The 72,089-nt window shown below is 40.6% G+C and overlaps 1 protein-coding gene across 1 annotated transcript; it reads right to left on the minus strand.

Moving 5' to 3' along the window:
- Positions 1 to 5,771: 5,771 nt before the first annotated feature.
- On the minus strand, positions 5,772 to 30,003 carry LYPD6 (LY6/PLAUR domain containing 6). The gene is made up of 4 exons (XM_068543989.1): positions 29,886 to 30,003; positions 22,372 to 22,470; positions 7,856 to 7,986; positions 5,772 to 5,939 (listed from the first exon to the last, which is right to left on the minus strand). The coding sequence occupies exons 1-4, from the start codon at positions 30,001 to 30,003 to the stop codon at positions 5,772 to 5,774; spliced, it is 516 nt and encodes a 171-aa protein (XP_068400090.1).
- Between the last annotated feature and the right edge of the window lie 42,086 nt (positions 30,004 to 72,089).

Raw genomic sequence — 72,089 nt, forward strand, 5'->3', positions numbered from 1 at the left:
TCCTATGCACCAATAACGAAAAATCAGAAAGAGAAATTAAGAAAACACTCCCATTTACCATCACAACAAAAAGAATAAAATACATAGGAATAAACCTGCCTAAGGAGGTGAAAGTCTTGTACTCAGAAAACAATAAAACACTGATGAAAGAAATCAAAGATGACATAAACAGATGGAGAGATATACCATGTTCTTGGATTGGAAGAATCAATACTGTGAAAATAACTATACCACCCAAAGCAATCTACAGATTCAATGCAATCCCTAGCAAACCATCAATGCATTCTTCACAGAATCAGCACAAAAAATTTTACAATTCGTATGGAGACTCAAAAGACCCCGAGTAGCCAAAGCAATCTTGAGAAAGAAAAACAGAGTTGGAGGAATCAGGCTCCCTGACTTCAAACTATACCACAAAGCTACAGTAATCAAGACAGTATGGTACTGGCACAAAAACAGAAATATAGATCAATGGTACAGGATAGAATGCCCAGAGATAAACCCAGGCACATATAGGCACCTAATTTACAACAAAGGAGGCAAGAACATACAATGGAGAAAAGACAGCCTCTTCAATAAGTGGTGCTGGGAAAACTGGACAGCTAAATGTAAAAGAATGAAATTACAACACTACTTAACACCATACAGAAAGAAACTCCAAATGGATTAAGACTTACATGTAAGACCAGACACTATAAAACTCTTAGAGGAAAATTAGGAAAAATACTCTTTGACATAAACCACAGCAAGATCTTTTCTGATCCACCTCCTAGAGTAACAGAAACCAAAACAAAAATAAACTAATGGGACTTAATTAAACTTAAAAGCTTTTGCACAGCAAAGGAAACCATAAACAAGACAAAAAGACAACCCTCAAAATGGGAGAAAATATTTGCAAATGAAACAACTGACAAAGGATTAATCTCCAAAATACACAAACAACTCATGGAGCTCAATATCAAAAAACAAACAATCCAGTTAAAAAATGGGCAGAAGACCTAAATAGACATTTCACCGAGAAATACATACAGATGGCCAAGAGGCACATGAAAAGATGCTCAACATCACTAATTATTAGAGAAATGCAAATCAGAACTACAATGAGGTATCACCTCACGCCAGTCAGAATGGCCATCATCAAAAAATCTACAAACAATAAGTGCTAGAAAGGGTGTGGTGAAAAGGGAACCCTCTTGCACTGTTGGTGGGAATGTAAATTGATACAACCACTATGGAAAACAGTATGGAGGTTCCTTAAAATACTAAAAATAGAACTACCATATGACCCAGCAATCCCACTACTGGGCATATACCCTGAGAAAACCATAATTCAAAAAGAGACATGTACCACAATGTTCATTCCAGCATTATTTACAATAGCCAGGACATGGCACCAACCTAAATGTCCATCGACAGATGAATGGATAAGAAGATGTGGCACATATATACAATGGAATATTACTGAGCCATAAAAAGAAATGAAATTGAGTTATTTGTAGTGAGGTGGATAGACCTAGAGCCTGTCATACAGAGTGAAGTAAGTCAGAAAGAGAAAAACAAATACCGTATGCTAATGCATATATATGGAATCTAAAACGAAAAAGAAAAAAAAATGGTACTGATGAACCTAGTTGCAGGGCAGGAATAAAGAGGTAGACATAGAGAATGCTCTTGAAAACACGGGGTGGGAGGAGAAAGCTGGGGCAAAGTGAGAGTAGCATGGACACATATACACTACCGAGTGTAAAATAGTCAGCTAGTGGGAAGCAGCAGCATAGCACAGGGAGATCAGCTCGGTGCTTTGCGATGACCTAGAGGGGTGGGATAGGGAGGATGGGGTGTAGGCTCAAGAGGGAGGGGATATGGGGACATGTGTATGCATATGGCTGATTTGCTTTGTTGTGCAACAGGAACTAACACAGTATTGTGAAGCAATTATACTCCAATAAAGATCTATTAAAAAAATTATTTGTGAAAGCGCTTTTGGTATTTCAGATAAAAGTTACCATAATGCAGCCAAGGTACCACATCTGGCTTTACATACCTGATATGCCCTAAATGTTGTTTGCAAATAAAACCTTACAAATGTATTAGGAAAGGAATAGTAAATGCCTTTATAATGCAAAGGATCCTTTTTGAACCCCCAAATCGGGTTACCATGTAAATCTATGTTTTCAAAAGTCAGATTTCTATAAAAGCACAGTAGACCTGCAGTGTTGGTTACTGCAGGTAAACACACAGAGCTATTCACAGAGGCTGGTAATAAGAGCTATGTTCATGTGAGTATGACATTTTAACAAGCACCAGCCATAGCACCCATCCATAGCCTAATAGAAAACCTCTAACTGTAGGGAAAACATGCATTTCCCTGGAAATTTCAACATAAAAAGTGTTAAAGAATAACCAGGAATCATAAATGAGCTGGAGTTTTTCAAGGTCATTTTCAATGTCTATCGTTTTACTAAGAAAAATGCAATAAATTCGTTGCAGAGATGAAAATGACATTTATGCTAGTCAAGTATTTGTTTCCTGTGGCAGAAGAAACCATCAAGGGAAAGTGTTTTCTATTGTAACAGCACTAACATAATTGACCCCAAGAATAGAATAAAATTTGAAAATAAAGAGCTAATGGGATAGTATTTAAATATATAGATACACACACACACACACCCCTTTTTATATTTCCTGATTTAACAAAGAAAATGTTCTAGGGAAAGTGCAGATCTGATCAAAAGGTCTGGTACTTTTTCCTTCCTTGATTTTCTGCAGCACTTACTGTCTGCATGAATCATTTGGCATGGGCGAATTGTCTTGTGTCTTTTCATACATGTATCTCTTGTCTATACAACTAAAAAGTGAGCTCTGGGAAGGAAGTTCCCTTTGACACTAAGCCCAGTCAATGCCTTGTACATAACCTGGATGCCTTAATCACTGATTGGCATGTGCATTTGCAGGGAGGAGCCCGGTGAGATACACTTAAAACCTTTATTCATTGATTTACAAAATGTACAATATTTACAAAATTTAGGCGTTAATCCCATATTGACAGGAACGCTGTGGGGAGTCTGAAAATAAATAAATGGCACACAGGTTGATATACACATCGCGGCTCTTTGCACTTCAAGCTGTCACCAACCGTAGGATTTAATGGAAGGCTTAATGTGGTAGAAAAGTCAGATGGATGACTAGGCCTGGGCCTTCCACATGAATGGCCCTTCCTTGGCTCCTTGAGGCTGGGAATGGTGAGCAAACGACTTTCTTTGAAGAGAATGAAACACCAGCCATTCTGACAGGTACATGGGGTGCATGTAGCCACATCTGTGTGGAATTTGCAGTGACCCCCCCCCCCCCGGGTGGCAGATGAGTCTGCACCATTGTGGATCTGGTCCCTACACACCAGCCAGGGAGGCTTTGGAGTGGTGCCTTCTCATTAAGAACCAAGATTTGGACTTTATCTCTTATTTTAATCACATGCAGTACTTGGAAGGTGTCAGTGGAGAGTGACCCGTGCACAAAAATGTATTTGTAGGTATATACATCAAATTGTCATTGTCTTATGGCATCCTCAGATGGAAGATCAACCTGCCTCCTCTTTGATAGCAAAAGGAATGAATGAGGAAGCCATACCCACACCCCCTAAAGAAAAAACATTGTCTGGGGACGCACACAAATGGCATCGTATAGAAGCAGGACTAGACAAACTCCACATGATAAGATGGACAAATTCCCATGATGTCAGGCCTGGAAGTTTTCCTAGGGGTGGCAATTCCACCTTCCCTTCCTCTTCCATCCCACCTCATCCCATATAACCTAAACTGGAAGGGAAGGCTTCATGTTACTTCTTAGAGCCTTAGTACCTTCATCTGTAATGTGTAAATACTAGTAACATTCCTTACAGGGTTCTTGCAGGGGTTACATGACCCGACTCATGTAAAGTGCTTAGTGTGGCGTCTGGCACATAAGAGGTGCTTAGTAAATGTCTTGCTTTCTCTCTCCCTCTACTTCCCCTGCCCCAACTGTAAGCAACATATTGATAAACCTACCAAACTCTGAATTAAGGCTATTTGATGCAATTTAGATTATTTTGTTTCAGAGTTTCTGCTGTCAGTTCACATTTGGTCCCTGAGGGGGCTCATTTTATGAGCCCGAGACATTTTCCTCTGCAGGGCAGATGGACCCTGACAAAACTGGCCTCCTGATCAGCAATGACTCCACCAAAGTTCATGCAAATACGCCCCCTAGCCCTGCAGAGAAACTCATACCAGTGATGGTCACCACCCGAATACTTCTGGGACAATACCACGGAGAAAACCACGAGCAAAAACCTTGAGGCCAACACATTACTCTTGCTCACAGCATAAATTAAGTTTTTTCAACACTGGTGCAAGTATTATAGATAACTTTCAACAAACATATATTACAAGCTCTACCACTGTTGAAAAATATGTATTCTAATGTGATCGTTTTGTTCAGAATAAAGAATCTTTTACAATATATTTTAGTCTCTAGTTATGCCATACAAAAATAAATAGTGTATAAATGATTTATAAGGAAGAAGAAAAAATTGGAGGTGCCAAAAATATAGGAAGGATGGTGAAAGTCTTACCATTTACTTCAAAAGCAATCATCTGAAAAAAATAAAAACACCTCACTGGGTCTCTTTACTAGTCTCACCATCACTCCAGTGGCCCATCTACTTCTCATCCTAGGATATTACATCTTCTTTTCCTATCAATCTTGAGACAACTTAATGCAGAACCTTCTCCCTGAAGTCACTGGGGATCTGGAAGAGGGAGAACAAAGAGGGCTCTGGGGCAGTGTAGATTGCAGATGAAAGGTTTGGCAGAGACACTTACTGCGCCCTCACAACGAACTTGGATCAACCCCGCACATCTGCCTTTCGTTTTGAAATCCTCTGTCTCAATTAGCTATGCCTGAATAGAACCTCAGGGCTGGAGGAAATAGCCCCATACTGCTGTCATCCTCTTTGGATACCTATTGGTCCAGGTAGAATCCAGGATTTCATGGAGCATAGTTAGGTGCCAAATCAAGGCCAATCTCACCAATTATATGAAGGGATAAACAGTCACCTTATGGGTGCTAGTTCCATGAAGTTGGGAAAAATCCTTCTCCAGCCACCTCTCCTCCCATACAAAAAAACTTTTATGATTGCCTTCTTTTTTTATGTCCCTTGAGTCCCGCCATTAGGAGAAGAATATTGGGACAATTAAATTGGACAAACTGCTTACTAGTTTTCTAGGGACGTGGTCAGACTCTCCAAGGAAATAGTCCATTCATTTGGGAATCAAAGTTTTAAAACTCTAAAGCTATAAATGAATTCATGACCAGACCACTCAAACCAGGGGTCATTGACCTTTCTGCTGAAGAACACAGATCTACACGTGTCCATATAACATATGCCTAACATCTCAGAGGGCTGCAGGACCTCCTGTGGCTCGTGCATGTATTCCAAACTAAAAGCCCCAAATCTCAGTAAATGCAGAGCTATTTTTTGGAGGGGAAACAAAGGTTTATGGTATAGAACCCAGGGACTGTTTTGGGGGCAGGCTGCTTTGATGAGGTTTTGGACTTGAAATGACTACATTGGAGCAATACTTGTTCCCTGTGGTAAGTGGAAGTGCTTGGCCGTGAAGACGTCCATGAGTGTTGTGGTTTCACATGTGTGACTACTGTCAGGCCAATGCCTCATGCATGACTATGGAGCCTCGAAGTCCCCATGGATCGCTACGACACATGGTGCCTTTGAGCTGCTATAACGTGAGTCCCAACCACACCCACAAGCAGGACACTATCACTGACATGCAGCCTCGGTGCCCATTTGTCTGATTTATGGGTGACGTTGTGGTAAACGTGGCATCACTTTCATTTCGGGGGAGCGGCAAGTTACAGATATTTCCTTCACAACAGGAAGTGCAGACCTGAAAGAAAGGAAGAGAAAAAGAAGGGTGATGAGAAGCTGGCAGGTCTGGGAGGGGGCCAGAGATTTTTGAAGGAATTGTCTCCCTCACAGCAAGACTCAAATGAGAGTTACCTGTTTTACAAAGGAGACACCAACTCTGCATTTAAGGTCGGGGGGGGGGTGAAATTTCACCTGGTTTATCACAATAAACCCCCGTCCCCCAGACTAAACTTCTAGGAATGTGCATTCTGTTTTTGACATCCTACCATGTGGTTATTACACAGTTTTACAGTCTTCCTAGGTCTCAGCTCTTCCATCTATGAAATGGAAATTGTAATATTTACCTTTCTCAGAGACACTCTCATGGTAAACGTTCATTTGCCAAGTTTTCACAGTGAAAGTGAAGTGGCTACAACGCAGTGAATTTAAACTTAAATATTTACTTTCATTAGAATTGTCTGCATAGTTAGCTCCATTCCAGTGGGTGAGTTAAAATTTGAAGGGGTTTCATTTACGCAATTACTCCTGCTTTATACTGCTTTCCTCACGCATCATAAGAAAAAATAAACCCAAAAGGATTATAGACAGAAATTATTTTAGGCCTTGGCTACACAAAGTACTGTAGCTTCAACTTCAACTGGGAAGTTATTAGAAATGCAGAATCTCAAAACTTGCACCAAATTGAGCAATTTAGAATCTGCATTTGAACAAGATCCCCAAGTGATTCATATGCACAGTAATGTTCTAGAAACTCTATGATGCTTAATATCCTATACAGTCATTATCCTGCAGAGGTCTGAGTTTGGTCACAGTTGACATGGGCTAAGAAGACATTATAATGTTGAGGAGAGAAACTAGAGGTCAGAAGTGAGTTTGGATTCTGTCTCTGTCACTAGCTGTATCACCTGAGCACATGACATCACTTCTCTGATCTATAGCTTCCACTTTGCTAAAGTAGCCACTATAACCTGAAAGCCAAGCTTAGCTTGGGGGAGGGGGCAGGTCAAGTAAAACCCTTGGGATTACCTTTCATATTTCACTTATTATGTATGACAATTATTTCTCAATAAAACTGAAAAAAATTTAATTAATTGTGTTTTTGACAAGTTACTTGAAAATTGGGTGTCTTCTTAAGAGAAAGAAGTCCCTACTAACAGTAAGAGTGGGAGTTGCCCCCAACCACCAGGAAGGCAGCCTGATGGGGAGAAGTGGGCAGCCTCCAAATAAAGGTCAAGGGCTGATATACAAGATCACAGGTAAAGCCAGCTCGGAACGACGGGCGAGAGAGTCAGGAGCGTCCCCCACTCCAACCATGAGTCAGGCTGCCTTTCTCTGAGTCTCTATATTCTCCTTCTCCATAGAAGGCAAGGCTGCCTTCTAAGTTTGTTTTACACTGAGTGCTTCTGACCAGGCACCAGAGGGAGTGTAAGGAAAGTAAACCCACAAGGAGATGGTCCTCTTGTCACCTGCTCAAATGACTCAGGAGCCAATGGATACCCTCCCCAAATCAGCATCCCAATAAAGATATGAACCCCACTTTACAGAAAGTTATCAAAGCTAAATTGCCTTGGCCATCTTCAGCTGAATGAACTGTTGGTACACCTGCAATGCTCTACCATGAGGGCATAACTGGCCCCTTGCTCCTGTTCCTTTTGGTAACTTTATTACTTTCTTCTGAGTGAAGAAAGGGCTTGCAGTAATTTCAATACCCTCTTGGTCTTGTGTTTACAAAATTTATACCAGTTATCCTGTGCCCTAGTATACATTTTTATTCTTTTAGTGCCAACAGGAAAGGAAGCATCTTGTCATAATGGTATAAAGACAGTCAAAAGCCAGCCTATGTGGGGGACTAAGGATTGGCTCATGAACCCTGGTGGGCATCTGGAGAGGAGGAAGGCTGACTATGCTGTCCTGTCACTTGCTTTGTTGCCAGACCTTGTGGCCTTCATGCTCGGAGTCTCTGCAGCCCGTGGACAAGCAGTCTTCCAGCGGCACGCAGCGCTTGGTGACAGAGATGCTGTTTCCTGTGACTTCCATGGTGTGCTGAGTGTAGCAGTATCTAGTCTCTGTCAACAGAGAAAATATGTTTTAATTGAGACGGGAAATGTTAGCCCAACCTGCTTGAAAGGGAAACAGGAGCGTCGACACTAGGATCTAACAGCATCCGGAACATATACTGTGTTAAGTTGATATCCGGTCCCAAAGATCTCCTTGGAGAGATCCACTTCACTGTGGCAGAAAGGAGGCCTTCTGAAGAATACTGGTCTCTCTGCCCATAAAATCTCCATAAACCAAGACCCAGTGGTATAACTCTTTGCCTTCCAACAAATTTTGCCACTGTGTTGATTTTTATTTTTAGGGGAGGAGAGGTTTGGAGCGATGATTGAGGATGCAAGAGTCATAGTAATTTTCAGGAAGACGAAGGGGTGAAAACATTCAAAGAACACAAGGTTAAAAGAAAAAAAGTGAGGCAGGTAACAAAGACCTTCAAGGAGAGAAAAGACTATAGGGGAGACTGGTGTGTGTGTGTGTGTGTGTGTGTGTGTGCGTGCTCACACACACGACTGGGAAACATCTATTTCCAAGTTAAGACAGAATAATTAAAAATAGATTCATTGTATCTGGAGAAAATGACTTTATCCAAAAGAGAACTTCTTGCCTATGAGCATAGCTGGATCCTACAATTCATGACAGGAGAAAACTAACCCAACAATAAAGGTATTCCAGATCGAGAAGCACCATCTCTCCCCAGCGTGATTTCAGTATCTTTCCAAAAAGGCAGACAAAGACCATGAAGTGAGTTCTCTAGAGTCCCTCTAAGCTTAGGCGTCTGAAAACTTGAGATTTCTTCCAAAATTCTATGGAGAATTTTTTAACTTGCAATTTAAAGAAAAATGGCTTTGTCAGTGTAATTCTTTAAGGCCTCCAGGTGGTACTCAGCTTTCTAAGTCTGGGATTTAGGAGAAAGTTCCTGCTCCACTTTTAGACTGAAAAAAAAAAAAAAAAGAAGAATTCTTAAGAAATGTCATTGAGCTGTTTTTCATCCATATCTTGGACTGAACTTTTCATGCTTTATACATTTTGGATATTTAGTGGCTAATATGGAATTATGACCTTCTATGACATTATTTATTAGGCAATAAAAATTCCCCTCACCAAAGTACTAACATCAAGAGAAGAAAGCTCAGGAATTTTCAGCCCTGAGAAGGAGCTAATACAGACCACATAGACACATCTTGGGAGTCATGAAAATCAGGGGTTTTAATATTCTTCCTAGACATCCCCACCCGACAGAACCTGAGTGGCCTGAGTCTCGCTAAGGGCGAAGACTTGCCCAACATTGGTGTGTGTACCTGAACTGAGTCTGTGTCAATGCCCTCCCCTAAATGCTGTCTCCACACTGCCCCCCGACCAGAATTTCGTCACTTGGGATCAGGTCAGGGCAGTCGCTAGCTTGCTCAAGATCCTGGGGGCTCTTTGGAGTGGGGTAAAAGTAAGGTCACCCTATGAACTCACAAGAAAACCTGAAGGTTTTGCACCTGGCAATGATTCTCCCAAAGCTCGAAAATATTTCAAAATTGGAGTGGTTGTTTTTCTGATGAAGAGGAGATGGCATGATTTTTTAATTTATTTTTTAAGACTTTAGCGGGGTTTAACAAATGGAGGCCAGTGCCCTGAGAGCTTTACCACATCTTTCAAAGAGGACTGGTTTACTTATTTAGTATCAGACTTGGATGTTAAAGGCCATGCTAGGGACGCCTTTCTTAGCCCCACTCCCACCTCAGACATTCAAGAAAGCAATAAATACAGGAACGTTCTTATCTCCTGTCTCCTCTTCCCTCAGACAACAAGGAGCAGCTGCCAGAGGTTTTATTGCTCCGAGTGTAAATCTGAGCAGATAAGATCATACATTTATGGAATAAGTAAATCATTTCATGGTTTCAGTTTGGGAAATTAGGTTTGTCCCTCAAGTATTGAATTATCTTGTTTTAAGGGTAAGCCTTAAAATAACAATTGGTGAACATGATATAACCACTTTTTGTTCATACTTTCATGTCTATAACAAACTCTCTTTTAATTTATTAACTGGAAGTTTATTCCATTATGTGAAAGTAGAAACAATTGATGAACCTGTTTTTTTTTGGTTTTTTTTTCAAGACGATATATGCAAAAGCCCAATACCTAGTAAGCCAATTCTCGCCATTCCGGGGGGGAAAATGGTGATCAGTGACAAGACTGGATAAGAATTTTTTCTTACACTTCACCAAGTCCAATCCATACAACAAAGATATATTGAGAATAACCCATTACTTGCAGCAGTAAAGACCTTAGATCTGAAGCATCAATCACTTGAAAATATCCATTCTTACCTCGCAAAACCCCGAGGTGAGTTGTGAAATGTTAACGTGGAAAAGGGTTCTGTGGTTCAATAAGTTTTGGAAACGCTCAAGGTTGAGCAGCTTTCTTTAGTGGATAACTTACGAAAGCCTTGAATTTGTATTGTGATCTCCAAGGCGGGGTGAGGGGACGGGGCAAGCAGGCAGAATTTCCCAAGCAGAACTAGGTGGACCACATGTGGCTTATCACTGGTGGTAGGACTGATAAAAACTGAGTTTCAGCCCCAGAGCCATGCTTGCCATGCATTTTGAATAATCCTTGGGTTAGTAATGAGGTTATATGAGAATCAAGCCTGCTGATAACTTCACACTAAAAGGATTTCAAAGACTTTTATCTAAAAGATAAAAGATGGATTTGAATTTCTACCAGTTTACTTTCAGCCTCTAAATCTCATATTCCACAACTGCATGGAATTCCCAGAGGCTGTGAAACAAAAGTCTTTTCCTGTGAGACTCACTGGCATTCAACTAAAATCAGAACTGGGTAAGAGAGCTTAATCAACTATTGGAGAATACAATTTTTATGAAATTCACACACACGCACACACACACACACACACACACACAGTTTCTTGCAGATAGCATATAGTTGGGTCATGTGTTTTAGTACATTCTGCCAATCCATTCCTTTCACTTTTACATTGAATGTAATTATTTATATGTAGCACTTAATTCTGCCATTTTAATTTTTATTTTCTGTTTGTTCTATTTTGGGTTTTTTGTTTGTTTTTTGTCTATTTTCTTTTTCTGTCATTCCTGTGGGTTACTTGAACATTTTCTAGAATTCCATTTTGAGGTATCTATAGTGTTTTGGGGTGTATCTCTTTGTATAGTTTTGTGTGTGTGTGTCTTTTTTCGTGGTTGCTCAGGTATTAAATTATATGCATAACTTATCACAGTCTGCTGGCATCATTTTATCAGTTCGAGTGAAGTATAGCAATCTCACCTCTGTTCATGTCTTATTACCCTCTCTTGTTTGTAATATAATTGTCTTCAGTTATCCCCTACATACATTTAGAACCACATTAGCATTACAATTTTTGCTTCAACCATCAAACATAATTTAGAAAACTCAAGAGAAAAAAGACAGTCATCTTGTATTGTCAAAGATATTTTTGCTTACCATGTTTTTTCTTCCTTTCTGCTGTTCCAAGTTTCCTTCTTTCATCATTTCCTTTCTGTATAGAGAACTTACTTTAGCCCTTCTTTTAGGGTAGGTCTGCTGGTGAGAAATTCTCTTAGTTTTCTTTCATCTGAGAATGTCTTGATTTCCCCCTTCATTCTCAAACGATATTTTCTCTGGATATAGGATTCTGCATTGACTTTTTTTCTTCCAACGACTGAAACACATTGTGCCATTTCCTTCTATCCTCCGTGAGGTTTCTGATGAGAACTTTTCTGCCATTCAAATAATTTTTCTCCTACAAGGTGTTTTTTATCTCCTGCTCCTTCAATATTTTTTCTTCGTTTTTAGTTTCAGAAGTTTGACTATTATGTGTCTTTGTGTAGATTTCTTTAGTTTTATCCTCTTTGGGGTTCACCCACCTTCTTGAATCTGCAGGATTTCATCTTTTACCAGATTTAGAAGGTTTAATCCATAATTTCTTTGAGTACTTTTTTCAGCTCTGCACTTTTTCTGTTCTTGTGAGACTCCAGTGACACAGTGTTAAATCTTTTGTTATACTCCTGCAGATCCCTGAGGCTCTGTTTTTGTTTTTATTTAAATTTTTTACTCTATTTTCTCTCTGGTGTTCAGATGTGGTAATTTCTATTGTTCTACCTTCCAGTTCACTGATTCTTTCCTCTCTCTTCCACTCTACTGTTGAACCCATCCACTCAGTGTTAACTTCAGTTACAGTATTTACAGTTCTGCACTTTCCATCTGGTTCTTCTTTATATTTTCTATTTCCTTGCTTAGACTTTACTTCTCATTTGTTTCAAGTGTGTTTGTAATTATTCATTGAAACATTTTTATTATGGTTGCTTTAAATCTTTGTTAGGTAATTCTAACATCTTTGTAGTTATCTCATTGTTGGTATCTATTAATTGCCATTTTTCATTCTGTTTGAGATCTTCCTGGTACAACAGTGATTTTTTTATTGAAACCTGGACATTTTGGTATTATGTTATGACATTCTGGATCTTTTTTTTTTTTTTAACATCTTTATTGGAGTATAATTGCTTTACATTGTCGTGTTAGTTTCTGCTGTATAACAAAGTGAATCAGCTATGTGTATACATATATCCCTATATCCCCTCCCTCTTGCGACTCCCTCCTACTCTCCCTATCCCACCCCTCTAGGTGGTCACAGAGCACCAAGCTGATCTCCCTGTGCTATGAGGCTGCTTCCCACTAGCTATCTATTTTACATTTGGTAGTGTATATATGCCCATGCCGCTCTCTCACTTCGTCCCAGCTTCCCCTTCCCCTTCCCTGTGTCCTCAAGTCCATTCTCTATGTCTGTGTTTTCATTCCTGTCCTGCCCCTAGGTTCTTCAGAACCATTTTTTTTTTTAGATTCCATGTATATGTGTTAGCATACGGTATTTGTTTTTCTCTTTCCGACTTACTTCACTCTGTATGACAGTCTCTAGGTCCATCCACCTCACTACAAATAACTCAATTTCATTCCTTTTTATGGCTGAGTAATATTCCATTGTATATATGTGCCACATCTTCTTTATCCATTCATCTGTCAATGGACACTTAGGTTGCTTCCATGTCCTGGCTATTGTAAATAGTGTTGCAATGAACATTGTGGTACATGACTCTTTTTGAATTATGTTTTTCTCAGGATATATGCCCAGTAGTGGGATTGCTGGGTCGTATGGTAGCTCTATTTTTAGTATTTTAAGGAACCTCCAAACTGTTCCCCATAGTGGCTGTATCAATTTACATTCCCACCAACAGTGCAAGAGGGTTCCATTTTCTCCACACCCTCTATGGCATTTATCGTTTGTAGACCTTTTGATGATGGCCATTCTGACCCGTGTGAGGTGATACCTCATTGCAGTTTTGATTTGCATTTCTCTAATGATTAGTGATGTTAAGCATCCTTTCATGTGTTTGTTGGCAATCTGTATATCTTCTTTGGAGAAATGTCTATTTAGGTCTTCTGCCCATTTTTGCATTGGGTTGTTTGTTTTTTTGATATTGAGCTGCATAAGCTGCTTGTATATATTGGAGATTAATCCTTTGTCAGTTGCTTCATTTGCAAATATTTTCTCCCATTCGGAGGGTTCTCTTTTCGTCTTGTTTATGGTTTCCTTTGCTGTGCAAAAGCTGTTAAGTTTCATTAGGTCCCATTTGTTTATTTTTCTTTTTATTTCCATTTCTCTAGGAGGTGGGTCAAAAAGGATCTTGCTGTCATTTATGTCATAGTGTGTTCTGCCTATGTTTTCCTCTAAGAGTTTTATAGTGTCTGAGCTTACATTTAGGTCTTTAATCCATATTGAGTTTATTTTTGTGTACAGTGTTAGGGAGTGTTCTAATTTCATTCTTTTACATGTAGCTCTCCAGTTTTCCCAGCACCACTTATTGAAGAGGCTGTCTTTTCTCCATTGTATATTCTTGCCTCCTTTATCAAAGATAGGGGACCATATGTGCATGGGTTTATCTCTGGGCTTTCTATCCTGTTCCATTGACCTATATTTCTGTTTTTGTGCCAGTACCATACTGTCTTGATTACTGTAGCTTTGTTGTATAGTCTGAAGTCAGGGAGTCTGATTCCTCCAGCTCTGTTTTTCTTTCTCAAGATTGCTTTGGCTATTCGAGGTCTTTTGTGTTTCCATACAAATTGTGAAATTTTTTGTTCTAGTTCTGTGAAAAATGCCATTGGTAGTTTGATAGGGATTGCACTGAATCTGTAGATTGTTTTGGGTAGTATAGTCATCTGGATCTTATTTAAACCTTCTGTTTTAGCTAATGTCCTCTGACACAGTCCCAGTAGGGGAAGGGGGGCTGCTGCCTCATTACTGCTAGGTAGCAGTCAAGTCCAGGTTCCCTACTCTGTCTCCTTTCACAGCTGAGAGGGCTCTCCTAATTATTTCTGGGTGGAAGTGGGATTTCCAGCTCCTCACTTGGTCTCCTATGATACCTTGCTGGCTGAGAGTGGTAGGAGTGCCTTGTTAATGATCCCCACATAGCCTCAACTGATGCCACTCTACAGATGTGTGTGTGTGGCCTCATTACCACTGGGCACTAGTGGAGTCCTGACTCTCCACTAGGCCTCCTCTGACACAACCCCAACAGGGAGGGGGAGAACAATGTCATTATTGCTGGATGAGGGTAGAAGTCCAGGCCCCAGACATGGTCTCTACTGACACCATGGGGGAGGCCTCATTACCACCTAGGGGGGATAAAGGTCTCTCCTATTCACTTTTTTCTGACAGCATCTCAGGAGAGGTTGGTGTGTCTCATCACAGCCTGTTGAGTGTGGAAGTGTAAGACTTTGTTAGCTCGTGGTGAGGGACCTATAATTTTTTTTTCTGTGGTATTTGGCTGGAGTAGAGTGATTATTGTCTAGAAGATTTCTGTCTTTCTAGGCTACCCACTTCTTGGTCCTTTGGCTATGGAGGACAAACTTTCGCTGGAATTTATTTTTTTGGTACTTGTGGCATTTCCAGGTTGCCAGCTTCTTCATCTCCAAGTCTGGAATATATGGGACAAAAAGAAAACCCAGAGAACTCACCTCCGTGGGTCTTGAGGTCCTTAGCTAGTCTGCCTTTTTCTCTCCATCTTTCAGAGTCTTTTATTTTTTTTTCATATATATAATATTCAGGAATTTAGTTGTACTTAGAAGGAAGAATAGAAAAATACATCTGCTCTGTCTTTCCAAAAATCCTCAGCACTTCTGACACTTTGAGCTAGCTAGTTCTGTTTTGGGGGACTGACCTGTACAATGTAGGATATTTAGCAGGATCTGTGGCCTCTTCTCACTAGATGCCAGTAGCAGCCCCAACTGTGGCAACCAGAAATGTTTCCATATATTAGTAAATGTCCCCTGAGGGGCAAAATCACTCCCAGTTAAGATCTACTGTTCAAGATTATAATCTTCTTGAGAATAAAGTCCATTCTTGTTTATGTCTGCATTTCCCTGCCCCACCCTCCCCAAATACAGCACAGGACCTTGCACAATATAGCAGGTGCTTAATGTATTAAGAATAGAGATGGATGGGTGGGAAGAATACATGTACCTGACTTCTACAACTCAAGGTTGAACCAAATCAAAACATTTTAACTTAGTTCTAATGATATCTATAACACCTCTTCCATTTCTGTAGTTTGAGTGATCTCTTCAATTTGAAAGTGAAATAATACTATATTTAAATCAGTTGTGCAACTTACACACAGTATAACTGCTTTGGAAAATTATTTGCCAGGATCTACTGAATCTATGCATATTCTAGGAATCAGCAATTCCACCCTTACATATATAGCCAACAAAAATGATAAGTACTAGAATGTTCATAGAAGAATTCTTTATACAAAAAAAAAAACCCTTGGAAACTACAAAAATGCCCAATGGTAGAATAAATGAATAAGTTATGGCATATACTCACACAGCAATGAGAATGAACGGCCTAGAAGTAGATCTAACAAAATGGACGAATCTCCCATAACACTGAGTGACTAGTAGTTCCTAGTTTTTTCTTTTCTTTCCCAAGTAAGGAATTTCTCAAGGCAGAAATTTAAAATAAATACTTATCAACCAGATTGACTCATAACTGCTCCCCTTTACCCTGCAGTCAGCATCTCTTGAAGAAACCACCAAACAGATACTTCTCTCTTTTTTAAAAAAACCATCCACAGCTCTTAAGGACAGGTGACAGGATCACTTGAGGAATCTCTCTTTTAAAGCAAATCACTGAAACTCAGAAAGCAATGTTTTTATTTCCAGACAAAGGCCAAGGAGGTGGCTGGAAAAGGATGCAAAGCTAGTGAGGATAAACAGGACTTTACGGTGGACAGTAGTTAAAATCAAAGCAACAGGCAAAAGCATCAAATGGATGCTTCCTATCTGAGGCAACTGTGTTAACAGAAAATACTTAGACAAAAACACTGAATTGGAGTAGGTCAGATGCTCTCAGGGTACAAAAAAATACCTTGCTTAGGCTGACAGAAGAACTTTTGTTTAAAAAGTTGCTGGAAAAATTCTAACTGAAGAGTGATTCTGAGAATTCCAATGCCACTTGAGAAGAACCAAGAAATGGTAGGATAAAATTAAAATAGCTGGATAAAATGAAAATAGCAACAAAAATCTTATGAAAGCATAGGTGAGCTGTCAAGGTAGATGGGATTTGAAGAACAAGATACCAGCAAAACCAGCAACACAGTAAGCTGAGCCCAACACCCTGTACCTGTTCTGCCCTCGAGGCACTTGCTGATTCAGAAGTTGCACAGGTGAAGAGGCTGAGAAGACAGGCAGAAAGCCCTGCTAAGGGGCCGAGAAGCTAAGCAGAACCTTTGTCGGTCTAGAGGGAGTTGGGAGTTGCAAACAGGAATGCAGAGTGAGCAGGGGAGCCAGGGGACAAGGGAATGTGGAGGAGGAGGGGAGCTGACCGGCTCGGTATAGAATTCTACGTTGGCAGTTATATACTTTCAGTGCTTTAAAAGCGTCGCTCCATCTACTTCTAGCTTTTATTGCTTCTGTCCATACTAAGTGTCGGCAAGCTTGTGCAGCAACCAGCACTCTCAGGCACTGCTGGGGAGACTGCAAGTTGGTAGAGCAACTCTGGAAACTGTTAGGCAAAATCCAGTAAAGGCAAAGCATGAGTACCGCCTGTCCCACACCCCACCTCCTGGGATAGACCTGGCAGAAATGCATATATCCGTGCACCAAAAGACATGTACAAGACTGCTGTGCGTGGAAGCAATCCAAATGCCTATCAACAGTGGAATGGATGGATTTTAGTATATTCATATAATGATCTGCTGTACTTCTGGGAGAAAGAATGAGTTTGCTACTCAAAAAAACACTGATGAATTTCACATATAGAATGTGGGAAAGAAAGGAGGACATTCTGTGTGGTTCCATTTATATAAATCTGCATGGCAGTCACAGTTGCATTACCTTTGGGAGGTGGGGTGTAAAGCCTGGGGGACTCCGGTGGCCTTCTGGGGTTCTATGACTTAACACGAGTGGCAGATAACACTGCATGTTCATGCTGGGGAAATTCAACAAGCTGTGCACTTACGATCTATGGACGTTCCAGAATGTATGTTAAACTTTAATTTAAAAATTTTTGCTTTATAAAAAAGGAGGAAGTCTAAGATTTCCATTTAGCAATATGACAAGATAGGTCACCTGAACACTACCTCATTACACAGCAGGCAGAAGTGTTGGATAACGTATAACCAATACCTTTTGTAAACGTACAAATGAACTCTCCAGAAAGTAAGGGAAATCCCAGGGGCCAACACTGAGGAACGTACTGACTTCTTTACCCTGGTGGGAGAGGGGAAGGTTAATAGAGAAACGATAAGAAGATGCAAGGCCTTGGGTCCTCATGGGGTGTAGAGGTAGTGTAGAGACCCCTGTATAATGGCAGAAACCCTGAAGGGCTATATCCTATGTGTAACATTGCCTAAAAGAGAAAAAAATCCACCCTTAAGTAAAGTCAACGAAAACCTTGTCTGTCTCAGCCTGGGCTTGGGCTGAAAAAAGTCGACATAAAAAAGTCTTTCCTGAAAATCTGTAACCGCGGGGCTTGTCTTCAGTTGAACTGGGGATCACATTTATATTCTCTGCTTATACCACATAACAAATATAGAAAGGGCCACCAAGGGACATGCTCAGATTTTTCTTTACTTTCACAGAAAAACAGTGAGCAGCATAGAAGCTGGAACTAAAAGGATACGCGTCCCTCTATCTCAAGATTTCTCTTGGTCTGACTTTATATCAGCAATAATTTCCAGTGAAGATTTTGCCTTTGAGGGAGGCATCTGCACTTCATAATTAAGCAGGAACATAAAATCCGTAGCGGCTTAGGTATCCTGAACAGAGCAAGCCTTTTAAAAAACTACAGGGCTTCCCTGGTGGCGCAGTGGTTGAGAATCTGCCTGCCAATGCAGGGGACATGGGTTCGAGCCCTGGTCTGGGAAGATCCCACATGCCGCGGAGCAACTAGGCCCGTGAGCCACAATTGCTGAGCCTGCGCATCTGGAGCCTGTGCTCCGCAACAAGAGAGGCCGCGATAGTGAGAGGCCCGCGCACCGCGATGAAGAGTGGCCCCCGCTTGCCGCAACTAGAGAAAGCCCTCGCACAGAAACGAAGACCCAACACAGCCATAAATAAATAAATAAATAAAATTTAAAAAAAACAAAAACAAAAAAAACTGCACGTTTTTGACTTGACATTTAATTCTACAGACTCTTAATAAACACTTAGACAGTCCCACACTTAGTCCCTGTCTCAAGGAGCTTTTAATCTCTCAACACAGAGAAAAGTCACAGGCAAAACCACATGGACCTGAACACGGGACATTCAACTCTTATTTGCCTTCACCAATTCCTTCAACTGGTCCCTCATAGAATATGATTTCAAGATCCTTTACCATTCTGGTTCACAGCGACAAGAAAATTGCATTGATTTATAATGAGCAGTTGATGAAATTAAGGTTATTGCAAAGGAAGTGCTCAGGGGCCAAAGACTAAATGGAAGTTGAGGAGGTGAACAATGGCAGTCCATTATAGGGGGCATCTTAAATTCTCACTTCCGGGAGGGAGTACGGTCCCATGAATCTGTAGGCGCCAAAGTCAATAACAATGTAATGCAGGAGGAAGTACTTACATAACACACATTTCAAAAGTCAGAGTGACAGGGAACTTGAAATTCAATCAATCTCCTAAGCAATTTGGGATGCAAGCTTATTCCACGGAGATAAATTCAATATTTACACAAAATGTTTGTTTTCACTTTCAACCGGTTGTTTTCACATCATGTGATAACTATAACCTCGTTAAATAGATCACAAAATAAACCAACATTAAACGGAGGAACGTCGCAGAAAGTCAGGACGTCTTTCCGCAGCAGTTACTGAGCTGCCCTTACCAAGCCTGTTGGTAGTCCTACTGCTGCTTCAAACAAACTAATAATACACAGAAAAAAAAAATGTAGGCTTACTCAGTAGTTTTCAGTAGACACATTTTATATTTTAACCTAATAATAATAGCATTGTTTTCATTGTTAAAAAAATCTGGCGAGAACCCAGAGGAAATGCTGATGGTTCATGGCAAACGTGGCTGGACAAGAAGGAATTCTCTCTTCTCAGTTTACAGCGCTAGTCCTCACTCCTTACCTGATGTTCAAGGCCCCACAAAAATAGCCTGGCTCCCCTATCCTGCTCCTATTATTCCCCAGCACATTCTGCTACACCCAGTTCAGGTCTCCCCCGTCCACTGAGCCCACACGGGTACACTCCATGCCTCTGCTCTGAGCGACTTCCTGGAAGATATGCTCCCTTCCCTCTTCCACCCGCCTTGCCCGCCTGTCGGGCTGCTGCCATCTCCCCAGCCCGTGATGCTGTCACTGGCCACCTCACCCCCCAAAACTGCAATTCTTCCCTTAAACTCCCACAGCATTTAATGCCATGTTTCCTCTGGCACATGCCTTTGTCCTGCTATTTTTGACATTTGATATGTTCAGATCTTATCTTCCAGCTAAACTGCCAGCTCCTTGAAAGAAGAAACTTGATTCCTATCTTTCACTGCATAATCCCCCAAAGGGTTTTTGGCATGGTGGTTCTATGTCAAGAATCTCAAGGCATCGCTTTCCATTTATTCCTATAAATTTCAGGACAAAAAGATAAAAAGGGGGAGAAAAAAAGGGGAGAAGGAGAAATTGTGTAAAGACCTGAGATACTTCCAGGTGTCTGTACTTTAGAAGGATAGATTTTGACCTGGAAAGAACACATCAAGATGGAACTTCCTCATTTCCAGAGAAGAATTCAAGCAGAGTGCTATGGGTCCCTGTTTTCCCCTTGTGACAGAGGTAGACTTGTACACCTTCAGACTTGAACTGGGCCTCTGTGAAATACAGCCCAAGGCCCAAGAGAGCACTAGTTCACAAAATCTCCTTTTCCTTTGTATCGTCTCTGCCAGGGCAATACTGAGAGAAGCGCTGTCACGTTTCCTGTACAGTAGCTCTAACCAGTGGCAGCAGCTTCAAAAGCTCATCTGCCAGCTTTGTCCCAGCAGGAACCAGCCCAAAGGTTATTGGCTACACAAGCAGATTATCCTGTTTTTGTCCAGAGTCACTGTTTACAGTGGTTCTCAAATTTTGCTGCATATTCGAACCACCCGGGGAGCTTTCAAAAATTCAAATGCCCGGCTGCACCCATACCATTTAAATATGAATCTCTGGGAATGGGCCCAGGCCCCAGTGTTTTCACCTGTGATTTCAATGTCCCGCCAAGTTTGAGAAGCAGTGGTTTAATCAGGTCCGTCAGCAACCCACCCAAACATTCACCCTGTCGTAATGTTAGAAAACACCGCTGATTCCGGAATGAGTGCGTGACTGCAGAAGGCAACGCGGACGGAACTTCTCTTTGATTACCTGGATGGCTGGACACCTAGCTTGTGAATAAGCCGATTATCAGTGTCTCCACATTTTTCTCTTCCCTGTGGTCTTTTGGGACCCCACCAACATCTCTACTCCTCAAAGTAAATAAGAAGAACCTAGAAATGACAACAGCACGTTTTGCTTTCTATGAGTGGGGAGAGGAGCTCCCAGCGGTTCTTGTCCCTGACTGTTCAGTAGAATCACCTGGGCTGTTTAAACACACTGGTGCAGGGCCCTAACCTCAGAGATGTAGGCTCAGTTGGTCTAGAGCTGTGGTTCTTAATGCCTGGTCTCCAGACCAGCAGTATCTGCATCACTGTGGAATGCTTTAGAAATGCAAATTCTCAGGCCCCATCTCAGACCTATAGGAAGGAGGGGGAAGGCAGAACTAGGGGCAGAAATCTGTATTTAAATAAGCCCTCCAGGGAATGATGGTCATGCCGAAGTTTGAGGACCACTGGTCTAGGTAGGACGCAGGTCCAGGTGGTTTTGAAAAGACCCACAGGTATTTCTCCTGGGCAGTCTGGGTGGAGACTCATGGGTTAAATAAATAGCACCAGATTAGGTAGCTGACACCTGTCCTTCATTGCAGTTTCCATGCTCTCCTGATGTCCAGTCCTCCAGGGGAAACAGAGTGCCTTCCGCTGGGCTGAGTAGAAGAGCTCTTGCGTTACATTGAAAAATAACAGATTGGTGTTGGTGTGTTCAGTCATTTTAACAACTGAATTAGATCATCAGCGAAGCCCATCTAACTACATGCTCAAACATTTGTCAATAAAATATTCCATCCTATCACCTACCCATCAAAATGAATTGACTTTCCTTCAAACACAAAACAGCCAATTAACAGTGACTCCATATCCAAATGTAACCGTCTTTTTTATTCAATTGGATAAAAGAGATCTGAACATGAATATGAAGCATCTATTTCATTTTGAAACGGGCCTTTGGGTCAAAATTTCATGATTTGATTGGGCATTCATCTCATCCCTCAAAGAGAACTTAATAGTTTAAAAAGCTCAGGGTTTTTATTTGTGTGATGATGACATTCAGAATTCTAGCTTTCATGCAGTCTCGGGATAGAAGCCTCTGGCAAGATATGTAATAAATGGGATCTTTATATGAACAACAACTCATATTTTTACTTAAAGGAATTTACTAGGCAATGACTAATGCTTCGAAGAGTGGATTACAGGCTGGTTGTTCTCTTCTTATCCGGCATTTGTTGGGCCTGGGGGTGAGAAGTACCACTCACCTCTTTCGGAGCTCCAACGATGCTTCATAAGAAAGAGGGCAAGTCTATGGATCAGTTTATGTCTCTGACAATGTTTGATGATAAGGTACTGATGTAGCATAAAAGATCTACTAATAGCCTTAGACAAGAGAAGTGGTTGAGTTTGCAAGCATGCCTCTCTCTATACACGCATCATAGTCAACAGGCCATTCACTTGTGGACAGCTCTGGGCAGCCCAATGTGTCTACTGAGCGTTTACCTCGAGGGCAGTAGATGTCTGGAGCCCATCGGTTGCACTCATAATTGTCTGCTGCCTTTTCGCAGGTGAAACACTTAAATCCACCAGGATATGGTGTGGCTACAAAAAAAAAAAAATCAAGAGAGAAGATTTAATTTTTTAGACTGAGCACAGAATCCTGCATGGTGAAGTGAGACGTTTTTATTTTTTAAAAAGGATTCTCAAAATAGCCTGGCAATTTCTTAAAAAACTAAACATGCAACTATCCTAGGACTCTGCAGCTGCACTCTTGGGCATTTATCCCTGAGAAATGAAAACCTACAATCACACAAAAATCTGTACACAAATGTTTACAGCAACTGTATCTGTAACATCCCCAAACTGGAAACAACCCAGATGTCCTTCAATGGGTGAAGGTTAAACAAACCATGGTACATCCATACCATGGAACACTAGTCAGCAATAAAAATGAATTATTAATACATTTAACAACCTGGATGAATTTCCAGGAAGTTGTCCTGAGTGAAAGAAGTCAATCCCAAAAGGTGATATACTGTATGATTCCATTTGTGTGACATTTTTTAAATGAGAAAATTTTAGAAATGGAGGAAGTATTAGGGGTTGCCAGGGGTTGCGGTTACCAGGTAGTGGGGGGAGAGTCAGAGGGACATGGGTGTGAGGCCAACAGGAGGAATCCTTGTGCTATTGAAACCGTTTAGTGTCTAGATTTGGTGATGGATACACAAACCTACATGTGATAAAATTATGTAGAACTAAATACACACACACACACACACACACACACAGAGTCACACACAAATGAACACAAGTAAAACGGGGAAGTCTGAATAAGACCAGTAGACTAATGTATCAGCGTCAATAACCTGGTTGTGATATTATTCCACAGTTTTAAAAAATGCTACCATTGGGGGAAACTGGGTAAAGTACATGTGGAATCTCTGAATATTATTTCTTACAACTGCTGATGAATCTACAATAATCTCAATAAAAATGTCAATTAAAAAAAGGCACTCTGGATTTCCTATGATTTACTTTTATGTGTCAACTTCTGTAGACATATCATCGTGTAAATAAATATAAGTATTAGGTTCAATCATTAAAAATTTCTTGATGCTTGATCATTTCTTACCTACAAAATTTCTTTGGTTCAATCTGATAATTTTATCTGGTTGGACCTGACGTGGTTAAGAATCTCAGCGGATAGCAAATATCAGCTAAGAGTCTTCATTGCTAAGATACATGCTGCCTGTGCAGAGGTGAACCTCCTAAGGGGCCCCGGGGGCCCACGGCCAATGTCACGGGGCAGAGTGCTAAGGGCACATGGGGATGTTCCAGGAAGCTGCTCCTATCTATCCCCTCCATTCCCCACTCCTGAGCTGCCTCTTCCGGCCTTCTGAAGGGATTGTCCTCCAGGTACTTGTATTCTTTGCCTTGCCTTTGTGTTCAGGCGGGATGCATCCATGGGAGTCAGGTTCTGGAGAGCGCCCAGCACGCCAGGGTCTCCTTGGTAATTAAGGACCAGGATCCAAAAGGAATGTCTGGCCAGGCCATCTCTGTCCTTTTCCCTGATGTACTTTCACTTGGTGCTTAGTTTTAATCATTTGCTTGCTTTGTTGCTTAGAGTTTCGCCTTTCACAGACAGAACTTTGTGTGTGTGTGTGTGTGTGTGTGTGTGTGTGTGTGTGTGTTAATCTGTAAAACTACCTGGCCTCTTTGAAAGCTGCAAACACACAAACACCTCATCTGCAGGAGCCAACTCTTCTCCCTCGCAGATGGCTGAGCCTGCATGTCCCACTGGTGGAAATAATCATCTCACGGTAAATTACTTTGCCCACATGGAACCAATTAAGTATGTTATCAAAAATAAATGAAGGAGGAGGCAGCAGCTTAAGGCCAGAATTATGGGTCAGATATAACTTTGATTTTCACCTTGCTTAGAATAGCTGCCCATCCTAGCATTTGCTTGTAATATTTCACAGAGCTGACTCTGACAATATCCAATAACCTAACATGATCAAAGGTCATAAACTGTCTAAAAAAGACAGGTAACTGAAACTTTTAATGGGCCCATTTGAGAGTTCTATGTTCCTCCTAGTGGCTGGTGACTCAAGTTCATAAACAGAATGAGGCTGAGAGCAAGGATCCTCTTAAAAATGAGGGATGGAAAGCAGCCTAGGCATAGCCATCCAACGACTGCATTCCCAATGAGGAAAATTCGCTCTGGTTAAACATGCTCTATCATGTAATTATAATAAACAGAAATCAACTATTTTGTAAAACTAAACATAGAAAATTTTTATGTCTTCACATCCCACTGCCTAGATAGGTGGGTTATACTTGAGTTAAAGATTCTAGTTTAGGCAAGTACATGCCTGAAGAATTTTAAAAAATAGGTTCTCGGACTTCTCTGGTGGTTCAGCAGCTAAGACGCCGCGCTTCCAATGCAGGGGGCACAGGTGTGATCCCTGGTTGGGGAACTAAGATCCCGCATGCCGCACCCGACCAAAATAAATAAATAAATAAATAAATAAATAAATAAATAAATAAATAAATAAATAAATAAGTAGGTCCTCATATTCCAAAGGCATTCAATACTCTTACAGACATTTTAAGTAGATTATTTTTATAAATACCATTATTAAAAACCATACAATATATTTTAGGAAATTATCCTGATTGGATACATAAAAAATAGTTTCACTATCCACTTTAAGTTATTTAATATATAAATAAGTGTAAAAGACAGAACTTTAAAATAGTTTGTAAGATTTGAAGTAGAATTATTAAAGCAGGAATTTTGAAAAAAGATGTAAATAATTTGTTAAAGAACAGCATTTCTCAAAAAATGATTGTATTCACTAAGGTTTATGACGGCAAGCTAACCATAATACTTCAGCTTGTGCGATTAATTCACTAGAGTATCCAATTTTATCTGCCTGTCACTGCAGCCAGTAAAACTTTCAGCTGGAATGTTGGATTAGCTATTCCTGGAAACTTTCCCATCAAAGAGATAAATTAAGAACTTTGAATGAAGATTGGCGATCCAGCTGTTCCAAGAATAAACTTATTGAAAGCCTAGCACTAATAAGTTGTAGTGTTCCCAGATTTGGATTAATAGACTCTTCAAAATTATCTTTTGCAAGACTAGTGACATATTAAATGAAATACTGCCATTTCTTATACAAGTAGGCCTGGACTCTGAAATCAACTCAGAGTGTGTCAAAATTAAAACAGGAATATGAGCTAAAGCACTATGGCAGCAAAATGAAGCTCTGTTTAAAATCATTTATCTCTGAATGTGTTTATCAGCATGTATCATTGCCAATTAACCAAATGATCTCCTTTTCAGTGAGTTTTATTTTTAAATCCACAACTTCATATCTGTTGCATTCTCAACAATGACAGTCTAATATTTGCTTACAGGAACTTGTATTTACACCTTGGCAGGTAGTACTGATCAGTGCATAATCAAACCCTTTTCAGTGACAAATCTCTGAAAACAGACTCAGCTTTCAGTCGAAATTACAGCACAATACCAAGTAATGGTCAAACGCCCCCCTCTGGAAATATTTAGCTAATAAACAAGGTCTTCAGGTGAACAACTATCTCCAGTAACTTGCTAACTGATACTGAATCTGACAAAGAAGTTTTTTTAAAAAGGACGGAAAGAGGTTTCTAAGCGATGTGCAGTTTTCTTCTTCGTTACTTCAAAGCATTACAGAGCAAGTAGGGTTTCAGATCGTTGTGGCCCCAGCTGCGAATGAATCTAATTTGGCTCTTGATCACAGAGTTAATAAGCTTAGTACTCTGTATTTCAGGGCATAAGTCCTTGGTCCCTCAAGAGAAGGTTATTGTAAAGAAAAAGAGAAAAGCCAAAGTGCCCAGTTACTTCCTGTAATATAATCTGTCCATTAACTCTCCTGGTCAGCCATGGTTCAACCGACCATAATTCATTTGTAAGGCATCGGAAAAGATTTCGTCTTTGTTTCCATCCCTTGGAACTTTTGCCTGGACAAAGGCCTTCAGTTACCAAAACCGTAGTGAGAAGAGAATCTTGTTTTGAACCGTATGCTGATGTGTAATGCATCCAAACTTTCTTTTTTTTCATTCTTGCCAAATTAATTTCCATTGTTTTTGGAAACTGGATGCAAATACAAAATTTCTAGAAATCTAATAAATTGATCTTCTCAGTCCACTAGGCAACAACATATTGTCAGTATAATTTTAATACCATGAACATATTTCTGATAGAAATGCATTTCCTGGTACCTTTCTAGAAAGTCCCCTCACTCCCTAAGACTTACGTAGTGTAGAATTATGGGAAAACTTCGTTGGCTCACTATCTGGGCATAAACAAGCCCCCTGTAGAGAGATAGCTCTTTGGTCCACATAGTTAAGGAAAGACTCAGAATATGCAACCAGAGGAAAACTGAACTTCCCAGGAAAGGTTTCTATTACAAGGAATGAAAAGGAGGCCAAGAACATGTTGAAGTCACTTAGGATGTTAAATTCTGCTATCTTGTATGAGGTCTAACAACCAAATAAGTAGCTTCATGTCTCTTAATACAAACTCCGGCTTCGAAGGTTTTTATTAGGCTTTGGTACTTTAATCATGGGCTAGGAAGAAATTCATCATTTTTCACATGAAAAAGAAAAAATATCCATACACATGATAGAAAAGAATGTTATTGAGGACAGTGCCTCAAGTTTGAAAGCCATAAAGTTTATTTCTTTTAAAGGCTTAGAAACTTCAAAGATTAGGGAACCAGAGAGCAAAGGAGATTAGTCATGGGAGGCTGAACTTTCCCAGCCCGGGTTCCAATCTCATCCCACTTGTTATCTCTGAGGGCTGTTCGGGGCCCAGGAGAAATGAGTTTATGTTCGTCTGGTGTGGAAAACTTGTGTATCTTCTCACATCTCCGGCATCACCGCATTTCTCCTTGGGTAGGTTCTGAGCAGTATCTAATATTAATGGAATCTGGCTCACTCCCCAGGAAAGCTGTTTGTGTCTCCATCTACAAAGTGAGGCGATTATATTAATAATTCAAAATCAAAATAATCCCATGTTTCCTTCATGTATTTTTTGTGGTCTATGTTCTACAGAAACCTGCTTATTTGTGGAGAGATCGCTTCATCTAAACATAGTCTACTGGGTGCTGCTCAAGGGCAGACGACCATGACCGTTTAAAAAATCAAAGTGTAAAAACAAGCAAGCAACACCAAAAACTTCTGAAATAGTGCAGGGAAATGTGAAGTTAACTCTGCTTTAAAGTGGTCAGAATAAACAAAGTTCTGGCCAAGTAGGAACCATGGACAGGAACTTGAATCCTGCAAGAACTTATATTCCTTGGGACCAGTTATGGAGACTCTGAAAGAGAACTCAGCCCAGACCTGCTGGTGAATCATCTACATACCACATAGTTTAGGAACAACTGCTTCTACCCTTCTCTATATTCCAAAATGCCATCAGAATACTCCATCAATTCTTTATTTACAGTGAGCTCTCTTTAACCAGGCCATGGCTCTATTTAATCAACATAGGTCACATGAATGGAACTTTTCCATCAATTTCTAAAGAGCACAGGTGATTGCCCCTCCGGCCTGGCAGAGCTCATCCTTCAAAGATCCCATTCTGAAATGGACTTTCCAAATAGAGGTCCACTCAACGCCAGCACTGACCCACCATACCCCTGGGGCAGAAGCAGAGTGTGTTTGTTTTGTTCTTGGTCACTTAAATCCACCCCTCTTAATTTTCCTTTCCACCCTGCGTGTACAATCACAGCCTCAGAGAAGGCCAGGTGTGGGTCTGTTTTGAGGCCCAGTGACTTCTGAGTCTGTCGCTGAAGCGGACAAAGAATTCCGCAGAAGCTGAAAGTCCTGGCAAACAAACCCAAGAGACTGAAACCTAGGTTTTTGTTCACCAACTGTAATAAAAAAGCATGGTTGTTCGGAGAAAAGAACAAAATGCAATCTTAGAAAACAGAGAAACTATCAAAGCACCTTCTTTTCATGAATGTTACTAAAATAAACTGCCCTGCAAAAACAAGCAGCCAGATAAGCTTTCCATACAACTAACCAGTAGGCACCAGCCTATACTGGTGAGAGCGTACAACAGCAATAAGTCTAAAGCAACTATTGGCTGCCGGTTAAAAGTATATCTGGATTTAAAAAATTAGTGATGTACCTTCAGTATCCTCAGTTTACTGTCTGAGCCAATTAGCACAACATCGTAAGTAACAGGCATCTGATTGCCTGTTATGTATGTGCCTAGCATTTTACAGATACTATTTCTAGTCCACAAAACAATGTTATAGGGTATGTATCATTTTAACCATGTTAGAAATGTAGAAATCAACACTTTAAAGATTCCCCTAACATGTATTGAGCATTTCCTATGGCTCACAGTGCTAAGTGCTTTGTATGCGTTCTTTTATTTAATCTTCACAAAGTTAGGGAACTTATTTCAAGTCAGAAGGCTATGAAGCAGCTGAGGGAGGTCCTAACCCGAGGTCAGGTAGATTCCAAGCCCCTGTGCACTCCTTGGACCACCTCTCATTCAACCAGAACACGGAGACGTTAAATATTCTAACCATGTGGCATTGAAGGAGCCCAGGTGACTGCCTCCACCTTGTAGATTGCAAGATCCTCAAAAGCAAGGACTATGGTTGATTTGCCTTTACATTTTTCACTCCGATCACAATGCTTGACACACAGTAGAGGCTCAAAAATGTTTGTCGAACAGAACATTTCAAAAGAGTAATGCACCTCGGGGCGAATGCTAAAGGTCAGCCCACGCACTACATACCCAGCTCAGGGGCATTCCAGCAGAGAATCAAGCAAAAGTAAAAGAGATGAGATAAATACAGAGATGGTGACCAGTAGAGAAGGAAAGCTGCTGTGTTTCCCGAAGTGTGATCCTTAGAATATCGGCAACAGCGGAAGCACCTGAAATTCTTGCTGAAAGCAAAAATCCATGGGGACCACCCAGATAGATGCAGTCAGACACTCCAGGGAAGGGACCTGGGACACACATCATTATATACTCCCAAGATAATTCTTAAACACAGGAAACTGAAAGGGATAGGGAATAGGAAGTGGCGGGAGGCAATTATGCTGAAACTGAGAATTAGATGCACAGACAGGAAGGCCAGCTATTATCTTGCTTATAAAGGCCTGATCTTTTACAAACACCTTCCTCCCCGGGACTTGTTGGTTGACTTTGATAACTGACCGAGGGCTGGCAGAGTCAGAGGGAGGGTGTTCAGAATCAGAGCGACCGAGGGTACAGGGAACAGAGAAAACAAGCCTAATAATTCACCTTCGAATACAAACACCCTGTAAAAAAGGGGGGGGGGTGAAACACAACGCATGTTTTTGTCGCATGCGCGCCCCCCTGCAATTAAATCACCGGGTTTCCCCTGAGTGGAAGGCTGCCTCCTGCCGGCCATTTTTCAACTTTCAAATCTTATTGGGAGTCAAGTGACATTTCTGCAGCGAAGAGAATGGAGTCTTACTTGAAGGGTGGAGGTAGATTATGTCTTTGACGGTGAAGTCTCGGGACTGAGCAGCTTTCAGACAATCAGCCAGCAGACTCAGGAGCAGGAGCCAGGCCAGGGCAGGGCCAGCTTCCATGGCAGACCGAGGCGTCACTCATCCAGGGGGCCCGGGAGCGGGGACTCGGGACGTCGGAAGAGGACTTGCACCTGAAATACGAAGCCAGAGTCATGTCAGTGTCCAACTCGGGAAAGCCACGGAGACTCGGCCCAGCTCCTGTGACGGCGGGATGAGCTGGGGAGAAACAGGGAGCCGAGGGCAAAAGGAAGTGGGTAGACATGGAGAGAAACTTTACAGACTGTAATTTTATAGTACTTAGAAAATTTCAACCCAAATCCATTCTTAATTAGGTTGCTAAAGCTCCACTGCTAGCAGTCCCCTCTAACATCCAGCAGAGACGGTATCAAGAAAGATTGAATTTTAATGAAACGCAGCTATTTTTGCCAGGAGGAAAGGGGCTGGCTGCCAGAATGCAACAATAAGTAAGTCAGGTGCAGAAGCTCAGAAGCATTTCCTTGATACCAGCGAACGCCAGGTATGAGAGTGCAGCCTTACTGGGTCATGCTGTACAGGCTAGACTTTCAGATTTGGAAAAAAAAAAAAGGATATGTAAGTAAATTGGCCTCTCGTGAACCAAGATATGTCTTTATAGCTCAAAATCTCCTTAACATAACTAACATTATTGGCTGTGTACTGTTGAAGTTCTTTATATATATATATATATATATATATATATATATGTATATATCAGGTAATTCTCCTCATAACCCTATGAGGTAGGCACTGTTATCATTCCATTGTGAGTAAACTGAAGTCCAGCAAATACGTAGAGGAGTTGATTTAAACCCAGGCAGTCTGGCCACTGAGGCCACACTTAATGGTGATACTATGTTCTTCCAAAGACTGAGTCAAGGTATATAAACAAAACCTGAAGAAATGAGATCAAGGTGTCACTGTAACACTAAGCAATCATCATTCTATCCTTTATTCGGATTCTGCCCTTTTCAATTAAAACTGAGAGCAATAAAATTTTACTAGGGTTGAATTGTCCAGCTTACTTAGAATATAGATATATATCTTAATTTATATGCGTCGTTCGCTTGCCATCTTATTGCTTTTCTATAGAGTCTGTTCCTCGTGTTCTATTTTCCGAATACCATCATTCTAGCACCCATGCAAGGGGTCAAGTTAGATATTCACTTTATTTTAAACGGGCTAAAAAAACATAATTTGGACATTTTGTTTACAAAATTTTAATACAACTATTCAATGGCATTTTAAAAACAGCATAATAAGATAATCCTAAAATTTTGCTGTCAAAACAAATAGACCAAGAGTAAATATATTACAAATCAAAATCAATAGAGAAAATCAATATCAGACTAATCAGATATTAGAACACAGTACAGAGTAATATTATTCAAAACAGGATGATAGAAAGTATAAAAATGAATTCAGAAAATGAAACACTCCAAGGAGCTCAGACGTAGAGCTCTTTCATGATACAAGCAATTTTTCAAAATTACAGAACAGGAAAATACTAAATAATAGTAAGATAACTTTATTAAAAATTGTGAAAAGATTAACTGACACCAAACAATGCACGATACACTCAAATTAACTCCAGATGGATTGGTGTGTTCTTTATTTTTTTCAAATAGACAAATTGTTAGAAAATAGAGAACTCTTATCACCCTGTAACAGCTTGATGATGCCAGCTTGCCAATTTCACGCTCACTACGCCCTCTTCTGTTTGCACTTTGGTTCCCCCAAGCAGGTTTGCAATCAGAAAGGGAAGGAGCTGCTCGTTCACTTCATAAATGTGACTGCCTGGCACTGTGCCAGGCACTTGGTTAAATAATGTGATGAGAAAACAAATATCAAGGATCTCTTTCCCTCTATGAGTGACAGGCACAAACACTATCTAATCTTAAGCGAATGCAAGAGTTCTTCTGTGTACATCCATCAGGTCAGGTGAAGCTGCACCCGAGGGACAGATTTGCACAGAGCCCCCTGGACCCCTGAATGAATTGCACCAACACCCGTCTCCTCACAATCTGGGCTCAGTTCGAGAGGAATGGTGAGGAAAGCTTTCTGGTTTTATTTTGAATAGTTTAACATTAAACATCAACTAGTTGCCAGCCTAAGTCCTTTTTAACGTGAAACTTGATGTCAGCACGTACCAAACATTGCAAGTGTCTCATTTTCATTAAAGCATTTCTCAACCACAGTGTTCCTTCCAGTTATTAATTTAAAAGTCTCCCTCTGCGCAGTCTTTGCATAAGCATTATGCATTACTTAATGTCATCTGAAATGAACCTTACTGCAACCTCTGTGGCATGGCTACCCATCCAAGAGCCTTCATTTTACAGCTTGTGTTGACTATGTGTGAGTAACATACTGAGGGGAAGAGCTAGATGCCTGGATTTGAAAACTTACTCCAATACTTTCTTGCTGTGCAACCTTAAGCCAGTTACTTAACCATTCTGTTCCCCAGTTTCCTCATCTGCAAAATGAGGATAATACTACCTACCTTAAAAATGTACTATGAGTTGGACACAGAGAACAGACTTGTGTTTGCCAAGGGAGAGGGGGTTGGGGGAGGGATGGAGTGGGAAGTTGAGGTTAGCAGACGTAAGCTATTATACATAGAATGGATAAACAACAAGGTCCTACTGTATAGCACAGAGAACTATATTCAATAGCCTATGATAAACCATAATGGAAAAGAATCTTTTAAAAATGAATGTTATGTATATATATAAGTGAATCACTTTGTTGTATAGCAGAAATTAAAACATTGTATATCAACTATACTTCAATGAAAAAAATACAGCTTTAAAAAAATGTGCTATGAGAATTAAATAAACATGTAAAACACTAAGAACAGTGTCTGTCACACAGTAAATACCATGTATTAACAGTATTTCCCAATATTTTTACTACTATTATTTTGTTCAAAATCAGTCAGTGTAGTTTTCTAAGTGAAAGTAAATATGGTACAATTAACTTTGGTTCAACACAAGCTCACTTTCCTTAAATCAGAAAAATATGACAATTCCCAAAACTACTAAGTATGACAAATCACAATCCATATGTCTCCTCTACCCCACCTTTGGTCCCATGGCCAGCCAGGCAGGGACAAAGCCAGGGGGTAGAGGCCTAAATGCCACCAGCATTTTAATATGCTGAGGCTCACACAGACCCAGGGATTTCTTGCCATCCCTGTCAATGAAGCAAACACGTGGGTGCTGGTCTTCTACACCCTCCCTGTATTTACAAGGCCTATGTTCCACCCCCATGATCCCAACCATAGCTGCCTTAGTTAGATTTTACTTGTGTAAAAGTTGTGGAAGGAGCACAGGTCACGAGCACACCTTGTACCCCTGCCAAGGCCCACATCTCCAAGTGTGCTCACAGGTCCTACACATGGTGAAGTATCATGGATGAAGTTAAAACAACCATTTCATTCATTAAAAGAGATTCACCTCTACTTGGCAAGCTTGATTCTTTAGGCTCGATTTGTTTAGAGCAAGTTTTCAAACTTGGAGGGTTCAACTACTTTTTAACCATGAATTTTATGTGTTTAATGCAGAGTTTTCAAATTCTTAAAGTAGTTGACACTTTGTCATACCAACACATTTTACTCATGAAATTGTTCCTTCTTTAGCAAAAAAATGTATGTATTTCTAGGCTTGTTTATGATTAGAAAAAGGACTGAAAGGACAAAGACCAAAATGATGTGGGATTTCAGGTAATTTTGATGTTTTTCTTTTTGCTCAATTTGCATGCTCAAAAATTTTTGATGAGCATGCATTACTTTTATAAAGAGGAAAACAGTTTTTGGAAAAAATCGTTCTTTTCAAAAAGTGATTTGACAGAGTAATTTCACTTTTTATGCACAAATAAAAGTCAGCTTTTCACCCAAAGCCAATGAATATAACCTTAAAAATGCCCATGTCTCTTCTAAAATAACAGAATCCATATTTGATAGAATGTTCCCTCTTTCCCTCTTTTGCCACGCCCTTCGCCAAGTGCCATAGGCCAGGTGCTCTTCACAGCAGAATCTGTGCAAGGACTAAAGGTGCTAAGACTTTATATGGGAAGAGCAAGCCCAAGACAACAAGGGTAAAGGAAAAAGAGAACGAAGGAAAGGGAGAGGGAGAGAGAAAAGGAGGGAAAGACAGACAGACAGATAGAGGTAAAATGAAGCTAGGAAATATAAAGCAATGTGATCCTAGGTTACTATGCAGCTCACCACTTCACAACAAGCCACAGAGAGATAGAGGATTCCAAGGAACAGCTGCACTCAGTGTGGTCCACGGAGCAAGAAAGGAGGGAGAATTTATCTGTCTTCCTGTCTCTTGTCTCCCATTGATCAAGGTCCACTCCACGAAGAACTCACTCACCTGTATTTCAGTAGCCAGAGTGGAAGGTCAACCCCGTGTGGATGGACCGCTGACCAAGAAAGAGAAAGAAGGTACCAGTCACAGGAACCTGAGGTAACACTCGAGGTTTATCTCTAGTGCATGTGCTATTAATCCTGGTAAACACACTGCTTTTTTTTTTTTTTAAGGATCTGTTATTTTTATTTATTTTAAAATTTTTTATTGAGATAAAATTCACATAACATAAAATTCATCATTTAAAAATAATACAATTCAGTGAGGGCTTTTTGTATGTCCATAATATTGTGCAACCATCACCTAGTCTAGAACATTTCCATCATCCCAAAAAGAAAGTTTGCACCCATTAGCAGTCAGCCCCAATTCCCTCCTCTCCCCACTCCTGGCAACCACTAAGCTACTTTCTGTTGCTATGGATTTGCCTATTGGGAACATTTTGTATAAAAGGAATCATACAACATATAGTCTTTCATGTCTGGCTTCTTTCACTTAGTATAATGTTTTCAAGGTTCATCCATGTTGTAATGTGAATTTGTATATCATTCTTCTTTATGGCTGAATAATGTTTCACTGTATGGATATACCACTCATCAGCTGATAGACATTTGGGTGGTTTCCACTTTTTGGCTATTGTGAATAATGCTGCTTTTAACATTCATGTATATTTTTTGTATGGATATATGTTTTCATTTTTCTTGGGTATATACCTAACAGTGGAATTGCTGGGTCTTATGGTAACTATGTTTAACTTTTTGTGGAACTGCCAAACAGTTTTCCACTGTACCATTTTACATTCCCATCAGCAAAATTTCTCCACATCCTTATCAACACTTACTTTCACTAAAAAACAATTTTTATTATAGCACCATCCTAGTGAATGTGAAGTGCACTGTGGTTTTGACTTCCATTTCCCAAGTGACTAATGACGTTGAACATCTTTTCATGTACTTACTGGTCATTTGTATATCTTCTTTGGAGTAATGTCTATTCAAATACTTTGCTCATTTTTTAAATTGAGTTATTATCTTTTTATTGTTGAGCTGTAAGAGTTCTTTCTATATGCTGGACTCTGGACCCTTTTCAGATGTATGATTTGCAACTGTTTTCTCCCTTTCCCTGTGTTGACTTTTCACTTTCTTGATGATGTATTTTGATACACAAAAGTTTTTAATTTTGATGAAGCCCACACATAGCTTGTATAAATAATTCCCTTATACCAGTCAAGCCCAACACAGCACAACACAAAAAAAGATCTGCATAAAATGCACAGTAAAAGAACTTGTCTACTTTATAGTAGCCAGAGCTATTTTTCCACCGCTCTTTTCCATGAGAAAACAGGATGGGCAGGACTATTTATTAATATCACCCAACTGCTTACATTTCTGCAGTAAATCATGAAGCACCACTCACTGTATTAGTATTTTCTAGGAACTGAAAAGTGAAAGATGAGTGACATGCATTCACAATTAGTCTAACTGCTACTGAAATACAGGCTCTGCTGAGGGGGATGTATTTTTTCTACACAGATTCTCAGTAGTTGATGGAGCTTTAATCCCTAAACCCCACAAATACCATGTTGGACATGCTCAGTGATTTGAAGGGTCTTTTCTAGGACTTTGATGTTTTTCCCTGGAGTCCACTGTGTCTTTGGAATGTTCTAGACATTTAGAAAAGATGTTGTGTTTCCATTTTGTGCACTGCTATTTGAATATGCGCTGAGGATTTGCCCCTGACTACAGCTCTCTTATGAAGAAGTACACTCTCATTTTCACAGCTCTGTGACCTTTCATTTGTTATTTATGAGCTTTTGCAAATATAATACCACTCTGACAGATTTAATTTGTGCTCTAAATTACCTTTGCATGAGTTACTCAACTGCTGGTTTTATTCCAATAGATTACTTGCTACACTCTGAAAAAGAAAAAAAAAATTAGTTCAAGATCTATTAGACTTCCTCCACTTGGGAGAAAGTTGAAAAGAGCTGCATTCTGATTTTTACTCCATGGTACTAGATAGTATAAAGGAGGATTTCTAACTCTAGTCAGAGAGGCAAAGTGATAGAACCATAACACAGGTCAAGTTTTACAAATCTACATCGTAATGGCTATTTCATATAGAATCCATAAAAAAGAGATTACTCCCAACTCCTTAAACTGGTCACTGGAAGACAGTGAAGCACTTCTGGAAGTTACATTGACTAAGGTACCAAGTACTAAATGACAATGCCTCAATAGCAAGTCAATATATAAGCAATTGTAGAGTAGAGAACTAATCCAAATCTAAATGTTTTTCAGTGCTACTCACATTAAAATTTGAAATGCCTTAATACAAGAACAAAATGGAATTCTAAAGCCTGAAAGATCATGACAAATCTTATTTAATTTTCAATATATATAGACTATGCTTCATGCCTTAATGACTTGAAAAAGTTAATCCAGCTCCCCAAAGTATAAACTAAAAGCATGATGTCACAAAACTAAGTCTACTGAAATATATCATTTTGACCACAGTACCCTTCTCATAGTTTGGGGATTGCTCATAATATGTGGTGGTTTTAAAACATGTCTGCAAATTAATTGACGTGTCACCATTAAGAGGTGGGGTCTACATCTTCTTCCCTTGATTCTGGGCCAAACTTATTGTTCAGTTGACCAGTTTGTGGTGGAAATGACACTGTGTGACTTTCAAAGCTGGGTCATAGAAAGCGATTCAATTTACACCCAGGGCTCTGGAACACTCAGGCGGAAGCCAGGTTAGCAGTCTGAGTGCTTTGAATGCCATGCTGTGAGGAAGCTCAAGTAGTCCAACAGAGCTATTGAGAGTTCAAGAGGAGAGACAGCTGCCCTGCTGGCTGCCAGCTGCTCCAGCCCCCTCCTCTCCCCTCTATCCCAGCTCCAGCCGCTGTCTGGTTGCCACTGCATGGAGACTCCAAGTGAGAACTGCCTAGCCAAGCCCTTCCCATATTCCTGACCCACAGAAACCAAGAGATAAATGAAATAATGGTTACTGCTTTATGCCACTAGGTTTTGTGGTTTGCCTTGTCTGGAACATAAGGAACTGGAGCAGGAGATTTAATTAGGAACTACACAGTTCTCTGCTCATGAAGATAATTCACTTTTCACATTGGTTGCAAGGTACAGAAATCCAAATCAAACAAGCTATAACCAAAACTGAGGGGAAGGGGGTAGGGGGAAGAATTTTACTGTTTCACTTGACTGTCCAGCTTAGACAGCTGGACTTCAACCCTGTTATCAGGCATTTCCATCCCTCAACTCTGTTTTATCCCATCTCTTGCCTTTGTTCTCATTCAGGTCTTCTCAAACTGTGGCCAACAGTAGCTTCAGAAGCATTCGCAGCGAGGCCCTTTCCAAACTGTTCCAGGGAAAGCCTTAAAAAGGAGGGAGGTCCATCCTTGGACCATAACTGGCCAGGGGAGTGTGGCATTCCAATTGGCCAGGGCTGGGCCACTAGCACGTCACTGAGACAGGCACACAGTGTCAGCTTCATGGAAATCACATGGTTTGAGAATATAGGAGGTATTCGTTTCCCAAAGGAAAATCTAGGTGTTATCAGCTGAAGAAGAAAAACTGGATGATGGGCTAGCAGAATCACACAGATATCCACTACAACAAACAACACAGACTTCTAAGTAACCTCATTAGCCTGGAAGTGCAAAATAAAGCTAACAGCGGTTCACATGAACACTTCTGCAAATGCCAGAAGGTGGGGAGGTTACCTATTGACATGATTTGCTTCTGTAACAATGGACTATCACTCCATTACAATGTTCAAATCAAAATATAAGGTTTAAACAATGAAAATATAGGTCAAGTGGGCATATGGAATCACTTTTGGCCTATACTTTCCCTTTCGTATGGGAATGGCTCTTCTATTGACATACGTCATGTGTTGCTATTGGGAAGCACCTTGTTCTCACATGGTCCATCCTACAGGCCACTGTCATTTGGGCCAGGGTTGGACATCTGGTCCAAGCCAAGCCCATCAGAGTTCTTCCTGGTATTTTTCAAGCCAGAATTGGGAAAAGAGAATCAGCCCTCTCTGAAACAGAAGCCCCCAAGAAGTAAAACTCAGGAACATGTGTATGTCCTGTTCCTCCGCATGTGGAGGGAGAAGATGAGAATGAAGCTTGCTGGCCCACAGAGACAGAGAGGAGAGATGGAGAGAAAAGCCCAAGCTACATGCAACCCTTGCCTTTTTAGCCAATTTTTAACTCTTCCCTTAGAAGCTTCAGTCTCCATCCAATAAATACCCCTTTTGCCCAAGCTAGTTTGAAGTGGCTTTCTGTCCCTTGAAATCAGGAGCTCTGACTAATTCAAGAGTCTTCCAAAAGGGTCCAGACACCAGGTTATATTTTCCTTTGTAACAATTATGAGCTTTACAATAATACATCTTTAAGGCCTATCAACTAAAAGGTTAGAGTTGGTTTTTTAAAATGTCAATAATAGAAAACCAGGCAGAGATGATCTCTTTTAGACTTTGTAGACACTGATGTTTCATTTCCATAACCTACAGGGTGATAGATTTTTACATATTCCCAATTTAAATTGAGGATCTATTTGCATAAAAATCAGTGCTTTAAAAAAGTATGTATTTTTTTTTCAGGAACCCCTTGGCAAGGGCTTGAGTTATAGGGGAAAGCTACCTTTCTATTTTGCCCCAATGTGATTTAAAGGTCAGATGCATCAAAAATGTTTCAATTCCTGAAGGATAAATGATGCTGGCTAAGTATGCCTAGCAGTATGTTCACATTTCTAAAAGATGTTGCATTAACTCTCTTCTGCTTGTTGACTGTATGCTTGTTTGCTTCCTCTATCAATCTGAAGTTTCTAGAGAACTGACGAGAAGGCATTTTGAAGTGCAAACAGCCATAAGAGGATAAAGTCAAAGAACTCTCCAGGCAGGAATGGGACAATGGGTACATTTCAGCTACAGCCTGACATTTTTTATTTACTTGGAAGGGAGTAGCGGTTTGGAGAAATTTTTGCTTTTGTGTCTTTTATTAAATGTTTCTCTATGTTTAAAAACGTCGTGTTTTCAATTTATTGTTTTCTAGGAATTTCATCTTAGAAACCTTCCAAAAACGTGGAAGTTCAAAATGTACTCAGAAACAATATGATAGTTATAAGTGGATTAAATTGCAAACACATTTGCTCTTGGGTTCAAAATAACCCAGTTCCAAATCCAACATTTGGATTACTGGGCATATGCCTTCCACCTCTTGACCAAAAAAGAGTTATCTTGGTACTGTACGGAAGCAGTCTTCTCCGTATTTGGAGTGGTGCGTTCATCTTTCCCCTGCCAATTTAGAGTGTTTCCAAAACTTCAGTAATAATCAGTTATAAAGCTGACACTGCCTGCTGTGAATCCATGGGGAAGTTCTGCAGTGTTTGAACCAAGTTTTACTGGCAGGGACCATTGCTTGGTGTTTGGGGTCACTTTGTTTTGGTTTTAGAGACCTGGTGTGAAGATTCTTTTTGAGACCTTGAGGCCTATTAATTCTTCATATCACCCCTCCCAGTTGCCTTTGGCCACTGCCATGCTCACCCACATTAAGTGATGTCTGCCTCTCCTGCCTCCTCTTACCATGTTCTCTGAAAGCCAGATGGAAACAAATGACCCCACATCTCTAACCTCTTCATGAACTATTCCTTCCATTGCTTCATGCATGGACTAAAGCCTGGCTCACAGAGAAAACACTACTTCCTCTTGGACTTCTGTGGTGGATGGTGCCCGTCCTTCCAAGCCCCATGGATCCTGGGGACAGGAGGTCATCAAAATGCCTCTCCCTCCCACTGCAGCCTACAAAACATTGCTCTTCCTCTTCAAATGATTTTCCTCCTCCTCTCAAAGGCTAAACCAGCTGCCCTTGCAGCTGTTGTGAATCAGTTGGAGAATATTAAGAATACGGCCCACCATCAACCATTAACAATGACTCAGGCTTATCTTGATTCTCACCCAAGATTCAGAAGAACCAACCCATCTTAAATCTTGTTCCCAGGGTTCCAAGAATCCTAATCAAGTTTTTGTCAAAATGGCCTTGAAGATTGTTTCCATTTAGCCATGAATAACTCAAGTTTAAGAAGACTGTGTAACTGCTAGTTTGATAGGTGTGGTGAGCCCCTTCAGGATTTCTTACAGTGTAGGAAAGCCAGCCTGTGCTCTCTCTTCTTGTGGGAAAATTGAAAAAAGGAAAAAAAAAAATCAAACAGCCAACGTCGAAACAATGGCTTAAGTAAAAACCCTATGGCTATATTTTTTTCAAATCACTGGGTTCTTTGTAGCTAACTATAGACAGTCCCCAGTTTACAATGGTTCAACTTAACGATGTTTCCACTTTACAATGGTGCAAAAGCGGTAAGCATTCAGTAGAAACTGTATTTCAATTTTGAATTTTGATCTTCTCCCAGGCTGCTGATTGACATGGCTGGTGATACGCGGTACCATACTCCCTCCTGATTCTGGGCAGCAGCCGTAGCTCCCATCAGCCATGCCGTCAAACAACCGATACACTTACAGCCATTCTGTATCCAAACAACCATACTGTTTTCCACTTTAAGTACAGTATTCCAAAAAACTGCATGAGATATTCAACACTTTATTATAAAATAAGCTTTGTGTTAGATGGTTTTGCCCAGCTGTAGGCTAATGCAAGTGTTCTGTTTAAGGTAGGCTGGGCTCGGCTATTATGTTCCGTAGGTTAGGTGTATTAAATGCATTTTTGACTTAGGATATTTCAACTTATGATAGGTTTTTCAGGACCTAACCCCATAGTAAGTCGAGGAAGACATGTACTAAATCTTAACCAATGTTTCTCATTTAATAAGTAATATGTTTTTTAAAAACAAATCTATCCATGCATTCATCCTCCAAGTTTCTGATCAACCAGTACCTTGAGCTACACACAGTATGTCTCTCTCCAGATTGCTCAAAGATCATCAGTTTCATTTTTGTGAAAGGGTATCGGGGTCTGCTAAAACTCACAGTCTAAACTATAACTTGACTTTTCAAGAACACAACACATTAGCACAGTCATTTTGAGGAAGGAAGGATCTCCTCACCCTGGGTTTAAAGGCACAGGAATGTATCAAATGACCCCCTAACTCTACGTCCTTGAGGTAGGCATTCTTCCTTTGTCACACACCATCTTCATTTATAAGTCTCCATAAATAATAGCTATTAAAGAAGTCTACTATTGTAGCAAAACAGACTCTAATAAGATTTTACATAGTATTCATTCAGGCAGAAAAAGATGTAGGAGTTATTAATAAAAGAAAATTGTCCTTGATAATAGAAACTTTTTTTGTTTTTGTATCTAAATGAATTCCTTTCTTACTGAAAAAAATTACTGAGCAGCTTCTTGTGGATAAGGAAATGTAGGTATCTAGACAGACCCTGCTCCCTGACTGCTGACACTGAATTCAGCCATGTGAGAGTGAGATTCCGCTCCCCTATTCCTTTTTTAATGTTTTCCTATTTCTGTTCCTCAATTGTCCCCCTTGTTTTCTATTTCACTTGTTAACTCATTCATTCATTCATTGTCCTCCAACTAGGTGGGTATAGATAACATTTTCTGTTAGATTGGGTTGGCCAAAAAGTTCGTTCGGATTTTTTCCATAAGACGTTACGGAAAAACCCAAAAGAACTTTTTGGTCAATCCAATACTTGTTAATAGCTCCAGCTTAACACACAAATTCTTCAACTCTATTAGTAAAATCATTAATGCAAATTCTTAAAAATCTCTTTAAAAAGAGAGATGATGCATCTTTGAGTCATTTAGTCAAGCGTGATCATGGTATGATGTTGACCTTCTGTCCTTACAACCAAGGCCACTTGTCTGTAAGATGCCAAGTAGAGGAGCCAGCTAACACAATGACTGCACCAACCCTACACAGGCCCTTTGGGGAGGAGATCACAAGACATTATCAGTGAAACCCAGTAAGAGGTCCATATTCCTTCCTACCAACAAAGCAGCTTAACTGGAAAAAGGAAGAAAGGAAGAAATGGAGATAGGAATGACCCATTTCATTTTATAAAGATACAGTTAGCCTCTAGGTTCATACGAACAATCATTCAAGTATAGTAGTAATAGGACACTGGAAATAAGAGGGATTGGAGAAAACAAAAGATGTTAAAATTCCCAGGTGTCTTAGCCAGAGGTGAATTTATCACGTAGTGAAGGGTAAGCCTCAGGGTCCCTGATTGCATGGGCCTCTGCCAAGACCCTTTCCTAATGTTAGGATTCTAATTCATATATTCTTTTTCTTAAGGAGAGGTCCCCCCTAAAAACTCTGGATCAGCCACCCCTGGCCAGAGTAATACAAAAAAACAACTTTTACTACTCGTAATATTCTTGCTTTTTTTCCTGCGGGGAGTCAGGTTAATAAATAAAAATACATGCTGTCTGTCATTCTACTCTCAGGGAAAGGACAAAAAGAAAAAGAAAAAGAAAAAGAGGGAAATCCAGCACATTCACAAAGGCAGGCCTTCTCAAAATTGGGGAAGTGGTATTAGAGCTGGAGAAAGCAATCAACCAACCAAGTAACTCCGTCCCTCTTGGCCGGTCCTGCAGCCCTGTGTGTGGGCAAATCTCCTAGAACCACTCCATGGGAAAAAGAATGCTAGGGCGCCTCTAAGGCGATGGGGAAATTAAAGTCAAGAGAATTAACATGCGCTTTTTAACTACTTTAAGAAGGGTCAGAGAAACAACATCTTATCACCCAAAAGCAGGGGCAAAGGCCCTGGGACTGGAAAGGAGGCCACTCTAAGGGGAGCCACACGGCCACAGCCAGCAGTGGCACGCAGGGCTGACCGGGCACTGGGCAATAGAGCAGAGAGGGTGCTGAGGGTGTTAAGTGCCAGCTCCAGAGCTAGGAAGACCCCAGACCCCTTTACCTCCCACCTAGGATTGTTCTGAGGACAAACAGATAATGCCTGGATGACTGTGGAGCAGTTGCTAAGGGCACAGGTTCTGGAGCCAGCCCAGGTTAGAATTTTGACTCTGCTCCTGATAGCTGACTGACTGTGGGCAGGTTTCTTAAACTCCTCTCTGTGCCTCAGTTTCCTCATCTGCAAAATGGGGGAAATCATACTGCCTATGTCATAGGGCTCTTAGGAGGACTAAAGGAGATAATACACATAAAGCACTTTGAACCATACCTAGCTCATGCCTGCTGGCTAATATAATTCTCAAAATCAGTGCCTAGTGGCCTAGCGAGGCATCCGGTTACTCATTTGGGTCTAGACGCTGGTTCAGAACTATCTTCTCTCCGGTCCAGAAAGGAGATGTGAAAGGTCTTCAAAAAGGAGCCTATGCAATGTCGTGTTCTATCAGGAGAAATCGAAAGCCCAAGTTGCTTGTCAGATTTTCTAGATGATCCCAAACTAAGACCAGCATCCTGCCGCGACAATAAAAACAGAGGGCAGGTGAATTAAATGAGGCAGACAGGGGAAGGTCTAGGGCAGGATTTCTCAAATTTGAAAAATGCTTTTTCCTTTAAAGAGAAAACAGGCTCACAGACAGAACCTTTCCTACCCCCACTGTCAACTAATTAACCCTTACTATAATAATTATACTGCTACTCAGATATACACAGATAGAAAACTAGGGTTAAGCTCCTTTAAAGCCCATGTCATAGCTTTAAAGCTAAACGAAAATTGCCATATATAAATAAAATCACATTCAGATTAAATACAATAATTAAATAAAAGGGAAAATAACATAACAACATTTATTGAACATTTACCACAGGGTTGAACATTATGAAATTGCCACTATTTGATCATTCTGCCCTACAAAGATGGCAATTTCATATAGTTCGACACAACACGTGCGAGGCACTAAGTGCTTTCTGTATTCCCCATAACACTATGAACTAGGCATTATTATTATTTTAATTCTATTTATTTATTTATTTATTTATTTATTTATTTATTTTTGGTTGTGTTGGGTCTTCGTTTCTGTGCGAGGGCTTTCTCTAGTTGTGGCAAGCGGGGGCCACTCTTCATCGCGGTGCGCGGGGCTCTCAGTATCGCGGCCTCTCTTGTTGCGGAGCACAGGCTCCAGACGCGCAGGCTCAGCAATTGTGGCTCATGGGCCTAGTCGCTCCGCGGCATGTGGGATCTTCCCAGACCAGGGCTCGAACCCGTGTCCCCTGCATTGGCAGGCAGATTCTCAACCACTGCGCCACCAGGGAAGCCCTAGGCATTATTATTGCCCCATTTTCCAGATGAGAAAACCGGAACACCAAGAAATAAGGACACACATTTTAAAATCTTCTTCAGAACTGGCAGGAGTCCGAGGACTCAGCTGCAGGTGCCTAGAGACAAGCAGACACCTCTCTGGGAAGCCTTGACCTAGGAGGCACTTACACACCAGGGGTGGGGTGATGGAGGAAGAGCCAGGCCCAGAAAAGAGTGTGTTCGGGCAAACTTCAGTGAGAGCTAGAAGGACACCAAGTCAGGGACAGCATCTCCTGCTGGAAGGAAGGGGCCACCAAAGACCATCTTGACTTGGTGTCCTTTGGGCTTTGTTCTGGGTGGGGCAAAGGGCTTGGCTGGTCCTCCCAGGAAGACAGGCGCTGGCCCTCCTCAGGGATCAACAGTTAAGGTGAATACATGGAGACAGGAAGAGCAGGAGAAAGGATAAAAGGAGATAAAAGGAGAGAGGGTAAAAGAGAGAGAAAGGGGTGGTCAAAAAAGGTCTCCAAATTCGCTGCATTTTAGAATCACCCGGGATCCTTACAAACTATTGATGCTGGCTCTCACCCACTAGGATGTCACTTACGGGGTGTGAATTTGGTATTGAGATTTTAAAAGCCCTCCAGGTGATTCTAATTTGCAGCAACGTTTGGGAAACTTTATCATGCTTCTGCAAGTTGCTGGTAGAAGGAAACAGCCTCAAAATATGTTCCCTTCATCCATGGGCAGCCGCAAAGCATGCTGAAACGTTCCCCACAGCACTCAATTACGGAACTATTAAGCAGTCCAGCATAACCAGTGTAATTTATTCCGCTAGGTGCCCTCTGTCATTCCTTCCTGGCTCCTTAGAGTACTCAGGAAGAGAAGCGGGCAGGCTGCGACTTGTAAAATGACCACAGCTTCCCACCTGGTTTCTTCACTGCTCTGACTCCAAACCTGACAGGCTTCTCTTGGGTTCTTTGGTAATCACTTTCCGAAAGTGGTTTTCATCCTCTTCATGAAGTGATTGTCCCATGTTGCCCTTGAAATGTACCAGGGTGAAGTGCACGCCACCTTTCGGACTTAGCACGCCTAGTTTTTACGACAACAAAACAGAAAATGCCTCGAGGCCTCTCCTGAGACAAACATACTCTCACAACCATTCCCCTAAAGGCAGCCAGAAAGATGGGTGAGTTTTTGAGAAAGGAAACAAATACGCCAACATTTTCAGAGGTGGCATGGAGTGATGGAAAGAGAATGGCTTTTGCACACTGCAGACTTGAGCTCAAACCCTGGCTCTGCTGCAAAGAGCCATGTGAACTTGAGCAAGAAAACTGAACTGCGGTTCAGTCTCTCGTCTGCACTGACACACCCGCCTTCAACTCGTCGGGACCCGCACCCTGACATTTCCACTGTGAGTGACTATGCTTGTGAGGCAAAGACTTGATTATTAAGTGGTGCCATCTCTTTGGAGGTGGCAAATTTTCCATCTTCTCTGATTTTCTAGTCACTCGTTCTGATGTGATTCATAGAAAGAAAGCAGGGCTGAGAATAAGGCAAAAAGTAACACAGTTGAGAATAAACAGGAAGGGTAGTAATACATTCAACCTGATTTCACTCTGTAAAGTGAGGATAACATGCTTCCAATATCAAAACCATACCATCTATGCAGTTGCATTGTACCCTGTCAGGTCTTTCATACGGGTGGAAAAACAAAACCAAGCATATATTGTAGAGAATTATCCTACAAGAAGCAAAGGAACTGGATCAAAGATCTTAAAAGGACTGGGATTTGATATGAGATGACAGGTTGCCCCAATTCCTGTTTTCATGATTATATGGATCTGAAGTTTCTAGCCAGGCTGTTTGTGCAAAGGAGTCTAATAAGTAGTGATGGTAAATGCTACAACGATTCTATGTGCACAAGCAAAATCGAGGGTCTAAGTCACACTGTCCAATATGACTTCCTGCAATGATGGAAATGTTCTACATTGGGGTTGCCCAATTCGGGAGCCACTAGCCACATGTGCCTATGGAGCAACTGAAATGTGTGACTGAGGAAGTGAATTTCATTTTATTTAATTGTTATTTAAACTAAATAGCGACATGTGGACCGTGGCTACACTATTGGATAGTGGAGTTCTAAATTAGTGATAAATAAATGAAAACCAGTCACTGAAGTTGTGATCTCTGAACCAATTAGGGCTAGGGTGAAGCAGAACAATGATTACCCAGCTAAGTACCAACACAATGGTGTTAATTACATCCGATCAGAAAATATGGCACAGGTGCTTCTATGGAGGCACTCTTGGCCTTATCATTGGTACAGGGGTCAAAGGGGATAAAAAGGAAATGACATAGACCTAAGGGTCATATTTTCAGGAGTGCCACAGAAAACCACTCTACCTCCTCCTGCATTTCATTTTTTAGATAATGGCTGAAAATGTTAGCTTATTATGTGACAAGATGTCAATTACTTTATGGGGTATTTTTTTAATCCCAATTTTTATAGATGAGGAAACTTAGGAAGATAAGTCAATTGCTTCATAGTCACCTGGGTAGAAAGTATGGGAGTGGACATTGGAATGCATGCAGTCTGGCTTCATATGCCATGCTTCAAGGACCCATCAGTAATTTAGAAGTTAGAGCGAATAGAAGAATTGCCTTTGAGAGGAGGCTGGCTTGCTGCATGTATCCTGGACATACTAAGACTGTGTCATTTTAGAAGAAAGTGGTCATTTCAGCTTTAAGAAGGATAAAGGAAACCTGGGAACACTGGGCACAGGATAAGGAGGGTGAAGAGACAGAAGTAAATGCGGAAACCAGGGGCTGCAGGAGATTCACTTTGCCATTTTCCCCAAGCCTTCTCTGAATCCGCTGGTTTCTTTCTAAGTTACTAACATCAATGGCAAGAGTGTGGATGGAGATGTGAAAAACAGCGCAAGTCCTGAGAGAATTAGAGGAAGGAAATGTTTCTATTATACGTTGACATTTGGTCTCTAACTCAGTTTGCTTCATGTGTAAAATCTTATCCTTATGGATCAAAATGTAGGTAATTTTAAGGGGCTATGTCCCCTCTTTCAATCCTCCATTATTACCCATTGTAGAGGCTTCCAAATTTTTGTTTTCTAAATAATGTTGTAAGTAGCATCCTTGCCACTACATCACATGGTCTGTTCCCCATTATTTTCTTAGAATAAACTCTTAGACATAGGGAATAAAGGAAATGAAAGGACCCTGGCTTGCACTGGGGCGACCAGGAAGAATGCTGAGGGTTCCCCTTCCCTGGAATTATGTCACAAAGTGATGAGTTAAGCACTTCCCAGGAACCTTTGTTTTCCTCTGCCTGCATGGGGTGTTTCATAACCCCACGCTACTGCAGACTGTATTAACCTCACCAAAGAGGCAACTAATTCATTGTTTTGTTCAAAAAATATTTACTGAGGTCATTTCAGCTGTGGCCAAGCATGGGCCAAGCCCTGTGCTAAGCACAGAGGTTCAGATTCGAAGGAGAGTCAGCCCTTATCTTCAAGAAAATCATAATTAAGTAGGAAAGACAGAAATGTAAAAATACAATGGTATATTATTTGAGGATAAGTAGATTTTATTAACATATTTATTCCCTAATAAAGGCAAACATCTTTCTTTTTCAGTTGTGTATCTTTATTTTAAGGTGAACATCTCGATCTCTCAAAGAAAATTGACATCTTTTAAACAAAAATAAAACAAAAAAAAATTTAAAAACACCTTAAACCATTACCTGGCTATTTGAAAGATTTTAATGAATGAGAAATCTTTTCACTATAAAATTGTAGAAAGTAAATGTGGATTTAGGAAATACGGATAGTGAGCATTTTTAAAATATTAATACATATTTAGTAAGTTTTTAAATAAAAATCACATCAAAATTGTACCTCATTCCCACACTCTCAGATTTCTTTTTTTGAACAGTGGCCAAAAACACAAATCAATTTGGGAGAAGAAAACAAAAAGTATAATACAATTTTCTTAACTGAACATCTACTGTATCAAAGTTCCATTGCTTATGAAGTCCTAATGCCAGCGATGTAAATTTGTAAAGATACACAAATATAACACCAGCTCTTTCTAGGGAAATTTGGCCATAGTCTCTGGTTGCTGAAGGCCCATCTATACATTACAAACAACTGACCCTTGCTTGGCCCTGCCCCTAACTCATGCACGTCTGCACTAACCTGGTGTGAAGTGCGTTCTCACTATGCTGTAAGGTGTGGTGCACGGATGGGGCCCAGAATTAGAGTGGACTTGGCAGTTGTTTCAAACACCTCTTTCCTTCTTCCCCCACAAGCCCACGATCACACTGCAAATCAGTTTCCTGGTACCATTCCAGTCCCACAAAGCAGCTGTGTGAACTTCACTTTCTTAACGACCCTGGCCAATACTTTAACACACACAAATTGAAACTGCTCCCTGCCAGTGAGTATTGGGAGAACTTTAACAACCAGATTAAAAGGCCAATCAATTGGTAAACTCCCAGGGGAAGCCCTAATGCCAGGGAATAGATTAACTGGTAACTGATTTCAAGAACACATGGAAAGTACAAATCTCAGAGAGATGAGGTGGGAAAGGAGAATAAAATAAGCAGGATAAGAACGACTAAAAGAATCTGGGCCATAGAAATTGTGATTTGGTAAGTCTGTAACAACATAGAAAGATGATATTCTTTTTTCTAACTTTTTTTTTTGCTAACCAAGTTTCATTTTTCTTTACACATGATAAAGTTGGGGCTGGTTTTTCTCTTCATCTGTTTTCTTGCATAATGTTGTAATACAAATATTGTATTCTGGATACAATAGAAAATGTATCCAGAAACTCACACACTTGACCTCCTCTTTCCCCTACCCGAGTCTCGCCGGGGCAAGAAAAAGCTGTGTGACAAGGATGTCAGGTTCAGGATTACTGAGTGCTGGGGGATATCTGGAGGACCCAGCTAAGCAGTATGAGATGACTTTTTACATATAAGTTTTTAGCTTAAAAAAAGGAGAAAGTTGACAAAGTATTTTAGCTCCCAAGTATAATGGTGCCCACAATGAAATATGGAATACTTATTTCCTGTTAACTGGGAAAGAGAGCAGAGACACTGCCTGTGTGCAAGACCTCTCCTGGACACTGTATTCACACAGTATATACTATTAGAAAAAAGTATACTGTTAGAGGAACAGACTCAGGGAGTCTAAGGTAGAACTAGAAAAGCTGTATTTAAAAAAACAAAGAAATCCAGGTATGGAAACTTTAGGATTAGGTCATGAAAAACATGGATAAACATCATCCCTAACAGCAGTCCACAAAAAAGAAATAAAATTAGTGAATATATCTTTTTTAGAATGACTAATCTTATCTGTGTTAACAAAGGTGAATCAAAACAGTGATTCAAAGAAATATAAATCGGTCACTATAAAACTGGCAAAAACATCTGTTTGATAATACCCTATGTTAGTGAGTATATGGGCAAAGAGACAATCTCATTTGAGAAGTAAATTAGTTACTCTTTATTGGAAGGTAATTAAGCAGTATCTATCAATTTTTTAAATGTGCATACTCTTCAACCCCACAATCCCATGTCCAACAATCCACCTAGCAGATATATTTCAAAAGTGTGCCAAGATATTATAGGTGAGGATATTCATGATACCCTAAATATCTAGTAATAGGAGATAGGTTTATAAATTAAAGTACAACCTTACAAAGGAATATTGTGTAGCTTTTAAAAAGAGAGAGGATGCATATGATATATGATGAAGAAAAAAAAAGCAAGATGCAGATGAGAATGTATACTAAGGTCCCCGTGATAGTGTGATTTATAGTAAGAAATATATATTTGGTCTTCATCCCCCATTTCCGCACAAAGCTCCTTAAACCCTTGGAATTTCCTAAGTGAAGCAGTGATAAAAAGTGTCTTTTGTTATGCTAATGAGGTAGGATGTCACATCTAGGGATGGGGGCTGGTTGCCAAGAGAACTAACCATGTGATTGGAGGGTTGGGACTCCCTCAACTTCTGGGGAAGGTAAAAGGGCTGAAGGTTGAATCACTTGCAATAGCCAATGAATCAGTAAATCATGTTTAAGCAAGCAGTTTCTGGAAAAAATTAAAAGGATGAGTTCAAAGAGCTTCAGGTTTGGTGCTGGGAGAGTGGTGGGCCTGGAGGTGGCATGGAAGCTCCGTGCCCGCTCCCCATTCCCTGCCCTAAGCATATCTTCCATCGTGCTGTTCCTGAGTTATAAACTTTTATAATAAACCGGTACTCTGGTAAGTCAGATGTTTCTTTGAATTCTGTGAGCCACTCAAGCAAATTAATCAAACCCAAAGAGGAAGTGGTTGGAATCTCCAATCTATAGCCAGTCAGAAGCACAGGTAACAACCTTGACTTGAGATTGGCGTCTAAGGTGCTCATTGGAGGGGGGACAGTTTTGTAGGGCTAAGCCCTTAACGTGTGGGATCTGATGCTATCTCCAGGTACACAGTGTCAGAATTGAGTTAAATCATAGGACACCCCGCTGGTGTCAGAGCACTGCTTGTTGGTGTGGGGAAACACCCACCCTAAGCACACACATTACAACTGGTGACCAGAACTTTTAGTGCTTTCTGTGTTTCTTAAAAGGAAAGTGCATAAATACATATACATGTGGGCCCTAGAAACTTTATTTTCTAAAAAAGATAAACTTTATTTTCTAAATAGATACCCAAGAGATTGTTAATGATTATCTTTGAGGAGACAGCCTTCACTGGAGGACTGAGGGAAGTTTTCACTTTTGCCAACTAAAAATTCTCTCGTCATCTGGTTCTACAAGAATGAAATCACTAGCCACTGCAGTCACTGACTTTCAACACACCCTGAAAGGAGTTCAGGGTGGAGATCAGGAATGAGGCACTCTGTGCTCTGGGAAAAACTGGCAGAACAGCCCTTCAATAGTTAGATATTTTCAGAAGAAGATTTTATGAGCCCAATTTCTTGCATCTTCTCATACCTAGAAAAGCACGAAAATCATTAACTGAGACATCTGCTCCTCATGACTAGCAGCAACTTTCTGCCAAAATATGTGCTTGATTTCTCATGTACCCTCTTCACTGAAGTCATACATATACTGACCTCCCCCTCTACCTCTTCAAAGCTGTTCCTCAGAGGAACAAATAAAACTTAACTCACAGCTCTCACGTTGTGCATTGTTTTCAGCCAATTTCATTTTATATCTTTCTATACTGTTTACATTTTCTTACCATATATGAGTAAGCATTCAAGGGCATGCACGGTGCTTTCTGCAAGATATGTTTAATTCCATGTTATCTTCCCTTACTATCTAGAATATTTCTTAGTCAAATACCTCTACTGTCAATCACTGAGTGAGTCAATTTATTTCAAATTATATCCTACCCACACTGCCAACCTACTTACTAGCAAAATGGATTTGAGAAGGCCTATCATAACAGACTCATAGTAAGACACTTAAATAAAAGAAGCAAATAAAATTCATGGAAAGGAAAGGGAAATAAAAAGCTCAGACAAATGTATTGACTATGATTGAGCAACTAGCGCAGCTCCAAGTTTCCCAAAGTAAAAGGCAAAAATGGAAACAGAGTGGGTGATATTATTCTCCTCATCTGGGAAAAGATTTCCTGCCTATATATCAAAGGTGACTTTTTCACCTGGTGGTGAATTCTAAGAGACATGATGCAAGACACTCTGACAACATCTTGATTTTATGGCCTTCAGCTCTCAAATTTGACCCTGCATCAGAATCACCCAGATGGCTTTTCAAGCACAGATTGTTGGGCCCCAGCCTCAGAGCTTAGGATTGAGTAGGCCTGGGGTGGGGCCTGAGACTCCACATTTTTAACTGGTTCTAGGTGCTGCTGCTGCTGCTGTTTGGGGACCACAATCTGTAACACTGGGATTTTAGGCCAGCCATTCATTCATTAATCTTTAATGGTCCATGACTTCATCGGTAGTTCTACTGACGACCTGGAGATACTCTTTACATAAGTATTTCAGGAAGACTTTGAAATGTAACCCAGTGAAAGCATTTTTAAAGCTACTGAGGCCCAAATATATGGTTTCTTATGACCTAATCAGAAAACAAAGGTGAACTTGAGAATAGCCATAGATATAAATGTATTACACGTGCCTTGACCCTTCTTAATACAAATGTATTCCACATCACCTGACTCTGATACGGCTGATCAGACAGGGGCTGATAATGCAAATTCACGAAATACTGACTCACATTAACAAAAGCTTCATTTTACCCACACAGGAGGCTGGTCTCCTGCCAACATCCAAAAATATATTATAATTCAATTCCAAAATCAAGAATCAATGACCTTTAGACAATCTGTGCTCTTCTTTTTTTTTCTCATTGACATGGAGAATGGAGGCTTAACTGTACTAGGAATTAACATAGGACCTTTCTACTGGAGAGGTAAGAGTTCAAAATACTTTTCAGATAATCAACCTCATTTGTCTTCCAACATCCCTGGGGGGTGAGCTGCACCTTCCTCACAGCATTGGAATCCTGTCTGAGACCACTGTCCCTAACCCCTACTTAGTTCCTGGTTGTCAAAGCACTTGGTGCCACAGGAAATAACTGGTATATTTAATAACTGCACCCAGATACAGATCACACGTACACAAACACACAAATACCCACACATGCTGGCACCAACAACCAGTGTGTTTAAACAAGATTAAAAACATATAAAAACATACTCAACAGATGCATTTATAAATGTACATGTTGTACTTCAAAAAGAGGAAAAAAAAGAATTTTTAAAAAGCTAAGGGCTTCCCTGGTGGCGCAGTGGTTGAGAATCTGCCTGCCAATGCAGGGGACACGGGTTCGAGCTCTGGTCTGGGAAGATCCCACATGCCGCAGAGCAACTAGGCCCGTGAGCCACAATTACTGAGCCTGCGCGTCTGGAGCCTGTGCTCTGCAACAAGAGAGGCCGTGATAGTGAGAGGCCAGCGCACCGCGATGAAGAGTGGCCCCCACTTGCCGCAACTAGAGAAAGCCCTCGCACAGAAACGAAGACCCAACACAGCCATAAATAAATGAATAAATAAATAAATAAATAAATAAATAATTAAATAATTAAAAAAAAAAGCTAAGAGTACTCTGAGATCCATGAATTTCAGTAAGTTTAACTTGTTGTCAAAAGTTCTGTTCAATAAACTTTAAGCACCTACTGTGTGCCAAGCACTGTTTTAGGAGCTGGGAGTAAAAGTTGGACACAAAACCTACTCTGATGTATAATGAAGAGGCACTCATAGAAAACTAGTTCCAGATGATATTGGATAAGTTAGGTGTTATCCTAACTGAATACCCAAAGGGCAACATCAGCACTCAAAGAATGGCCACCTCACCTCTCCTGGGGTTCCCAGGGGGCTGCCTGGAGAAGAAAGCACAGACAAAACCCCACGGATGAACAGGAAACAGCTGGAATAAAGACAGAGGGGATGGTGAAGGATCCTGGGCTAGGCTGCTGGGTGCATATCCAAAATCCAATCACTCCTTCTGTGTTACAAATAGAAATTCAATTTTGTTCAGGGTGGCATCCAGCCTGATTCAAAATACACTTCCTAGAATTCCTTACAGCTAGGGTGACCATGTGACACATTCCTGCCTAATGAGATATAAGTGGAAGTCACAGTAGGGCTTCTAGGAAAGCCATTGGCTCACATTTGGCTTTCGCTTTTCCTTCTTTGCCCATCATTCTTCTTGCTGGCTAAAATATAGACAAGAAGCCCAGAGGTGGGGCCGTCATTCTGGGAAGAATGAGCAGTAGAAAAGCAGAACAAGTCTGGTCTCTCAGAGCTGTCACCTCTGCCCTGGACTACCTACTTCCAGTCTCCTTGGTATTGAGAAAAGTAAATCCCAGTTGAGTTAAGGTCCTGGAGTGAAAATGCATCCAGGTGTATGGAAACAGAAACTCATCTCATACACGTAGACAGTGCTACTATGCATTGCTATTTACTTATTTTACTATTTACTTATTTATATTCTGGGGAAAACTCCAAATCTAAGAGCAAACGCTAACATCTAAAAGCAAACTCTGAATCCTTCAGTTTTTTCAAAACATGAAATGAAGGCTGCCCTGACACTTTTTAAAAATTCTGTTATAATTAAGTGGCAAACACGATTAACAACTGTGTTACCAGAAAGTTTAAATATGATGTTTAATCAAGAGCTAATAAAATAACAAGATTACAATGGCCAGTAACATTTGCAGTTTCCTCTAAAAAAGTTCACATGAGTAATCCCAGGGTTTAAACAAGATTTGTTCCTCTCATCCTCCAGAAAGAGAACTATGAACTCTCTCTCTCTCTCTCTCTCTCTCTCTCTCTCTCTCACACACACACACACACACACACACACACACACAGCCACCTTCTGCCATCTCCATTGTATCATAAAATAAAGGACAATCTTCCAAAATAGGAAAATTAGAGCCTAATAATAAAAAGGCAAATCTTCCCAAGAAAAGGCAGTTGGCATAGCATAGTCATACGAATAACAAGAATATTCAGAGATAAAGGAGCAGATGGGGGAGAGGCAAAAACTGAAGAATAGAGGAAATTTTCCCTACTTTACAAATAGACTTCAGCTGGCAGGTTGAAAGAGCCTGTCCAGCTCCAAGTTAGGAATAATTATAAAAGACATATCAATGCAAACTCTGGTACTTGCTAGAACAGAGAAAAGCTATTGCTTTTCTTTATTTTATAATAATTCTTCATATTCCCTTCTTAATTCTAGTTAGTTTTTTTCTTAATACAGTCTCCTGGGTTTTCTAAAAATAACTATCAGCTCAAAGAGGAAATTTCATCTTTTCTTCTTCAATATTTACTCCTTTCTTTTCTTGTCTTATATTTTCTAGAACCCCCAAAAGTCTCTTAAAAACTAGTAACAGCTTTCTTATTTCTGATTTCAAGATGAAAAATCTTGAAATCATCTAGACAAAAACAAGTTACCAAAAAAGAAAAGAATTATACTGGCATCAGACTTCATCTGCACACTGTTGAGAAAAAAAGAATCACATTCCCAGAATTTTGTACCCATAGAAGATATGCAACTCTAATAGTAAAAGGAAATATTGAAGGTAATTTAATAACAACAATAATAGTATCATTGTTAATACTTATACAGCACTTGTACAGTTGTAAGCATTTCACTTATTGTCATAGTTTGTCTGCATAGGTGGCTGCCATTAATTCCTTCCCTCCCCCTCCGTTCAAGCTACTCCTCCAACTCAACGTGGAGTCTAGTCTCCCATCTCATAGAATCTGGTAGAAGTGTCGTTGTACCAATTCTAAGGCAAGATATTATGAAGACTGTCAGCTTTCTGCCTTCTGGAGCCCTGAGTTCCCATGTAAGGAATCCAGGCTTCTCTGATAGAGACAGAGGTTATATGAGGGAAACTGAGACATGAGTGAAAAAGCCATCTGGGACATCTAGCCTGGCTGAACCTTCAGACGATTCCAGCCCCTGCCGGTATCTTGAGTCCAACTACATGAAAGCCCCCAAATAAGAATTGCCCAGCTAAGCCCAACCAACCCAGAGAAACATGAAAGATAATAACAAACTGTTGTTTACATTGTTGTTTTGGGGTAGTTCATTATATAGCAACAGGTAACCAGAACGCTTATACCAACTCATTTCACCTCACAATATTCATATGCGGTAACTGTTATTAGTATCCCCATCTCACAGATAAGGAGAGGAGGACCAGAGAAATTAAATCACTTTCTCAAGGTTATACAGCAAGCAAGGAAATCCTTGAAGAAATGCAATGATTCAAAAATAAATAAACCTCAGGGAACTATATTCAATATCCTGTAATAAACCATAATGGAAAAAAATATGAAAAAGAATATGTATATATATAACTGAATCACTTTGCTCTACACCAGAAACTAACACAACATTGTAAATCAACTATACTCCAATAAATATAAACCACATTCTTCATATGCAAAAAATAGAGAATAGACTCTAATAGAGTCTATTTCTAAAAAATAGAGAAAGACTCTAATGCAACAACAAATGCATCAAAGAAGAGACCTCAAGATAGAGGAAATGGGAAAGGAGAAGAAACAGTGGTGAAAAGTGCATCTTGCAAATACCTTGTGAAATCTAAGATACTACAGATACCATGACTGAGAGCACGTAAATTAAATGTTGAAGATTTCCAAAACAAGAGACAAACTACATGGGTATAGTAATTGTCAAGAGTGAAAGAAAATGTAGGAATTGGGAAGGAGCAAGGCTGGAGGCAGGAGGAAGAGAGAGAAGTCAATGCATTCTAAAGTTCTTGGTATGAATTTCTGCAAGATATAAATTAACAAAACTGACTCACGTACAAAATCAAATAGACCAATTACCATTGGAGAGATTTGGAAAGCGGTTAAATTCCTACCATTAAAAAGAGAGCAGAAACAGATAATTTTAGAGTGAGTTCCATATAACTTACAAAGAATAGAAATGTTTTTTAAATTATTCATGACTATAGAAACATAAAGTTCCTAAATCCATTTTATAAAACTGGTTTAGCCTTAAAACTAAAACTGATCAAAGTAGTACAATAAAACTACAGAGCAATTCCACCTATAAATATTTGCAAAACTTCTAAATAAAATATTAGCAAGTAAATGCAAAAGTAGATGAAGTGAATATTGCCAATGATCAAGTTTCCACACCAGCAAATCCATTAACATCATTCACGGTAACAACAAATGCATGGAGGAAAAGTGGATGGGTTACATCAATAGGTTCTTAAAAACATTCAGTAAAATTCAATGGCCATTTTTAATAAATCTTCAAATAAAATATAAATCGAAAGAAACCTCTTGAATGTGAAAATATCTATTTATCGAAAATCAGTTGCAAACATCATTCCAAACAATCAAATGCCAGGAGTAAGATAGGATACCTGCTATTATTACAATTCGACAGTGAACTGAGGAGACGAAAATAGTGAATATAAATAGAGTATATGGGGAGATAAAATTTTCTCTTTTTGCTAATGATATGTTTATATACCTAGAAATTCCAACTCCAGTTTTAAAATGAAAACTACCAGAATCAATGAAGGAGTTTGTTCAGGTGCCTGGAAAAGTTCAGAGCTTTTCTCCACATCTGCAATGGAAAAATTTTTAAACATAATAGCATTAAAATGAAAAGAAAATTTAGAGATAAGCATATAAATTCAAAGTTCATACATACATTTAATGCAATGCCAATTAGAATCCCCCATTTTTAAAGTGGATATAATAGATGTTTTGGCAAGATTAAATATCCAAAACTTTGCAAGAAATTTGTGAAAAAGAATAGTGAGGGGAGGGCCATACCAGACTTAAATCCATTAGAGTCAAAACATGGCAGGGTAATAAACAACAGAACAGACTGAAGAGCCCAGAAATGAATCCCAGTATCATTTCTAGAGTAAACCTCACTTGGTTAATGGCAGTATTCATAGAACAGAAGCTTCTGTATGACAAAGTGAATATCGTGATCCACTGTGGAGAGAACAGCTCATTGATAAAACTGACACATGCACAGCTGACTATGCATATAGAAAAAAGGAATACGTGGTGCAGCCCACATTTCATTATGAAGACACTGAAGAGTGAGTTAGCTGTGTGCAGTCTCAAGAAGCGAAGTCCTTGATGTACCGCTCAGCAAGAAAAGGAAGATTCAGAGAATATATGTTACAATAATCCCCCTGTTTTTGGAACGTCTTGTCCACCATTTAGAATCGTGGATCATGCATCCTGAGCACAGGAACAACACTGCTTTGGAGAATGCCTCTTTGAACAGAACAAAACATAAATATATAAACATTCACAGAGAAATGGAGAGATCCATAAACACTGCTTGACGGTGGAGGAGTCGGGGAGCTCTGGATACGAAGGGAGGGAAGGAACAAACAATGGAATTTTGAAAAGGTTTCCACAATAAACACGACTGTTATGTGATCTAATTCGTGAAGAATTATTAGTGTGCACACACATGCACACTCACACACCCACACCAGTGTGTTTGGAGAGAGAGAGAGAGAGAGAGAGAGAGGGAGAGAGAGAGAGAGAGAGAGACAGAGACAGAGAGAGAGAGAGAGAGAGGGAGCTGAAAGGATGGGACCTAAAATGTTATTTGTGGTTATCACAGAGGCATGAATTTCAGATGATTTTTTTACTTTATATAGTCAGGAAAAAAATAAATTTCATGATCAAAAAAAGGGTTCAAAATTATAAAATACAAATGTATGGATATAATTTTAGTTTTAAAATACTATATTTTAAATGGATGCCAGGTCAGAGGGCCTTCATATTCTTTTTTGTGAAGTTTAACAAGGTGGAGAGTGAACGCCCATAGCACAGGATTGACACCTGGAATAATGATCGCTCCTATTACCACTATTTCCGGGAGTTTAGAGGTCTAGTTGTAGCAAAAGTATAACCTCAGGGACCCAGAGTGAAGGGAAGCTCATAGAATCACTAACGGCTCTAAAACCAGCTTCATGAAGAGGAAAAGGAGTATGGGCTCATTTCCTCAACACAACTGTACACTGAGAAGAGATGACATCACTGTGATTTAAGAGCTGAAGAAAAACATTGGTTCTGACTTTCCGAACAGAAGGTCTTAAGTACTCTTGTCATCCTGATGGAAACGTGACAGTGTAAGCTGAGTACCGCACTTTTTATTTGAGACCATCAAGCGACCTGATTTGTAAGCAGGCTTTGTGTAATAACTCCCTACCTCCATCATCAGGTCTGGAGAATTCTTTCCAGTCTCATTTGGCACCTTGGTATTCAAACCCCACCACAAAGGAAAGCAAATCACCCTGCTACTGCCATGTCTCTAGCAGTCCTGCTTCAAAGCTCCAGGAGCTAATAGATGGTAACAGATTCCAGGAGAACTTAGAAATCCCTGTGGTTAAAATACTTCTTAAAATGTAACCAGTCTTTCTAGCTGAGGAAAGCTAATCTCATCTTCTCTCACGGTACACTGCAACCCAGATCCCTTAATCTTCCTCAGATGCGTGCATAATACCTTCTGATGTTCAAGTAATGCCGTGTCCAAAAAGGCAGCTCCCTAACACAGTCCTGGGTCTGCAGCCTGCCAGCTGCCCACACAGTGGGAGCCAGACACTTGTCTCAACCCCTTCCTGATAAGGCTGCCCTGCCCACCCTCCATCGCCCATGCCCGTTAACTTAGTGAGCCTTAATTCTTCATAAACTGGATATTAGCACCTTCTAATATCCCAAAAGAGGAAGTCTGAGGTTATTTATTTTGAAAATGTATGCTTCTGTAGTTGTGAGGATGAAATAACACTATCTTCACAGTGAAGACCTTTGAATTCATCCACTTGCCATAAGCATTTATGACCAGACTGACTTGTTTTGCTGCTGAAAATGCTAGAAACACAAGAATGGGTTTTAAATGGAAACTCTCCAAGATAAATTGGCCCTTAAAATACTTCTGATGGCATCTATTTAAGTGTAAGGCTGAAAAGCTATAGATGCATAAATGTATTCAGAATTCTGATTATAATTACCATAAAAAGAGGCTTTTATAGTTATCGCTGAATCATCCTAACTTTGGAAGTAAGAAAAGACTTATGCGAGGCTCTACCTGAATCAGGTGGGTATATCAAAAGAAACCACACACTTTTCATCACACACCCTGAGCCGACGTGCAAGGACTATTTTTCTAGTGGGGTCCCACATAAAGCAATATCCTTCCAATTGCCAGGAAACTTTCCCAGCGGGGGTGAGATCTAGACCTAAAGGATTTCAAAAGGATACATATTTAAGACGTTTGTGTTGCGTCAAAAAAATGACATAATGCCTCTTTATGGCAGCATCCTGCTTATATAAATGGGAATAACACTCACTACTATGCAATCACAGCTTCCCTTTTCCTCAGGATTGGTGGGGGAGGGATTGATAATCACTGCGTGCATCTGCAAGATGTTGAAAGGCTGGAATATGCCTAGGAGTCACAAATTTCACCCTCTTCTTACTTTCAGTCCAAACGACCACGGAGAAATTGTTTTCTACAACCACGGTGACCGTGCCTCTTATGCCCACACTTATACATGCATACACCACACCCTGACTGGCCTAGAGTGAGCTCTTCCTCTGTAAGTTCTATGTCTCCGCCACCACACGCACTGCTATGGACTGAACAGCATTCCCCAAATTCAGGTGCTGAAGCCCTCACCCGTCATGTGAGAGTGTGTAGAGATGGGGCCTTTGGGAGGAAATGAGGTTTAGATGAAGTCATGAGGGTGGAGCCCTCTGATGGGATTCGTGTCCTTGTAAGAGACACCACAGAGCTTGCCATCCTCTCCCTCCCATGTGAGGACACAGAAAGAAGGTGGCCACCTACAAGCTAGGAAAAGGGCCCTCACCAGGAACCATATCAGCTGGCATCTTGATCGTGGACTTCCCAGCCTCAAGAACTTTGAGAAATAAACATCTGTTGTTTAAGCCACCCAGTGTGTTATGGTGGCCAGAGCTGACACCCTCCCTCTATGGTTTCCCTCTGCTCAGTTCTGATTCCAGATACACTGCTAAAGGCACATCCCTAATTCTCAACTTCCCCACAAACAAGTCAGGATATTTATTTATAACATTTCCTTCTATTTGATATACCTTCTCTTCTTTCAGAAAGCTTCCTTTACCAGCAACACCTCTTCCTCCCACTGAAAAGGTGGTGTGTCATGGGCAGAAAACATAGGGTCACATCCAGCCCATCATACACACTTGAGCAGCCTCTGAGAGTCACATCTGTGAAACAGGAATCAAATATCTGCCCTTATAAGGACCAAATAAAATAATGTACCTGGATCTTAGCTTCTTTTGTGGAAACTGACTTCAATTCAAAAAGCCAGTAACAACTCCAGTAGAAAAATTATTTTTTAAAAAAAAGCCCCACACAAACATACCAAGATTTATAATAGTCTATGCCATCCTGTAAGTCAAGTAACCTTAGGGCAAGCACTTTTCTCCATAATCATTTAAAAAAAAACAAAAAAAGGTTTGAAATAAGAGAAAGCTCAAAGATGATTTTAAGAACTTTCTATACCAGACACCAGACATTAATTCAGTGACATTGAACAAGAGGTTCCCCCACTAGACTGTGAGATTCTCAGGGGCAAGGCCTGAGTTTTATTCACCTTTAAAACTCCAAAGTCCATTTCAGTGCCTGGCACATAGCAAGAAAGAATCAACCAAGCATTCATTGAATGAACAAATATGGTGCCACGTTCCAGAGAATGCTCGAAAGTGTTTTCTCCTGCTGAGAGTGGGTTACTAATGATCACTCCAGTACTCTTCTTTGTAAATACACAGCAGCCTAGCATAATGAAAAGCTTTGGCTCTGAAGTCAGACACACCTGCACAGTGACACTGATTCTGCCACTCACCTTGGGCAAGTGCCTCAAATATTTCATCTGTAAAATGGGGATACTGACGCTCACCATAAAGGCTTGTTGTGAATATTAGAGGAAATACACATAAAGCAGCTTGAGCATTGTCCAACACAGTGTATGTGCCCAACAAAGAAAGGTTATATTATTGATGAGTATCTCCAAACAAGAGTTCATGTTTAAATCCAATTATACTCACTACATTACATCACAACCTATTCATCATCTATAAACTACATCTAGCAATATTTCCATTCAATTACTGTCCGCTGACTTAATGGACTGTGATACTTCATGCTGGACATGAATGATGCACAGTTCTTAGAACACAGAATCGGCTCTCATAAGACCTCACATACTGAGATTTAAAGCATAAACTAGGATATGTACCCTGAGGTCTGGGGTCAAGCAGTAGGGACAGGGTCTACATAGCTGGTGAGGGGGAGGGTGGGCATGGCTGCAACAATTCCAAGTAGCAATGTCCCAAGGAATTTTCCAGAAAGTCAAAAAAGCAGGCTGGGGCTTCCCTGGCGGCGCAGTGGTTGAGAATCTGCCTGCTAATGCAGGGGACACGGGTTCGAGCTCTGGTCTGGGAGGACCCCACATGCTGCGGAGCAGCTGGGCCCGTGAGCCACAACTACTGAGCCTGCACGTCTGGAGCCTGTGCTCCGCAACAAGAGAGGCCGCGATAGCGAGAGGCCCACGCACCGCGATGAAGAGTGGCTCCCGCTTGCCACAACTAGAGAAAGCCCTTGTACAGAAACGAAGACCCAACACAGCCAAATAAATAAATAAATAAATAAATAATTTTTTAAAAAAGCAGGCTGTCTCTAAGTAGGGCAGAGTGCCACTAAAGCAATGTAAGAATGAGCCAACATGAAAATCTGCAATGAAATGGAACCACCAGAAGAGCTGGATGAGAAGAGGACAGGAACAGGGGACAAGCGAGGCTTCCCTAAATTTCCTAAACCAGTCAGAAGCAGCCAGCACGTAGCTTCATAGCTACCACACGTGTGCAGGTCTCCCCTGAGGACGAGGGTATCCTCCACTTCCCCAGAGAACAGACAAGAGGTTATTCAAAGTAGAGATGAAGTAAGAGGGTGCGGAGAGGAAGAGGCCAGAAAGCAGACTGAACAGTAGAGCTGCAAGGCTAAAGATTTTCAAAACTGGCCATAGCGTCTTTCAGATTTTCAGCATAGAGCATTTTAAAAATTACTCAAGGTCCAAAATATGAGTGAACTACCTGAATGGCATATCTTCTGACAAGGAATTCAAAGCAAAATAATAATTATAATCAATTGCATTTAATTAATAAGAAGCTTATAATGCTTTTCAGAGTGTTGACACATATGTTATTCCATTCAGGAATAATACTAGGAGGTAAAATGCTAACTGGTCAAGAGCCAGGGATGGGCAGGGGGTCTGCCAGCGTGATCCCAAGAGAGCAACCGAGCAACCGCCACGCTAGCCACACAAACGCCCCAGTTCAGCAGTGGGGTGGACCCCCTGCACTGTAGCCTCAAAGGGAGAGCCCGGGGCTCCTGTGCTAACAGGACAGAGGCAGTCGGGAGCAGGAAGAGGGACTAACTGGAAACATGAAGTTGGTCCACCTCCACTCTAGGCCTGGCGCAAGGAGAGATCAACTTTGCATTGAACAAAAGACTTTATATACTGAAAATAAAGACACCAAGCTGAAGTCCCATTGCAATGACAGGTCAAAACCCTTAATCTGGGTGACCTTCGCTGCTATTCAAATGTAGCCATCATGATGAAAATGTGCCTGGATTCAGTTTGTAAGCCAAGAAGCAGACAGGCACAGATGATGTTCCCTCAGGCCATTCATTAATGCACGGGGCCATTTTGGCTTCTCTGTTTCTAATTTTCATATTTCTTTAATTTGGTTCTCATCCTCTTACTTGGGCATTCTCCCTGAAGCCAGGATTACGCCTAGCTGTGGCTGTAACATTTTTATGTCTTAAAATGTTAACTTCTTCAGGTGTTGTTTCCATAAACCCAGGAAAACATTAGCAAATCAATTCTAAGAGACAGGGGTACCCCCTTTGTCCCCCACCCCATATAACTGGCCCCATCTCTCTCAGGCATATGCAGGACAGTGTTTTCTGCCATGAAAGGGCTTCCCAGGAAAAGGTTAGGGAGACTGTCATCAGAATGGAAATTAAGAAAAATGATCAATCAAATGTCACAAAGCTACTACAATTTCATAAGTCTTTAAAAGCCAAGGCTTAGGGTATGTTTTACCTCCCAGCCACTCTCCCCTCCCGCTAAAATCATGGTATAATTGACATTTAAGTCTTACACTGTAACTGTAAAGGGTAACAAAGTGTGCAGAACAGTACTAACCCATTCTGTTGAGCAAGGAACTTTCTGGCACTTTCCCAGTCCTTCCAGGAAAGAAGAAAGATCATGTACCTATCATTAGGAAGGGTTAAACTCACCAAGTTGTTGAGAATTTTTAATCTTCCTTGTAATGTAAGTCATAGTACCATTAACTTGAATGTTATCGAAAACAGGTTTAGCTGAGCGTCTCATAAAGTAACAACACAGAGCAGGAGAAAAAGTATTTGACTTCTGTGAAGCTAAAACTACAGTCAGCATTCTGCATACCCAGGTTCTACCTCTACAGATACAGAGGGCTGACCACACTTCGGTACTTCATTAAAGGGACTTGAGAATCCGCAGATTTTGGTATCTGTGAGCGTCCTGGAACTAATACTCCTGTGGATACCAAGGGACGACTGTATGTGAAGAACAGATTTCAAATGTAGCTAATCATCTTATAAAAAGAAACACAAGCATTCGGGCAAGAATCACATGACTTTCCCTCTCTTCCACCTCCCATCATACCCTTGACTACCCCACCTCCTGACCGCCTCACCCCTGCTGTTGAGCTGTGAATATTCCATGGGCATTAACCAATTCCCAACCAATTCCCAGATAGGTTTTTTTGACACATCATTTTTGCATGAGGACTTCACTGTGTGTGAATTTCCTTGATTCAGGAAGATGGACCTCAGTACTTCTCAACCTTCTCCTCTTAACTACCCCCAACTGTAGAGTAGAGCAAATGCCTTCCCTAGGGGGTTTGAGATCCAGCCCAAGGTAGCAAGTAGAAATCTACTTGATGCCTCATGTTTTATTTTTTTAAGTGTCAATTACATTCTACTCCATAATATATGCATCTGTTTTCTGAATTCCTGTGAAATGAACACTTCAGGAAGCTGCACCAGGTTAATCCTATAGCTTTGTGCATCGTGGTTCACTACAAGTATCAATTCACCCTATCCTCTATTTCATAGAAATTCACTCAAACTTTTAATCCCTTTGTCTTTGCATATCAGCTTTAGAAAAAAATAAAGGTAGTTCAACACATTTAACTATTTAAATAAAATTGAAGTCGTTACTTAGGAACATTTAGAAGAAAGAGAGCATTTCAATTTTATTCTTTTCCCTGTTTTCCCTCCATCCTTCCTCTATACTATAGTGGAATGTGGTAGGTAGAATTTTTTCTACTCCCCCCCCCCCCAACCCATTGCCTTTTTTGTAACTAACAGGACCCTGTGGCAGGTAGAAAGCCCATCACAAGTAGTTTAGGGATTTACAGGTTTAATCCTCCCAACACCTGTAGAAGGGGTGGCATCGGACCCAGACCTAGATAAAATACCTATCCCCTTAGCCACAAAGATTGGTTCAGGAATGGGCATGTGACCAACCAAAGCCAACCAGAAACTCCCAGCCAACCAGCACTTCTGCCCCAAAGCTCTTTCTCCTATACTGCTAATATACATATCTGAAGAAGTCAGTGGTCATCTTTATTAACATGTGAAGAAGGTCTCCCAAGAATCAAGCCAATTCACATACAGGAGGTGCTGAAAGAGAATCAAGAGGAAGAATGACACAGAGATTTGTGGGAAGTACAGAGAGATAGAGAGTGTCCTGATGATACCACTCTAACCCCTAGATTCCACTGTACCTGAAGCCAGGTACCTCAGACCTCCCACTTGGATGAGGAAAAAAAAATCCTCTTTTGGCATAGGTAGTTTAAGTTAGGTTCAGTCATCTAAAACTGAACACTTTCCAAGATGAAAATATGGACATGTGATTTCCAACTCCAAATCCTTCAATGCTCCCTATCAAATACCTAGAAGGAATCCAAACTCCTTAGTGTAGCACCAGGGCTATCTGCAATCTAGACCCCACCTTCCATAGGTCAAGGGTGACTGATGGATGAGCCTTGGTTTTGTGCACTACATGCAGAGATGACCGGGAAGATGCTCCAAGTCTTGATGAAAGATGTCTTCCCATTTTCTCAATTTATTCCTTTATTTACACTCATGGCTCCCTCTACATTCTCTCATCTACCTACTATTGTCTGTCCTGTTCTCCTTGCTGGGAGTGTCTCATCCTCATTATCTGCCCAGTGGATGTTCATCCTTCCATCTCAGCCCAAGCAGGTTCCCCCTTGAGAACTCTTCCCATCTTTTCCTGTTGAGTTGCTCACTTCATCCCAGCTTCCTTAACGCCACTCTCAGAGTGAGGAGTGCTGTAACCACTGTCAGCAGGCCGCCTCCACACCCACCAGGAGTTCCTCTGCCTGCGACCTCTCTTATCTACCTTTGCATCACCAAAATCTGACACAGTGTCTCCCATGTAGTAAATCTTATGTGAACATTTATTAAATACATGAAAGAATGAATCAATGAAATAAACTTGACAATGGTTAGTACTATTTGAATAAAGGGCAAAGGTGCGAAAGGGAATGGAATTAGATGCTAGTTTCCTTCCTTCCACCTGCAACCCAACCAAGGACCTCGATTACTCAAAATGATTTGGCCTGAGAGAGAAGCATGAGGAGGAGTAAATTCACAGAATTAGAAGTATGAAAACATTTTCTACCCTCTCCTACTATCCACACTCAATCCCAGTATCTGCCCCTGATTCCACTCATTTCGAAGAAACATTTGTTCAAATGTTCATATAGGAACTGAGAGTTAATACAAAAATAGAGAGTCTCAAACTGAAGAAGTAGTTGGCTTTCTGGAAGAGCACCTCAATGTGGCTGGAGGGACTGTCACTGTCACGCTGGGGGCACTGAGACTTTTCCATTTGTTCTCACCCATTACCACACAGTCCTCAGCCTTTCCAGAAACACAGGGTCCTGCGGTTATGAGGGGCTGCAGGCAGAGCGCTATGTCTTCGTAACTGGGAAGCAGGACGGCTGGTGGATAAGCCCTGACTTTGTGCACTTCATGCAAAGGTGACTGGAAGACACTCGGAATCTTGATAAAACACATCTTCCTATGTTCTCAATTTATTTCATTGTTTATACTCAACAGGTAGCTAATGTCATGAAGACTGCACACAGCCACCTGCGGCTTGGCGGCAAGCGGCCAGAGAGGGGACGTTAGTTTGGGTCTAGCAGAACCCCCCTCTCGGTGCTGACCATAGTGCCCCTTACATCCCTCCCTTCCCTTTTCAGAAATTCCATGAGTCTTCAGATTTGTTCTAAAATGTCTACTTTCTGAGTCATAGCTCTTTGCTAAAAGAGAAGGCGTGGTTCTTCACCGCTGGTACCCTCCTGCACTAACCGCCTCCTTCCTATCAGCAGGTCAGAATGTGTCTGTAAGCAAAGTCCGCAGTTTCCACCTCGGAAGCAGGCATCTGGGTCCCACCTCTGAGTCTGATCATAAAGGACCCGTTTCCACACTCACTGCCGAAGCCTACGTGTTGCAATCGGGCTTGCTTAGGAGAAGAGTTTCTAGCGGCTGAAGGCAAGAGGATGAGATCAGTGAGAAGCAGGAAATCTGGACCCTCCATGTCAATAAGCATTATTAAAACTTAAAGCACAGGGTAGATGAGAAATCTGAAAATCATCTTACAAAGAGGGGGTAATTCCTAAGCAGCTGTAATGGAAACAGAGACACTCTAAATCTAAGTGCAACAGGAAGCAAAACCTCCTACCCTGCCGTTACTGTTCTGAAGACTCGCCTTCCCTTGTAATTATAACTAAGTTCAGGTTTGTCTTCATTCTTCAAGAAGGGGTAACTTCCCCCACATGCTATTTATCTTTTTACAGAAGATTCAAAAGGTTAAAATAGATGGCTTAGGTTTTAAGGACATTTTCATTTTGGAAAATATAGGCGATTATAACGGTTAATTACAGGTTTGGGGGAAAATTCTTGATTTTTTGCCAAGATGTATTCATTGAGCCACACTGGGGGAACAGTGGTTTGGAGAACAGGGGCGACGTTCTAGATCCATGTGCTGCCTTACCTGTCCAACACCTGGAAAGGGAGCCCAACCCCATGCCACTCTCCAAAGCAGGTGGTTCTCCTGTTCTTTCTCTCCCTCCCCCCTCACCCCCTCTGTATATATATGTATTTTTTTCAAGTGCCAGAGAAAAATCAACCCTTTCTCCCTCCCCTTTCCCATAGCTCTTCTGTTCTGGAAAGAGCACAAACAAACAAGGCTTGATTTCTCTGTTTGATAATCATGGGAAAGGAAAAATTTTAGTATATGTAAAGAACCAGGCTAATTGTTTTCACTGAATTCTCTGGTCATTTCAGTCCAAGAGAATAAATCTCCCCAATTGCCTGGCTGAGAAGACCAGTTAAACCCCTGGATTCTTAACAAAAAGCTCACCAAGGTAGCCCTATGCAGACATGACGGATATTAGGACTCTGTTGCTAGTTATCCAAATGGCCCATTTCTTCTGCACAACAGGGCTTATCTCTGACTAATACTGTTAAACTCAGATAAATCCAATATGTCCTTGCTGGGTTTGTCCTCTTGGGGGCTTAGTGAAAGCAACACGCCTTTCAGGTGCTTCTGCTCTGAATGCTGCACACAGAGAGGGCCTGTGAGATGGGTGGGCTGAGTTTGTGCACAGTGAATGAAACAAGGCACTTATGAATATTCATCCTCACTTATTCACACTCTGCCACCTAGAACTTCAGGAGCTCGACTTCAGGCAAAAGAGGGATCAAAAGAGAAGCAGAGGACAGAGAGAGAAAATGAGAGGATGGGTCCCATGAAGCCACAGGAAGGTAGAGGGATGCTGTATTTGCACCTGGACAGAGCCTCGTCAGGAGTGAGGGAAGCCCCATTGCCTAGTCACAGAGAGCCACGGTGACACCTCAAGACAGGCTGTTCCCTTTGTGCTACAATTTCCTCTGCAGTGCCAGTTGCAAGGCTCACACTGATGCCCAACTATGGCAAGAACCATGTCATGTGGAATGTTTCCCTGACAGTGCCCGTGACTGGGACCAGTGCTGGGCCTTTACACAGGAACAAAGCAAACGGTGGAGATTTCATACTCTGCCAGAGAGGACCTGAAGGAGATACGTCCCTGGCTAGTGCCTTCTCAATTCTCATGGCAAACAAACACCGTCATCCCAAAATTTCTATAGAGGATGCCATTTTGAATTTTCTATGGTCATGGGCAAATGTCCAGGAGTTTGTGATCAGAATATTTTGTCTTCAGTTTACGTCACAATTTTATGTCAACACACAAAATTGAATCCTATATATATTTTGCCAATTGCCTTAGTAAATAAAATACAAACATCTTATAATTGAGGCACTGTCAAAAATGAAAACTCCAGCATGGATGCTTAGATTGATTAGTTCACACATTCAATCAGTCAACAAATATTTAACGGGCTTCCACTGTGTGCTAGGAACTGCGGAGGGAATACTAGTAGGAATAAGACATAGTCCCTACCCCGAGAAGCTCATAGTATAGAGGAAATGAGAATTTAATGGGATGTTTGCTCCAACATGGATTTTTTGCAGAGTACTATTAGACCATAAAGAAGATTCGATGACTGTCTATGGGAGTTGGGGAAGGATTCACAAAAGAAATAGCACCTAATTTGGATGCTTTAAGGATGAATACCTGTTTCAAAGTGGAGAAAGAAGTGGGGTCATAGTAAGCACAACTCAGTTTTATTATCTACTGGCCTGTGTCATCAGTTTCTAGAAAATCATCACCCCTGTTATCTAAAAGCAAATGCATCAGTGGTTTAAATTGAGAAGTTATACATTTGCTCCAAGTAGACTGAGTTCATTATAATTTACCAAATTGATTCCTTTCTATGGTATTTATACAGTTCATGGAAGGCTTTGACTCATAATGACTGAGTAAGATAAATGTTTCTCTCATTTGAGTTTCCATGTACTGCTTCCTTTGGTCATCTGTTATTTGGGGTCTCTTTAAACTGAACTGAGTTTAATCTTTGGACTGTACATGTGGCAACACACATGATTGTCAAATCTCTTTGATGTTAAACTAACAGATGTCTTGTTTAATTTTGTGGTACTTTGATAAAAGGATTAAGGGGAGGCTCATGAAAGCAATCACCTTACCTGAAAAGCTGAATTTTAACAATAATCAACGAGGCCAAAGATGTGGTTAAGCTCAGCCTAGTAAGAAATGAGCTTACTACAAATGAGCACTCATACTGGATAGTTTTTGACCCAAAACACACTGACTGACCTATTAAAACTTGAGGCATTATTCAAGGTGAGTCAGCTGGTACAGAAAACATTTAATATTTTCATGTAATTTAAAAAACACTTACTGGGCTTGGGATAACAAAAAAGTTTTGGTAGTAGAATAGTAGTAATGGTTGCACAATGCTGTGGATATAGTTAATGCCACTGCATTGTACACCTGAAAATGGTCGGTGTTATGTATTTTTATCACAATAAAAAATACCCCAAAAAGCACTCATTTATAAACCAGATATTAACATTCAAAGTTTTTTATTCTTATCATTTTCCTTGGAGAATATTTTAAAAGATCATCGAAGACTCTCTTGCTAACAGACTCTCTTTAACTAAAAGCCTATTATTGCCTTGTTATCCAGGCAAAATCAATATGTAAAGCACTAACAAAATTTAAAAACCTAGTCTATCTGAAAGAATTCCGGAGGAAGTCAGTCCACAATATTCTCATAACTTTCTCTTAAATTAACGAAGTAACAGCATTATATCAGGCTATCAATCTGAGCGTTTGCTACTCTTCTGTAGACATTCTGAAATGATTTCAATTCAATACACAGTTTTTATGTGTGACTAATATTTGTACATAGTTAACTTGTTCTGCCACTAACTAAATCTTACACAACATTTGAATCAAGCTGTTGAAAGATTTAGGAACTCCAGTAATTTACAGCATAGTAACACCGAACTGAGATGCTGACTGATGTCAATGTGAGTTTCACAAATATGATTTGGTGCCGCAGACCCAGGTCTAAAAGCGGGTGAAAAGAAGGTGGAGCAAATATTCAGAAGGCAGAGTATGTTTAAAGAGTCGACATTTTGAGGAGGAGATGTATGATAGATATCAAAATCGATTAAACCACTTCTAATACAACAGGAAAATAATAGATTCTACCTTAGAAATTCTAACCAGACCTAAGGGAAAATGAGAGCTATTTTACCCTAGGATTACTTAGACATATGGCACAATTAGCGTCGTATTGAGATATGACTGCAGAGTAAGAAGAATCATTTCATACTTCATTCCTATTTACAACAATACTTTGCACTTAAGGAAATTATAACTTCCCATTTAACAAAAGTATTTCTAAAAACCTGTTTATGATCTGGAAAGCAACCAGAATTTCCATTAGCAAGGTTATGTTTTTCCTATTAAGTTTAGTAGGTTTCATTTTTAAGTTCTGCAAGGATTTTCTCACCATTGAACTTGCTATACGTTGGACTATGGCTGAAGATAATGAAACTCAACCCTTAATAGTAATGGACAAAGACTATTTAATCTTTTCTCTCTAGGACTATTCAGAGCAATACAACACAGAAGGATAAACACAAATCCTGTAAAGTACTTTCACACCTGGAAATCATCACTAATTAACACATTAAAAAAGAGAAGCTTAATAGAGGAAAAGAATTCTAGACTGAATTCAGGAGATGTGGATTGAGTCCCACACTTTGACTTTAAGCATCTGATTTTTGCACACCCAACTCTCTCTGCCATCCACAGGGTTGTTGGGATGATCAGCATATGAGAAAGCACTTGGTAAAAGGAACAGCACAGACCAATGTGCATTAATACT

Source organism: Eschrichtius robustus, chromosome 5, assembly GCF_028021215.1.
Source record: "Eschrichtius robustus isolate mEscRob2 chromosome 5, mEscRob2.pri, whole genome shotgun sequence".
In the NCBI taxonomy this organism is placed as follows: Eukaryota; Metazoa; Chordata; class Mammalia; order Artiodactyla; family Eschrichtiidae; genus Eschrichtius; species Eschrichtius robustus.

Excerpts from the sequence above, each read along its gene's own strand:
- LYPD6 (XM_068543989.1), bottom strand. The coding sequence starts at position 30,003 with ATGGAAGCTGGCCCTGCCCTGGCCTGGCTCCTGCTCCTGAGTCTGCTG. Across the intron at positions 22,471-29,885 it reads AATCTACCTCCACCCTTCAA|CCACACCATATCCTGGTGGA; the intron begins GTAAGACTCCAT and ends TTTTTTTTGTAG. Across the intron at positions 7,987-22,371 it reads AGACATCTACTGCCCTCGAG|AGACTAGATACTGCTACACT; the intron begins GTAAACGCTCAG and ends CTCTGTTGACAG.